At 34.7% G+C, this 72089-nt stretch overlaps 5 protein-coding genes and 1 long non-coding RNA gene across 7 annotated transcripts in view; 5 read left to right on the forward strand and 1 right to left on the reverse strand.

Moving 5' to 3' along the window:
• The window catches only part of LOC115956760, a 2697-nt gene extending 1725 nt beyond the window's left edge, over positions 1 to 972 (forward strand). Inside the window, exons 4-5 of the mRNA XM_031075058.1 lie at positions 1 to 298; positions 630 to 972. The exon at positions 1 to 298 is cut by the window's left edge and continues 426 nt beyond it. Of these exons, the coding sequence (XP_030930918.1) occupies positions 1 to 298; positions 630 to 972 (641 nt within the window). The remainder of the gene's footprint in view (positions 299 to 629) is intronic.
• Positions 973 to 1726: 754 nt separating this feature from the next.
• LOC115954627 lies at positions 1727 to 3549 on the forward strand. Its single transcript, XR_004083933.1, has 3 exons — positions 1727 to 1792; positions 2320 to 2528; positions 3370 to 3549. It is a non-coding gene; the product is annotated as an uncharacterized LOC115954627 (long non-coding RNA).
• Positions 3550 to 24470: 20921 nt separating this feature from the next.
• Positions 24471 to 25634, forward strand: LOC115958514 (vascular-related unknown protein 1-like). 2 transcript variants are annotated; one of them, XM_031076926.1, is made up of 4 exons: positions 24471 to 24957; positions 25077 to 25115; positions 25253 to 25452; positions 25487 to 25634. In XM_031076926.1, exons 1-3 carry the CDS (start codon positions 24658 to 24660, stop codon positions 25406 to 25408), a joined length of 495 nt encoding a protein of 164 aa, XP_030932786.1. In that variant the 5' UTR covers positions 24471 to 24657; the 3' UTR covers positions 25409 to 25452; positions 25487 to 25634. The 2 variants fall into 2 exon arrangements, with proteins under 2 accessions (XP_030932786.1, XP_030932787.1); XM_031076927.1 differs by having other exon boundaries at positions 25253 to 25431; positions 25466 to 25634.
• Positions 25635 to 46149: 20515 nt separating this feature from the next.
• Positions 46150 to 46704, reverse strand: LOC115956761. Its single transcript, XM_031075059.1, has one exon. The coding sequence runs from the start codon at positions 46702 to 46704 to the stop codon at positions 46150 to 46152; it is 555 nt and encodes a 184-aa protein (XP_030930919.1).
• A 2265-nt stretch (positions 46705 to 48969) lies between these two features.
• LOC115956762 lies at positions 48970 to 49719 on the forward strand. Its single transcript, XM_031075060.1, has one exon. It carries the CDS (start codon positions 48970 to 48972, stop codon positions 49717 to 49719), a length of 750 nt encoding a protein of 249 aa, XP_030930920.1.
• Positions 49720 to 51071: 1352 nt separating this feature from the next.
• Positions 51072 to 52385, forward strand: LOC115956763. The gene is made up of 2 exons (XM_031075061.1): positions 51072 to 51192; positions 51286 to 52385. Exons 1-2 carry the CDS (start codon positions 51072 to 51074, stop codon positions 52383 to 52385), a joined length of 1221 nt encoding a protein of 406 aa, XP_030930921.1.
• The last annotated feature ends 19704 nt before the right edge of the window (positions 52386 to 72089 follow it).

Below are 72089 nucleotides of genomic sequence, written 5' to 3' on the forward strand. Positions count from 1 at the left end.
ACATTGTTGTGATTTTATGCAAAATGGAAATGATATTTCCACCTTCTTTTTTCGATATAATGGTACATCTAGCTCTTCATTTACCTCGAGAGGCAGAGCTTGCAGGTCCTGTTCAATTTCGTTGGATGTATCCAATTGAAAGGTTTCTTGGTAAATTAAAGCGGTTTGTGCGAAACAGAGCACGTCCAGAAGGGTCAATTGCTGAGGGATATTTATCTATTGAATGTTTGACATTTTGCTCCATGTATCTTCGTGAGATTGAGACAGTATGGAGTTGTGAGGAGCAGAATAGCGATAGGTGCTAGGGGGAAAGGGATGTAGGCTTGTCTGTTTTTTCACAACCAGTACGTCCTTTAGGAGCAGCAAAATATGTAAAACTTGATGATACGCATCTCACACAGGCTCGATGGTATGTGCTTAGCAATTGCTCAGAAATTGATTCGTTTAAAACGTAAGTGTTTCATTGATTTTTTTTTTCAATTTACATATTACTTAGCAATAAAATGAAGTGCTTATATGTTTTTATTATGTAGTAAGTGTTATCTGAAGATCCATTGATTTTTTTTTTAAAGAAAATTTTCATGTTACTTGAACATAAAATGAAGTGTTTTTACGTATTTATAATGTAGTGAGCATTATTTGGAGATCCAGGGAGAAGGCATCATTGACATTGATCATAAGCATGAAGTTGAATTCGAAAATTGGTTTAAAGATCATATATGTGGGAGTAATGCGACAAATGTGTCAAAAGAATTATATAGTCTTGCATGCGGATCTGATGCTCTAGTTGCAGTTTACCAAGGTTGCATTGTGAATGGTGTTAGGTTCCACACAAAAGACCGTGAACATACTCGTCGTACTCAAAATAGCGGTGTCTTTGTTTCGGGTGAAGATGGTGGAACAAAAACTAACTATTATGATGAGTTGAGGAATGTTTTGGAGCTAACCTATATGGGCAATAATCGTGTATAATTATTTGAGTGTGATTGGTGGGACACTAGGGATGGAACAGGAATGCAAAGGGATGAGCATTGTACAAGTGTGAATACATCTCGTACATGATATCATTCTGACCCATTTATCCTAGCATGCCAAGCTTCACAAGTTTTTTACTTGAATGATACCAAATTGGGTAGTAGTTGGCGAGTGGTGCAACATATGACGCATAGAAACATGTATGATATTCCTATAGACACAGAGAAAGTGCATGAAGAAAATGAAGAAGATAATGGTGATGCGGTATACCAAGAAAGTAAATGCATTGGGGTTAATGCAACTGTTCAACAAGAAAATGATGAAGACTTAACTTTGTTACATAGAGATGGTGTGCCAGCAATAGATTTGGAGGACTTCATACCTATTGATGATGTATATGTGCAACTTGATGAAAGTATGTTCATCAATGATGATTTGTCTAATGAGGAATGGGATACAGATTCCAACAATGAAGAAGAAACATATAGTGATGACGATGTTTCAAGCTCAGATCAGGAAAAAGATTTATCTAGCAATGATGAATCTATTGGAGATCTTAGGGATGGAGATTAAGTTGAGTTTTGATGCAGGTTAAGTTTTGTTAAATACATAAAGCTTTCATATCTTCTCAGCTATGGTATTTTTGAAAAATAAAAATGTTAAAATTTTACTTGGATGTTAAAACTATTTTGTACACATTTTTGTCATCTACTTTAGTTCACCTTTTATTGGTTTATTCTTTTTATTTCAGGTTAAAATGTCTCATACTTTGGGCTACTGATGATGTTAAGGGGAGATACTTTTCATTGCAAAATTGGTTGTATATCTTCTTAAGGAATTTGTCATTATTTTATTATTATTAGAGAGAGTAGATTTGAATTTAAATTATGTATGTGATATAAAACTTGTGTATTGTTTTTCCTTATTAGTAGTTATTGTTTGAGTAGTTGTTATGCCTATATGAGTATTTGTGATTGAAAATTTGTGATGTGTGGAAATATGGTTTATTAAAGTCGGATTATTATGGTAGCAACCTAATTGTCCTTATCATGAGTTCATCTTTTTTGGCCCAATTTAGAACTCCTGTTTATAACATGCAAATAACACCTTGGCTTCTACATCATGACAATCCATTTGGCTAAATCTAATTCACAAATGGCCAGCGTGTGATCCTTGTAAAAGATCCAGCTGCTTGACCCACTCATACTATGAAACTTCCTGATTTATTTGCAAAATATACTACACATTTGTCTGGTATTAAAGCACATTTTTTATGTGTCATTTTACATTTTAACAAGTGCTTGCACTTTTGGAACTCATTGGTATGTTTGTTTGTTTGGATAGGAGATTGAGAATGAGAAACTTAAGTTGGAACATGTTTAGCTTTCAGAGGAGAATAGTGGGTTATGTGTGTGGAATAAAAAATTGGCTGAAGAGGCTTTTTTAAGCAAAAGAACTAGCTTCTGCTGTTGTTGTGGAGTTGAACAATTTGGCTGGTGAAGTGTTAAAGCCCTCCAATATTTCGGTTTCGGGTCTTCTAGTCTTCAAAGGCTGTGAGTAGTCTCCCTTTCTTCTCCTTTCTTTTGTGTTTACTTCTATAATTCAATGTTATTGTAAATTATTCCATATAAATCTAAAATTTTAAAGGTGTCATCAGATGCCATTTTCTTGTAAAACCATGAAGAAGCCTGGCATATTCTAGTTTATTAGGATGCTTGCCTTTTAATTCTATCTTGCTCCTAATTTTCTTACACTTACAAATTAAACATCGCATCCAAATTTCTATTTCTCATTTTTTATTTGTAAAAGTGAAAAAAATTTGCATTCATTCAAACTAATATAGGTATGCTTAAACGTTAACTAATGTTGTGATTAGGTTTCACTCAAAATATATGTGAGTTGCTTTTCATGTATTGTATTTTTCTCTTAGCATTTGAAAGTACACCTGCACTGCAAACCTGTGGTATAAAGTAAACCATGAACCTACCCCTAATCTTTCCAACAAAGAATATTCACCCCACCCTGCCTTCCCTAAATGTAGCATTTTGAATAGTAAAGTTAAAAAATTAGAACCTTCTTGAATTAATCTTTCTGGAGGGAAAAAATGAATCATTTAAAAAAAGCAAAGAAAATCTGAGTATATTTTTAGCTTTTGAGGTAAAATTTTGACCATTTATCATTTTCACTTTATTGTTAAATTCCCAAAGTGGGACTCTCAATTTGGAGAGGGAGTATAAAAATCTGCATAGACCCATTATCTCATCTTTCTAAAAATTAAAATCTTTTTAAGTTAATGCTTGAGATAGTTTTTTTGTGGAAGGGTTAGAGGTAACGCATGTGCTTAATTTTATACACCTTTTGGTTATAACTCTTTATCTTATACTTGTTTTGAAGGTTATGCTGAAAGTACCAATGGTAGTTTGTCTTGAAGGCACAAACGTGATCAGAAAAGAGCACGACTTCACTCTTTTGTTCAACTTCTAAGTCCAAGGCGTTTACCAGACACTATGTGAAAGAAACAAAGTTTTTATTTTTATTTTTTATAGAAGAAGAAACTAAACTCAAAGTTTGACACTTCAATTCTGGGGAGTGTCAAAGTTCTCATCTTTCCTGGTTGTGTTAAATTGAGGTACTTTTGATGATCTGTCTTCATTTTACCTTCTGGGTATTCCTTAATTTTTGTAAACAAGTTGTGAGTATCTTTGAAAATTAGCAGCTGTTTCATGGTTTAGTTGTGGGTCTTTGTGTCTTAGAGTTTCATGGGTTTTGAATGATTTTTGGAGTTTTTGTGTGTTTTGGGTGTAACTGATTGGTGAATTGTAAAAAGGGTCTTAATTTAATTTGAGTTATGGAGTACTTTTTAAAAGAAGACTAGTTTGGAAATACTGAGAAAATTGGATATGGAATTTTAACGATTACTTTTCTTTTCTTTTTCTTTTTTGTCTTGTTCCTTGTTGGCTCTTGTTTTGTGTTTTGTTCATTGCAACAAGTTCTAGCTTGATTGCATATCTTCATGAGAAATTCGTTATCCTTTGATTAGTATTTGAGTGAATAGATTGGAGCTTTTATTATGACTGTGATATTGAACTTGAGTATTATTTTCCCTTATTAGTAGTTATTGATTAAGCAGCTGTTATGCTTCTATGAGTATTTGTGATTGAAAATTTTTTATGTGCATAGGATTGTGCTTTGTTATTACCTAACAAGTACCATTGTAAAATTCAAAATGTAAATTTTAGAGAAAAATTAAAAAAAAAAATGTTAAATATTATTAGCGACGACAATTTCATCGCTAATATTTTATCATATCATTAGTGACGACAAACAATATCATCGCTAATATGCAATTTTTAGTGATGACATGTTTGTGGTCACATATATATCGTTATCTGTGACGACAAACAATATCATCGCTAATATGCATTTTTAGTGATGACATGTTTGTGGTCACTTATATTTTGTTACCTGTGACGACAACAAGCGTCGTCGCTAGTAATGATATATCAATGACCATAAACATGTCATCATTAATAATAATCTATTAGCGACGACAAAAAAATTTGTCACTACTAATGAGATAGTAGCGATGACATTTCGTCTTGGGGTCTCGAGTTATTTATGACGACAACTGTTACTATTAGCGACAACTGTTACGTATGATCCAATTCCCCTTCTTCTCTTTTTAGTTGTAGTTGGTATAGACTGACATAAAAAAACTAAAAAAACAAAAAATCAGCAGAAATTACTGTATTTTTAATATTCTTTGAATTCAACAGAAGCTATTGTTAATTGTGTTCTTAATTTTCTTTGAACATAGAAAACTAATCTAGCTCTGTCATGTCTTCTTGACTTTTACCAATTTTATTGAGTCAAGGTCGCGGACACTCTTGAGTAGAATAATACAACTTTATCTTCAAGATGCAAGGATAAGATAGGTATGTAAAGAGCATCATGAACCTTTACAAACAAAAGGGATAGCTCATGGTACGCAACAAATAATAAAAGAAACATATCGGGGGCACCTAATATACACTTATGTAACTATTTACCATGGCATCTAATGGACTAACTTTTCTTTATTCCGTAATGAAAGCTAGGCACGTATCTATATATGTAGTACTTGTATGTGATTCCTTTTTTCTTTTTTCTTTCTTTTTTTTTTAAATTTTTTTATTGCGTGTGCAATTCCTTTTTAGCTTGTCTTCTTTCATGTTTCTTTTGCTAAATCTTTTGTACAAAGAATGTGTAAAGTTGTGATTTCCAACTATATTGCGTTGGCTTTTATTTCATGCCAAATTTGATTGTAATTTCTTCAATCATTTTCCTTGTATGTATGTGGGTTTAATTGTAAGGGATGACTATGAGAGATTGATGAAGAATAAAGCTTCAAAAGTTGAACAAATGGATTTCGTGACTTGATCACGAGTAGCTTGTGAGAAGCAACCCGCGAAAAAGTCACATGTAGAGCACATAACTAGAAGATGAAGAGTTGTGTCAGATTATCATTTTTGCGACTGTCTCGTGAGAAGGGCCAACCCGCTAAGGACCCGTGAAAGTCTCAATTTGGCAAAAAGTTGTCTTTTGCTTTACCAAGTCATTACCCCCACTATATATACCTAATTTCCCACAAATTGTAAAAAGTGATTTTCAGAGAGAAACCCCTATAAAATACACTTGAGAGTTAGAGATTGTTATACCCACAATCATCTAGACATTTCCTTGTGATTTTCCTCAACTCCTACCTCTTAATCTCTATATCTTTGAAAGGTTGTTAGCCCAAACACTTACCACACTTATTCACAATACAAAGTGAGATTTTGGTGCTGCTGGGAAGTATTGGAAGGAGCCATTCATTGGCGGATGCAATCGGGCTGAATTACGGGATCCAGAAATCTAGAGAAGACAAGGCTCCGAGAAGTCAGTTGGTAGTAGGAGTTTAGAAGGTCTTTTGTTATTTGTGTACTTTAACTTTATTCTCTAGTGGATTGATTTCAATTTGGAGGGTCACAGAGAGGTTTTTTGCCGAGTTCTTCAGTTTTCTCTTCGATAACACGTCTCGATATTATCTTGTGTTTGCATCTCTTTTCCATTCTTTAAACTTTCATTTTATTGTTGATGATGGATGAATATGGTTCAGGGTAGTGTTATCGGTTCATTGCGCTTATTTACTCTTATTCCGCACTTAGTCTAAGTTTAAGTAAAAGCAATCCAGTTGTAATTTTTAATTGAGGGTCTGAACAAGTTATTGTGTTTTAGCATAAATCCAAGCTTTCAATTGGTATCAGAGCGGGTACACTTGTCGGATTTCAATATTCTAGTGTGATCCTAAACCTTGAGTGATATGGATAGATCACAATCCCTTAATGCACCTCCCTACTTTAATGGGAGTAACTATGTTTTTTGGAAAGTACGTATGCATGCTTTTCTTTATGCGATTGATGCGATGGTGTGGGATTCCGTCGAAAATGGTTGGGTAAGACCTACAACAGCCAAATCTGAATGGGATAAAGCTGCTATTACATTGGCAAACGCCAATGGCAAAGCAATTAATGCTATTTTTTGTGGTATTTCTACCGATGAGTTTCACAAGATTTTGCATGTGAAGACTGCCAAAGAGGCGTGGATCATTCTTGAGACAACCTACGAAGGTACCAAGAAAGTCAAGAACACTAAGCTTCAAATGCTTACTACTTGGTTCGAGGAAGTAAAGATGAGTGACGATGAGTCGTTCGATTCCTTTTATGGGAGACTCAACGAGATAGTGATTGCCAAGCTCAATCTTAGGGAGAAGATTGAAGAAGCCAAAGTGGTGAGGAAGATTTTAAGATCCTTACCCTAAAGCTTCCAGGCTAAGGTCACTGCCATAGAGGAAAACAAAGATTTGGATGAGATAAAGATTCAAGAACTCATTGGATCTCTCCAAACTTATGAGCTCGGACTGTGCTTGCTCACTCCCAGGTGGAGGAGATCGTAGCAATATAATTCTCGGAGTACCAAGGTCGAACCATAAGGAGCAGGGTAAATTTAAAGACAATATAATTAAATAAAAATTTGGGTAAAGAAGAAAAAACTTTTGCTTGGTGATTGTTAACAAGAATAATAATAAAAACTAATTTAAATCAATAATGTAAATACTAGGGTATCAGGGTGTTTCCCTATATCGATATGAAATTCTTTTTGATCTAAGAAATTATATATTTCATAATTGATTGTTCTTATACAATTAAATACTTATGATTCGGTTGAACTGAGACAATTCAAGAACACATGATAACCTAGATTAATAATGTGGTTAGAAAGTTTTCAGAAAAACCCATTCACTTAAAAATATGATTTCTATTTGAAACTATTAGAAATTCATCTAAACAATAAGAAAAACATGATTGAACTTATTGAAAGCATGGAAGAACTATTACATCAAAAAAAAATCTAATTGAACAATCAAATATGTTGTTGATAAAATTCTAGAAAGAATCTCATTGAATATTCATACCGTATAGAAGAAACATAACCCCTAGCCCTAACAAAGAGTTTAGACTGCCATTAGAGAAAGGAAAATACAAGGTTTTCTCTGCCAAAATTTGTTCTACCTTGCCTCTTTGATTTTTTTTTTTCCTTATTTGAAGCTTCCAATCATGGTAGACGATCCAAGCACTCTAGCTACACCTCCTTAGGCATTTAAGCATTGTCCTTTAGCTCCACTTTAACTCTAGTTTGGCCTCCATTCTCTCACAAATTCTTGTAAACTCATCTTTCTCACATGATTTCCTAAAAGTAGAAAATTACACACAATGAATGGCATCTTATTCAAGAAATTATGTAAAAATAAATAATAGGGACTAATGCAAATCATGGCTTAATTATACGAATTAAGCATAATAACAAGGAGATAACGCCTACATAAATATATAACAAGTATACATTTTAAGGCGTTATCAGACTGCCCTCTCACAAGTCCAACAAATCACTTGCTCTCAAAACTATAAATGAGAGAATGGGTGATTCCTCCGATGAAGATGATGTAGAGAAGGAGGTGGCGTTTCTTACAAAATACTTTCGGAAGTTTCTCAAGATGAAGAACAATGGGAAGTTGTTTGGCAAAGGAAAGTTCTCATCCTCCAAAAATGACAAGAGGGAGTTCAAGAAGAAGAATGGGAAAGACTCATCATCAATCCAAGGAATCGTGTGCTATGAATGTAATGGGCATGGACATCTCAAGAAAGAATGTCCAAACTACTTAAGAGGAAAAGGTAAAGTGTTTGCAACTACCCTTAGTGATTCAGAAAGCTCAAATTCCAATGCGGAAGGAGAATGTGATAGTAAGGGAAACTATTCAGCCTTCATGGCAATTACCATTGTTGATTTTAGAGATGAGTTGAGTGACTTGGCTGATGAGCTTGGTATACATTCCGAAGATGAAGAAGTTGATGATTTGGAAGATAAGAATGTGTACCTTAATGAAGGTGAGAAGAACCTTCAAGAAGTGTTTGATGCGTTGCTTGAAGATTGTGGCAAATATGCCAAAGTTGCAAAGAATGCTGTTAAGAAGATGAAGAAAATTGAAGAAGAGCATAAGTCCACACTTGTGCAACTCAAGGACGCAAAATGTGAAGTTGAAGAGCTAAACGAAGAGTTGCTAAATGGTTATTCTAAAGTTAAGTTCCTTGAACTTGAAATAATCCAAGCAAATGTCAAAGTGGAGCGCATTTCCACCAAGAAGCTTAACAGTGTGCTTTCTTCTCAAAAACCTTTGAATGACAAGACCAGTTTAGGCTATACCAGTGAAGGAAGCTCAAGCAGTGAACCCAAGAAGGAAGTGAGGTTTTTGTTGGCGAAAATGTAGAAAAGCCCAAAGTGGAGAATCCCAAGGTTGAGATCGCTGCTATTGTAAAGAGAACCATTGGTCCAAAACCAAAGGAAAAAGGGAAGTCATTACCCAAATGTTAGAGGTGATCTCAAGTGAAGCATTTTTGTCATGATTGTGGCGTGCAAAGGCACACAAGACCAAATTGCTTCAAGCTTCAAGCTCTTAAGAGGGCTAACTCTTTACGTGGCCAAGATAACTCAAGAAGAATGCCAAAGGGAAATCAAGCTAAAGGAGAAAATGAGGGACAACTCATTGGAGATGTTATAGAGATATTGAAGAACATTTCATCATGCATTGCTAGCTTCATCCCAAGGTTTAAGAGTTATGTCGGTTGTACCCCTCCTTCCAAGGATCTCACCCAAAACACTTGAACAGTGGGAGTGAAGAAGGGTACTCATGCATGATCACTCATTATGCCTATGCATTAATACTTCCAACGTATTAGGGTTATAGTTTCATGCATTATGACATATGCAATCTTCTTGTGTCATTGCTTCCATTTTAAGCTTGTTTCTATTATAGGTCTTTGTTTGTTTACCTTATTTTTGTTGATCTTACTTTATTGCTTTGTTTTTTAGTGTGTTGAAAATTTCAAAATCCTATAAAAAATGAAAAATCTCAAAAAGTTTGATCACTTGTGTTGTGTCTATCACATGTTAAGTTTGGCCTAGTACCTTCGTACTAATAGCATAGTGCATTTACGAGTTTAGCTTGTTATGTATGCACTTTTTTAAGTATGAGCGACATCTAGAAATCTACGTTTGATTGTTGTAAATAGATCTTTAAGCTTGTCATGAATGATTGGTCAATGGTCATGCTTGATCTTGATACATGCGTAGACTTGTGCCTATATATCTCCTCACATTTTTTTTCTTTTACAAAGAGCTCTACAAATGTCTATCTCTAAAAGGAGAAAAAGAGCTAAAAAAGTCTTGCTTCGCAAACTAGTTTGACTAGGAAAAGGTGAAGCAAATTTGTATTAAAATGTATGGTGCCAAAACCAAAGGCTTATTTATCAAAGAACTATCAAAAAGTTCATGGCATCGTTTCTCAAAAATTTGAGTTGTATTTGATCTAAAGTATGAAATATGGAAGCCAAATGAAAAGTTTACAATCAAATTGTAAACACTTTGGTGAGGGGTTCATATATGTTCATTTCTACAAGTGAGACAGGTCACTTGACTTCGTACTAGTTGTGTATGACTTGATTGAATTGATTATTGAAGTTTCATACTAGACTATGGACTAGTTCATACTTGATCCACACACACAACACACAAGTTTAATGTTCAATGAATGCCTATTTCATTTGTGTAATTGTACGTGTTCAAACCTGATATGTGTGTACTCAATTGCTTGATGATCAAATACAAGAAGATTTTTGAGTATTTTATATGTTTTTGAAATTGTTTTTGTATAGAATTTTTGTGTTAAGAGTTTTTCCAAAAAGCCCATTTTGTTTGTTGAAAAACTCTTTTCTGAGACATTTTCGTGAGTAAGCCTCGAGTAAGTTCTTACTCGTGAAAATGAGGAAGCTAATTTCCTGTTCTTCCAAAAATCTACACAAAGAGTTTTGCAACTCTCTCACGACTCTTTTGCGAGAAGTAGCTTTCCGCGAAACTTGTCATGTGCTTTAGAGGCCATTTCGCGAGTAACTTCACAAGTATATTACCCGCAAAATGAGCGGATTTTCAGTTTTTAAAAGCCAAACAATGACAGTTTTTCAAATCGTCTCTATTGCCTCCTTCGTGCCTCTCTAAACCCAAAACACATTTTCACTCAAAAACTCAACCAAATCTCAATCATTTTCATCCCTAAAACTCATCTAAGGTATGTTTTAATACTTTTTCATTCTTGAATGCTTAGATTAAGTCTTTGATTCTAGGATTTCTAGGGTTGGGTTATCTTGAAAGGTATTAGGAAAAACTTATTTTCTTGTCAAATTTTTTAATTTTCTTGATTGGGCTATGTCCCATTGTGTTTGTTTGTGTTTGTGTTGCCCCCAAGTGGCATTTTAACATGTATTTAGGCAAGATTTCCACATGTTCATACAGTATTTTACATGTTAGTGGTTTGTATGCACTCTAAGTGTTTGATAAAATGCCCAAATAGCATTTTCTCATTGTTTTGGACTTCGATGAGTACCAATTTTTGGGGATTACTATGTTTTTACATGCTTAACGTGTTTTAAACATTAGTTGTGTGTTTTGCACACTTTGCCTCATGAGTGTCTTGTCATGCATTGCTCATGCATCTCACATGCACACCATAAGCACACTTGATGCACACTTGACGCACACACTCGATCACTTGACATGTTTTGCATTTCACTCACGCTATGTAAGTCTTGTTAGACCTTTAGTACTTAAAACATGATCCTATGACTTTGTTTTATTGCTTTTATGCATTTTTAGGACTTTTTTTTTTTTTTACTAACTTGTGTCTAATTAAGTTTGTCTCCATGTTTGTGTTTGTTTTTGTTTCTTTGTGCTGGTGTTTGTTTTGCAGATGTCTCCTATTAAGAAAAAGGCCACAAAGAAGTCTTCAAAGCGTCCCCACACCTCTATAATATGATGAGAGAAAGGAGAAGCTTGAGCCCCTTGTGGAAGTTCTTGGTGGACAACTCAAGAAAAAGGCCTTGCATACCATTGAGTTCACCCCGGAAATGTGAGCTTTGGCTTACATCATGATCTTCAACCTCTATCAGGTGAAGAACTTGACAACTTTGTCAACACCAAGGACCATATTCTTATTTGATCTCTTCACTCACAAGGAGATCGACATTTGTGGTCACATTTATCACATTTTCATCAAAAGCTTCACAAAGACGAATGCAAGGCTAACTCTACCATTCCTAAGCCTTGTCATGTCTCTTATTTTAAGGGCAAGGGTGAAGATTCCAAGTGGGCTTCCAGTCATGCAAAGGGAAGACTCCATTAGTGAGCAGACCATCATCTAAAGCAAAGCTCACATCCCCAGACCAAGCGTCAGTGTTTCTCAAATTCCGAGGGATGATGCTACAGAAGAAGGAGGAAACACTAATGAGGAAATTGAGCATTTCACTTCAGTCTTGGAGGATATTGCACAAACTTCTTCCCAAGCACAAGCAAGAGCACCCGATCACCTTGATCATCTAATTGGAAGGGTTGAAGAGTTGCATATGATGCTAGCTTCACATATCAACTACTCCATGACTCAATTCACAAACCTTCAAGGCTAGATTAGTGCCCTCTCATCTCAAGTTGATGACTTGATGCATAAATCGGAGCCAAAGTCGGATTCAGAGTCCGATGCATTCTAGTACCTATGGCCATTAAGGTAAAAAAGGGGGAGTAGATCATTGCTTGAGGGGAAGTACAGCTTGAGGGAGAGTAGTAATATTAGTATAGCATTGGTTTATTTTGGTGGTTTCTAGTTTACTATATGCTTTTATAACTGCTGGATGTTTATAGTGCTTTCGTTTAAAGCTTTTATGTACTTTAATTTAAAACTTAGTTTTCTTTAGTACTATTTTGTATCTTGGTTTTTATAGCTGTGTCATGATGCTTATTGTTTTCTATTGCTTGTTGCTTTAGTTTCTTTAATGCATCATGTGTTTGTTGGACATGCAATTGATTTTAGCATTGCTTTTAATTGCATTGCGTGTCTAGATGATCATTTACTTAATAAATGTTTATTGTAGTCATTTCATAATGACTGTTTATGTTTGATCAAGTTATGCTTATTATCATATATCTCTTTTGATATCTTGATCGCATTTTACTTGTTCCTTATACGTACCTTGTGTTCTACTTGTCCTGAGCTTAATGAAGTTTTGTTATTATATGGGTTTAATTGTAAGGGATGAGTGTGAGAGATCGGTGAAGAATCAAGCTTCAAAAGTTGAACAAGTGGATTTTGCTACTAGATCACGAGTAGCTCGTGAGAAGTAACTCAAGAAAAAGTCACGTGTAGAGCACATGACTAGAAGATGAAGAGTTGTGTCAGACTGTCATTTTCGCGACTGTCTCGCGAGAAGGGCCAACCTGCGAAGGACCCACGAAAGTCTCTGTTTGGCAAAAATTTGTCTTTTGCTTTACCAAGTCTTTACCCACACTATATAATACCCTCATTACCCTCAAATTGTAAGGAGTGCTATTCAGAGAGAAAACCCTAAAAAATACACTTAAGAGTTAGAGATTGTTATACCCACAATCATCTACACATTTCCTTATGGTTTTCCTCAACTCTTACCTCTCAATCTCTAGATCTTTGAGAGGTTACTAACCCAAATACTTACCACACCCACTCAAAGTGTAAAGTGAGATTTTGGTACAGTTGGGAAGCATTGGAATGAGCCATTCATTGGTGGATGCAATTGGGCTGAATTGCGGGATTCAGAAAGTTAGAGAAGACAAGGCTCCGAGAAGTCAGTTGGTACCAGGAGCTTGGAAGGCTCAAGTACATGAGATAGACTAGGCTTAAAGGGTCTTTTGTTATTCGTGTACTCCAACTTTATTCTCTAGTGGATCAATTTTGACATGAAGAGTCGTAGAGAGGTTTTTCTCCGAGTTCTTTTGTTTCCTCTTTGATAACATGTTTCAGTGTTATTTTGTGTTTGCATCTCTCTTCCTTGCTCTTTAAGTTTTCATTTTATTGTTGATGATGGATGAATATGGCTTAGGATAGTGTTATCGGTTCATTGCGCTTATTTACTCTTGTTCCACACTTAGTCTAAGTTAGAGTAAAAGCAATTTAGCCATAATTTTTAATTAGGGGTCTGAACAAGCTCTTGTGTTTTAGCACAAATCTAAACTTTCAGAATGAAAATATATTTTTCTTCTTCCAAATTGATAGTCTCCCTCTTTCATTCAGATATTCTCTCTGTTTGTGTTAATTATATCAAAGCTTACTACCCATCTAAATAATAATAAAATCATTCTTCTTTTGAGAGTTTGTACGTAGGTGTGAATCATTTCACACTGAATTTGGGTTAGGTTCCAGCCGCCTAACCCATTATTAATAGGTAAAATACAAACACTTAAGCCTAACCCGATCTTTTTGTGAAGGGGTTGAATAATAAAATTAATAAAGCCATGATCCAATCATTTGGTATATATATAAAACTGAAAATAAGGCAATATTAAATAAAATCATGGTTCTCTCAAAAAATAATAATAATAATAATCATGGAATTCGATGTTACCTCATTGCAGGGAATAAAACTTTACTGAGATGCACGTTGGGATTAAATTTTTTATTTTTTAATAAATTTCCCTCTCTTTTCTTTTAGGAATTGTTCAAAATTGACATTAGTTTTGTTGTCTAAAGTAGGTTGGTAGTCACTGTCAAATTTGCGTAATGGAAATTTTGTTTAATTAGAATCTTTGCCTCTAACAATAGTGTGGAAATGTAACTTGCGTGATTATTTTAATAAAATTTTCAAATTATAGACTAGATTTTTTAGCCGTGGTAGCTCTAGAAATCTTTTTTAGGATGGTCATTAAGAAACTTAAATTATATAAAATTTAATAAAAAGACAATTTGAATATATCAACGTCACAAAAAAAAATGCAAATACATAAAATATTATAACTTTTTTGTACTAACAAAGAGAATAAGAAAAAAAAAAAAAAAACTAAAAAAAGATAAAGTGCAAATTGAAAATGCTGATATGAGAATAATAAAGTAACCACAACAATTTCATAACAAATCGTATGCAATAAGTTGTTAACCTGTTATTGGTAGGTAAAACATGTCAATATTGAACCTGAGTTAGAATTAGTAACAGCTTATCACATAAGATTTATTGTGAAAATATTGTGGATAAAGCATTACTCTTATATTTATTGAACTAAAATTCTTATGATTCTCAAGTAAAGGTGTTTAACATTTTTATTAGGGTGGTCAAAATAGGTTAATTTAATATATAATATATTTTTAAAAGTATATATACATTTCTTTCAAGTCATGATGGTCATAGAACATATTAGTTTAAAATAATTATTTATATAAATTTTTGTTTTCATGTATAATTTTTTTTTTTTTGACAAGTGAGGGTGGTCCTAGGACCACCCTCACATACAAGTAGAGCCGCCAATGCTTTTTAGTGTTAGTGGTTTTTTTTAGTTAGCAATGCTGGGGTTTGTATGTATTTTTTTATTATAGTATCAAATGTTGATCTGAGGGTTTTATTTTTATTTTTTTATTATTGGTGATGGGATCTAAGTTCTTTCTTGATATGGGTAAATTTAAAAATTAATGTGATTCATACTAAGTAATTTGTTACATTACTTACCAAGTGACAAATACACGTTTCAAAAAAAGAAAAAATTATATGAAAAAATACGGGTCAACCCATAAGCCAATTGACCCAATAAGTCCACATCTACACAATATCGACATACCAAAAGAAATAATAGAATTATTATTATTATTATTATTAGTCACTAATCTGTGCGATGCACGGGAAAACTATTAATAACTTCTCTAATATAAAAAAAATATAAAAAATTCAATATCATGGTATAAATTATATACCAAACCAATAAAATCTATCACTTACAAAGTAATAAAATCTATCACATACAATGAGATATCATGATAACCAAGAGCTTGAGATCATATTTAGAAAATATATAACTGATATAAGTACACTCCAATACAATTAATTACACAAATATAGTTAATTCCATACTCATTCAATCAAGTATCTTTCATAAATTACATTAATCGTTCTTGATGTCCAAGATGTATCTAAATTCTAACATTGCTAGTAAACAAAGATGCTAGACCTCAATGGGATTGAAAAGGCAACATAATGCCAATTTACATAATTTCTGAAATCATTATTTCCACTATTGAGAGAGAGAGAGAGAGAGAAAGGGGTGGTTGTTGTGTTGCATTTCTTAAGAAGAATCTACCCTGTACATTTTTTTGATATGTAATCGACAAATAACAAAATAGATATACCACATTTAGAGTATGCACATTTGGGAGATTAAAAGTAAAGTAAAATGAGAAAATGAACTCACCTAAAGTTTTTTGCTCTTCCTCTTGATGTTGACTTTTCCAACATCTTCCAAAATCATATTTATGTACTCTTCAAAGCCCTGTAAGGCAGAAAAATTAACATTTGACCAAATTTACATGTATTCACTTAAAATTGTGAAAGATGCTAAAAATTAGGTTGATATCAACCTTTTAACCAAAATTCAACATTTTAATGATTGCACATCAATTAGCAATTTTGCAATTGTTACTTGCAACATATATCTTTTTACTCAAATATGGTGCAATTTTGGCCATCAAATTTTACTCAAAAACCAAGATTAGACAACCTCCATCCTGCATTACTCTAAGAAATCTATAGAATTACCCTAAAATCAAAAAGATCATGCCACAGCCGTATGGATAGGAGGCAAAAAAAAAAAAAAAATGTACATGCTCACAAAGATTTCAAAGTAAAAAATATACCTTATGTAAACAGAACTTTTTCCACCACTTCTACACCTTCTAAAACACCAAAATAACCAAACCTCTTAAAATGAAGTCATTTAATGCAATCTTTTTTAAATTAAGTCATTAAAATAATAGCAAATAACTAACAGCAAGATCCTTTTGAAAACCAATTCTAAATAGTTCAAGGCTTCCAAAATTTGAGACTTTCAAGTTTCTTCTAGATTAGATAACTCTAAGGTGGGCTGATTATGCTCTTTTGGTAGTATTGCCTAGCAGATCTACTATTCAATCATTACAATGGTTCCAAATTAACCCTTCAATATTCTATCATCAACGTGGAATTCAGCAAGTAGCTTCAAAAAGAATTTGATTTGCAAAGTAGACCACTTACCATTATTCGGGTCTCTTTCAAAGATAGAAATCGGTCAAGAGCATTTATAAATATAATAAGTCTAGAGGATAATTCAGTAATATAACAATAGGGGAAGTGGCAGCATAAATAAAATCTAAATGCATCTTATAGGGAGTAACAATTAGCATAGCTGCTCCTTTTGGAATTTGGATCAAAAATATCTTTGCAGCTCTCCATACCATTTTAAATCACAATCATATCATTGAAAAAATTATAACACTATAAGAAGAAACTATACAATGTATAAAAAGAATTGAAATGAAATAGAGCTGATATTGTACAAAATTACAACAGAAATTGCTATGATAAGCCTAAAGACTGAGCTAACCTACATTTTTTAATAAGTAAGTTACACAAATTGAGCTAACCTACACTTTGCTCTTACAAGGAGATGATGTGTGATTTGCTAGAGCTCATTGGTGCACTGAGAACTAACATACATGCAGGTTTAGAACACAAAGAGCCTCCACAAAGCTGATCAAGCATGCTCTCCAGAATTATTCACAGGTTTGATACCCTATAAATTAAATCAAAACCAACCAACCAAAATACAGAAAACTAAATCCTATGAAATGCAAAATTAAAAATATTTTTGTTAGTGTTAATATATTTTGATGAAGATTAAGTCTTTCAAACATGGAAGACTAATAGCTTGTCTACAATTATATGGAATCCAAAATATATTTAAAACCTTATTTAGAAGCTTTGAATTAAAAAAAAAAAAAAAAAAAAAAAAAAAAAAAAAAAACACAAATTAGTAAACCAAAGTGCTAAACTAGACCCAAAAATCACAATTTCACTCCTACTAACAAATAAATAAAGAGAACAGGTTAGGGAGGAAATCCTAAATTAAATTAAAAACATCACTAACCATTCCTCAAAACGCTAAGAGACAAAGCCTAGGCAGAATTTGATCGTCTATGGTGTACCCTTGGGAAAAACAAAAAAGAACAAAGAGGAAACATATTAGCAATTGAAATCTATAATCCCAGCAAACCCTAATTAGGAACCCTAAAATCCCAAAACTAATCAAAACCCCAAATCAATCCTTCAGCCTCAAAGTCATCTTGATTTTGTCCTAATTCAAGAATGTTCAGAAACTATGGAAACAAAAGCCACAAATTAATTATAAGCAAATAGATTAGGACAACAGCAACAAAAAAAGGAAGAAGATAAAGAAGATTGAGGATTCAAGGTGATCTTACCAAGGAGTTGTTGAGAAATTGAACCAGGAGATATTGTGGCCTGGCCTGGGTGTGCAAACTGTAATGGTGAGAGTCGGTGGTGGTCAGTTCTTGAAGAGGTTTTAGGGTTTTATCGGGTTTGATTGAAAAAAAAAATCAGAGGATGCTGAAAGGGTCGAGAAGAGAGATGAGGGAGAGAAATAGAGAAAAAGAGGAATGGCATTCAAAATTGGGTTTTGGGGAAGGAGAACAAAAATTATGGATATCGGGTTTGATATTGCCATGGAAAATATAAATAGGTTTTTTTTGGCTGATTTTTTTTTTTAATAATTATGATGATTTAAAAATAATGATGACATGGACTGGGAAATAGAAATAGTTTTTTAATTTTTTTAAAAAATAATGATGACATGGAAAATTGTGGGAGTTTCAAAGATTTTGGTTTTATATATATATATATATAGATTATTATTATTTTTTGAGATCCAAGATAGAATAAGAAATAACAGAATTATAAATACCTTATTAGATTGCCAATTTGACAAAGAATTAAAACAGATTAAAAAATGATAATTTAAAAACTTATTTCATTGCCAGTAGAATAAATCTGTTTATGCTAATGACATTGCTATTGGTGAAGAAATAATGAGGAGTCCCTATATGAATTAGGAAGTAGATTTGTGATTTCTGAACATATCCTTGTTTTTTAACATTTTGATAACGAGGAAACCATATATACTAAATTGATAATCCATAGAACATCTGACCAACTGCTCTATTTGGAACCAATTCTTTTGTTAGTTGCCTTGAGAGAACAAAGGCCTCTTAATTTGATAAATGAACTACTTTAAGGAGTCCAAACCTCCAAGTTAAACTAGCTAACACTATATAACTTAGAAAATCATGACAATTCTTTATTCATTATCAACATTTGAATTTATACAAGACTGGCTTTCAATTAGATAAAAGGATAATACTAACTTCATATAATCTATCAAATAAAACTAATCATAATTCATCCTAATCTAAGCTAATTTATTTGAAACAATAAAAGATATCCCTATCATTATATATGCAATAATTTTCAAAATACATTAGACTCATCACACTTTCCCCCTCTAGAAAGCATCCTTGTCCTCAAGGGTTTTCTTCTTATTCTTCTTCTTATGCCACGAAATATTTATCATATTCTTAAATGTAGGCCTTTTACATTTGTAGATACCGTATTTTATCCGCTCTCGATTTGTGTGCCGGACCCCAAAATTCCAAAAATATTAACTTTTCTCCACGGGACCATGGAAACATCTAAATTGACATGGCACAACCCGTTCGGGCATTGGATCACTCAAAGTGCCATTTCAGGTAAAATTGACCAAAATGCCCCTAGTCAACTCTAGGTTGACCGAAAGTCAAAATTGGTCAAAACTATCACAAAACAACATTTTCCATACTTTTACATCAAACCCGAGTTGCTTGGAGGTTTTCATCAAGTTTGACCAAGTTTGACCCAAGGTTGACTCTTAAGGGCCCTAAAAACCTTAATTTTGATCCGACAATCATAACAGGTTGAAACCAACGTCATTGTAAAGATTATTGAATTCCTTTCCAACGAATATTCATAAGTCAAAATCGGAGTTAAAATGGTTGAGGTATCTTAAAAACCATCCTGGACGCGTCAGCTTGTTTATTGAGACAATAACCTTTGATCCAACCATTGGAATTTCATTTTCTTTATTTTTATGGAAACTAGACATCTAGATCTTTCCAAGGACATCAAGATTAGCTCAATCGGAGTTCGGGAAGACATACAAATATGCGATCAAATTTAGAACTGGGAAAAGTCAAAGTTGTTGATGTTACCATTAGACCCGGTGGCTAGAAGTTGAACAGTCACAAAAATTCTATAAATACCCCTAGACCCCACTTAGATTTTTTTTTTTTAATTAAAAAAAAAGAACTGATTTTGGCATTTTGGAGCATTTTTCTAGGCAGATTCTCTCTCTTTTCCTCTCTAAATTCTATTCCAAACACATTCAAAAACCTTTGATTTCTCTCTTTTCTTAACAATCAAGAGGTAGTGTTCTTGTACTCTTTTTTCCTCTCCTTGGTCTTAAGACCTTGGATTTAAGGTTTTAAGGGTGTAGATGTAGCTTTTTAGCTACTATCTACATCATTTGCTTTATCTTACTTTATAATATGCTTTATTGCTTTCCATAATATATCTCTTGCTTTATCTTGCTTCCTAGCATGTTTTAGAGGTTTCCTAGCATGTCTCCTTACTTTCTAACATGTTTTTATTACTTTGATGATGTTAGTCTAGCCTTCTTGGGCTAGGATATGCCTAAACACTATGTTTGTGCTTAGATCAATATGCCTAGGTGCTTTTTGCCATGTTTGTGGTTAGATCTACATGTTTATGTGCTTCTTTTGCTATCCTTGTGCTTAGATCTATATGCCTAGGTGCTTTTTGTCATGTTTATGCCTAGATCTACATGTTGATGTTCTCCTTGCCATGTTTATGCCTAGATTTATATGTTGATGTGCTCCTTGCCATACCTTTGTGTCTAGATCTACATGTTGGATGCTATGCCTTGTGCTTTTTATAGCCTTTTTATCTCTTGTTATGCTTTTTTCTTGTGTTTTGGCCTTTAGGTAGGGTGTAGATCTAGATCTTGTGGTCTAGGCCTACATTAAAGGATTTGGATCATTTTTCTTTATGCATGTGCTTGCTTTTATGCTTTATATCCAAGTTTGCTTGCTTAAATCTAGATTTTGCCATGCTTGGTGCCCTCCATGGGCTTGTGCTTGTTGGTCTTTGGGGCCACTTGCTTGTGTGGTAGCATCCGTCCTGCTTGTTGCTTGTTTGTGTAAGACCATTTGTGAAACACATCTCTGTGATGTTGGTTTGCTTGATACATACACTTCTCTGCTCTGTGCGATAATATGCTTGCCTTGCTTGCTTTGTGCCACCCGTTTGGCTCTCCTTGTCTCTTTGCATCTTTGCACGCTTGCCTACATGTTCATGCATGAGTCCTTGTGCTTGCTTGTGTCATCAAGCCTAATTCCTACTATCTTGTGCGGGTTCACACCTGTCTTTGATACACGAGATCTTGAGTCCCTTTTAGGAATTTTGCTTAATGGCAAAGAGGCCAGGCCTCCTTAAGTGGTTCTCTCTTTCTCTTAGCCCTTTCTCTAGAATCATGTATTAGGGTCTCTTTTCCTTGTACCTTTTATCTTTCCTGCACTTTGCTTGGGCCTTGTTCCTTGGGTATGACAATGTCTAATTTATATTTCTTGTACCTTGCTAGGCCATACCCGTGGAATGTTGACAATGTCTACTTTACTTTCCTACTCTGTGTGATAGCATTGTGCATGATGTATTTATATCTATATATGCTTGTATGTAGGTGATTGTGCACTTTGTATAATGGACTCTTGTGGCTAAGTGAGCGACCCTCTCTAGTCACAAGTGCTCTTGACCTTGTAGTGTTGGTATGCGCTCAAGACAATTACTGTAGGTACATATTCACACTATATTGTGTGCGTGATCATTGCGGTGTGATCATCTCGATCCATGTCACTTGAGTGACATTGGTTTTCCTGTGTATGCAACACGCATCAATATGCTTGATGCTTTGAGGGGCTCCGGCTTGTCCTAGCATAAGCATGTTGGCATGCACCACATACATAGGCATGAAACCCTACCGATGCGCCATAGCGCACCTGAGGTGAAGCACTACTGGATTTCTGCCATGAAAATGAGGTAAAATGCTACTGAATTTTCGTCATGGAAATTTGGCACCGATTCCAAACACACTAGGGAAGCATCAATCATGACCACACCCTTTCTGAAACCAAACCTCGAAGCCCAATTCCATTTAAGCCTTGAAAGCTAATGCCAAAAGCTCGCTTTTAATTATCAATGTCTGAAAATTAAGATTTTACCAAAACAAAGGACTGTCTACAAATATGCGTTATGAGGTGCCTAACACCTTCCCCACATGTAACTAGACTTCCAAACTCAAGAATCAAGATTTTTTTATCTATTCATATTAGTTTAGAAAAAACAACATTTTTCTTAGCTTAGGATTGGTAATAAAATCAAATTGAGTCAGGTGACCAATCACATCTTAGAAAAAACCCAATGATTGATAGCGACTTCACTTAACTTTGGTAACTCAATTAAAATTGACTCATTTTCCAATCACACCAGAGGTATACCTTTCTCCACAACACTCGAACTCCCGAGCCAGCAAAACTTTTCACGGACACACACGAGTGTCGCCGCAATGGGTGGTCGTATCGCCACTAGGCATCGATAACATTGACTAAATTGAAATTTACACCCTTGAAGTTTAGGGTAGTTTTGATTTTTTTTCCCCCTTAACTTTTAGAATTGGGATCTATACTCCTAATGTTACATATCATTTGGATTTAAGTCATTTCGTCCATGCACCATGATGAGGTGTTTGTTAAGTGACACCTGAACTCAAAACGACAAAGTTTTATGGATTTAATATTTGAAACTTTAGGGTGAAAAATCAAAATTACCAGAAACTTTAAGGTTGTAAATTGAAATTTAGTCAAAATAATATCCAACACAGCATTAATTGGGTTCATATGCAACTTAGTTTTGAAAGGAAAACCAACATCAATTTGAGCTTAGTTAACACTTAAAAGACACTTCATTATGGTACATTGATAGAATTATCAATCCAAATGATAAGTAATGTTAGGTTTATGGATACAAATTGTAATACGTTTAGGTCAAAATCAAAATTACTCCAAACTTTGAGGGCGTAAATTACAATTTAGTTGTTTAGATGTGATCTACTTTCCTCTCCCGCCTTCTTCAAGTTTTTTTTTTTTTTTATTTAAAATGGCATGTAGCTCTCCTAGGTGAACAATGTAGAGATATAAGTGTCCGAACTTCTTCTTCTTCCCTTTTTTTTTTTTTTTTTTTTTTTTTTTTTTTTTTTTTTTTTAGGTTTTTAAGTTGCACGACTCTGGAGTTTTACTACCTTTGAATGATAACACAATTCAAACTCATTAGTTCTTGGTTGGTTCGATGGTTGGACCTCTCCTTCTCACCTCGGTTGTGCGAGCTTTTTGCGTGGTCACAACTTTGGTAGCATTATGTATGATTGGGACTTTGGTTACCTGCAAGTTGATTAAGGCGGGAATTCATTGCGATGATCATTTGTTACATCTCTTTGAATATTTTTTGTCCTGAAGCCAGAATGCTAACCTTAGCTTATACCAATTTTTCTGGACCTAATACTTTTTTATTGGTTGCTTCTTGTGAATCAAGACTAGCCAGAAGTACTTCCTAATTTGATAAAATGACTACTTTGAGGGAGTACATACCTCCAAGTTAGACTAGCTAACACTTAGTAACTTAGATAATCATGACTATTCTTTATTCATTGTCAACATTTAAATTTACACAAAACTAGCTTTCAATTAGATAAAAGAATAAATACTAACTTCCTAGTATAATCTATCAATAAAACTAATCATAATTGGTCTCTATCCAAAATAATTTGTTTGAATAAGTAAAACAAATCCCTATCATTATCTATCCAATTATCTTCAAACTAAATTATACTCTAAACAATCCCATCTTACCTCCTATCATATCTTTCACTGAGATAAAATGCTGCAATTATAACTACCATAATATCAAAGAACATGAATTCCTTTATTTTGAGCACCAACCAAAGAGGATATAAATAGGCACCTGAGGTTAATTCCCAGAATCCTTAAGCTAGGTTGCTGCCTAGCATATTTAGTAGCATGTGAGGTATAAATGTTCTGTGTTGAAGAAGTTTATCAAGTCCTATTAATCGTATAAAACCCTCTATCCCACTTTTGCATTTTATTTTATATTTCACCGATTACAATTTATCACCTATTCTACTTTCTTTATAAAATAACTAAAGTTAAGGAAAAAAAAAAAAAAAAAGACACATAACGTATTACAATTAGTGGAGCATAAAATGAAACACATAAACAATTGGGTTGCTGAGATAAACACTTAAACTTACTTTGGAAATTCTGATTTGCAAATTAATTAGCCAACTTGAGGTCTTCTAATCAGGCCCTACGTGGAACTAACATTGAATCAGTACTCAGGTAAAGCCAGTAAGGGTTGCTGAGATAAGAAAAAGTTCAGGATCACAAATTTTTTTACAATTTCTTACCACAACTGTGACGTGACAGGGTGTAATTGGTAAAGAAAAAATAATAAATTCATGTGTAAGCGATGGTTAACCGCTCACAATTTACTACGTCAGACTTATGACAAAAATATTGTAGAATAATTTGTAGTCCTATAACTCCTCCCAAATTATTCAAGTCATTTATTTGTTATTCTTATTGACTCATTTATTGATATGGTTGAAAGGTAAGTCCTAACAGAGAAACAAGCTGCCAATGCTGTGTGAAAATCCCCTCCCCTCTGAACCACAAAGGTCAACCCCTCTCCTTCTATTATTTGATATATTGTTTTTCTTGCACGTTCTCTCTCTCTCTCTCTCTCTCTCTCTCTCTAGCCTTGGTATTTTGTTGCAACCGCTGATTAACTTCCTTCACTCTCTCACATGGCCCACATAAAGATTCTACAATATGGGTTACTTTTTATTTTCTCCATTCTTTAATCTTCTTCTTTTGTGTGTGTGTTATAAATCCTTCTTTCTTTACAAAAGGCTTCTTAACTCCCTGGCAAAAAAAAATCTAGTCTGTCTCTCTTTTTATTTATTTTTGTTCTTGTTAGATTGATGGAGAACTCTTATAATTCATGTATGAATAATACCAAAGCTGTGGCCTGTAAAGGAACCACAGACTGTGTCCCTGAGGAGAGTGGGTGGACTAAATACTTTGAAGATTTCTCAAATTATAGAGAACATAGTTTCTCTTCTTGTCTTGATAACTCTTCTTTGGTCTCTGATGCTGATTCTAGTGCCTTATGGAAAAAATCCCATAACAATTTAAAGCTTCCTAAGAAAACAAGGACCAAAATCATTTCTGTTGGTGACTCTTTGGAGGATACTGCTAGCTCTCCAGTTAATAGTCCCAAGGTCAGATATATATGAACCATCTTGTCAACTTTTATTTTCTTTCCTCTTATTGTGATTCTCTCTCTTCTTTTACATCTTTTTCTTTTGCTAATATTTTCCTTAACAATCTTTGTGAATAGGTTAGTGATTTGAGCCCAGTAACTATGCATCCAAGAAAGGTAGATGATCATATTATTAGTTCTCTGGTGATATTTTATTTTTTATTTTTAGATTAAAAAAAAAAAAACACTAAGGACTAAGTTTGGTTTGATGTTAGAAGCTAAATATGTATTTTGTGGTTGTGATGATTTTTTAGGGAAAGGGAGATACTTTAGAGCATTATCCAGAACTGCAGGCAAATGAAAGAAGTGAGGTAAACTATAGTGGAAAGAATATTAATGAATGTACAGATTTAAGGAACAGGGGGCTGTGCTTGGTTCCTTTGTCCAAGTTAGTGAACTATTTTGGTTAATTTCATTGTTATTAGAACATCTTTCTCTCTCTCTCTCTCTCTCTCTCTCTCTCTCTCTCTCTCTCTCTCTCTCTCTCTTCCTTGGAAAACATCTTATGAAAATGGACAAAGAAACTTCCTGCCAATATTTTATTGCTTGTATTGAGTTTTAAACTCATCTCTCATCATCTGTAAATTAAACTAAATCTTGTCCATGTATATATCTTGTGCGTTTTATGACTTTATCTATATACAAGAACAAACTGAGACAATGCATCTCAAAGCATGTGGATATCATTTTCATTAGCAACAGTACTTATTCATGAGGTTCTTTTCGAGGGTAGATATAACAAAGTATTACATAAAATAATTACAGAAGGCATAAAAAATATAAAAGATGGAGAAGTAACAGACTAGAGAATATGTTATTAGTAAGCTGAACCAGGGTCAAAATTCTCATACATGGACTATAAGAGCTTTGGTTGGACTTGGTCTTGCATATCTAGCCTATAATGGTGGAGCAAATTATATTGTATGTAAGTTTAGTTAAAAGTCATTTCAATCGAAAGATATCCCTAAGCGTCCAAAACTGTCATAGACATGGTATTAATGTTAAAGAAGGTACCAAAATGAGGTAGGAAAAGCATTATTCAGAATAGTAAGAAGAAGAAGAAGAAGAAGAAGAAGAAGAATGGGTGATGAAACCCTTTCTGTTGGCGCATTATAATGTTATGTAAATGTATAAAGCAATTATGTAAGTTCCAATGACGTGGCTCTTTTTGCTTGAGTGATGGTGGGAATATTCCAAATTTTACCATGTGTTATTAATCACTAAAAAATCTAAAAGCAATGTTAAAATTATTACAAATTTTACTACAACATGTTTACAAATCGATGTAATCCTGAATATAATCGATGGAACTCAATAACCTAATAAATGAATGTTTAAATTGTTCTAGTAGAATTAGTGATATTGGTTTATAAAACTTTTTATTTATATATATATATATATATATATATATATATATATAATTCAATAGTTACAATGGAGAAATAGAATTTGAATTCTATATATTTTCATTAACAACACTAGAAGATACAAAACTCTTGGTTATCAGTTTACAAGCTTTATTTAATCAAATTTGTAGTATATCCAACCTCTTTTGTTTCTTCCTATATAAAGTAAGAAAATCAGTACCCATAGGATGCCAGCAGCTAATCGATAACGCCGGTTTCATTTTGTTCCCTTTTATTCTTTTTACTAACTACAACTCATCTTAGCAAAATGCATTGACCCCACCACAGGAGATACACTAATTAAGTTTATTTTAAATAATATGGTAATGGATGTGTAAATTATTTAAGAGTTATACAATATTATTCAAGTGGGTATTGCGAATCAAAAACAGAATTTGAAAGCATGTAAGTTCCTTGTACCCTCAAAGCAAACGATATACAAAGTATATATAAACAGCAGTTGTAAAAAGAAAAGTAGATTGATAGGTTTAAATATTAATTCATCTCCAACATCTTGCAGGCCATTGAATTAAAAAAAAATCAGAAAGAAGACCCCTCCATGTGCACAAGCATTAAAGGCTGGTGAGCACAGAATAGGTCACAGAGTTGTTAAAGACATTCAGCTTCAATCCCACCATTAATTCCTCTGGTTGACTCTTTCCATTACGTTCTTCTAGATCCTCTGAATTCTTTCTTTCTTTCTAAGCTAATGATGATAATTTAATTGGATCAGAAAGTAAATTTATAATAAGCTAATTAAGATGGCGACGCTGTACTTAGTGCTTTTATTCTATACCTAATCAAAGGAAAATGCAAGTTTAACTTGTAACGTGTCTTAAGCAGGGTTCATTACGTGAACCAGTTGCTCAAAACACAAAATCAATGGTAGTAACTGAATGGAAGAAGCAGTGGCAGCTATCATTTTGATTTTGTGTGCTTGGTTTAATTGTCAAAATGTAGGAGGAAAATTCATGAAAAAAATTTGTATATTTCCGACTTGTTTTTTTTTTTGGAATCCGATGGAGTATTGTATGATATATATCGCAGAGAATGTCTAAAGCCAATGCTAAAAAGGCAATGTTTGCCTAAAGTGATATTCATCATTGCTCGTGGGTAACTTTGCAAACAAAAGGGTAAAACGAATAAAATCATTACATAGTAGTATTAACCAATACAACAAAACTAATGTTATCTTTCTTTCTTTTTTTTAATATTTAAATTCAACTATGTGATTAATTCAAGTCATGATAAATTTTGATAGAAGAAAGTAAGATATAATACTTAACGAACTATACTTAAATTTTACATAAATAAAAAGCTATATGTTATACATACAACAACAAATTCTTTCCCATAAAATAATTTTTTTTTTTTTTAAAATCTTAGTGGATTCTACTTTAATCATCAATCTCTCCCTAGTCTCTACTATTGCTATGTATTAATTGCAAGAAAAGGCATTGTTGATAGAATCGATATCAATATCCATGCACACGCAGTCATTATGAAATTTAACAGAAAAAAAAAAAAAAAAAAAAAAAAAAAAAAAAATTATACAATAATGTCATATTTAGTTTTTTTTTTTTTTTTATGGGTCACTTTTTTTTTTTTTTTTGAGAAAATTTTATGGGTCACTTAATAGTTAATTCTTCTAATTAAATTATGGTGTGGCTTATTATTCTATAAGAGGAATTGTACATGAATTAGTATAAAAATTTTCCTAAAAAACATAGGGCATCTTCGCAAGTCAAGCTTACTTTGAAAATTTTTAAATGACCATATTAGACTTTTTCTTAGAATCCAACTCCCTAAAAATATTTTGACCGGGCTTAATTCATGCTCTTGAAAATTCGGTATAAACACATTATCATTCATAATTGTTTGACTGAAAAGCTAAAGAATGGAATCACTCATGGACTAAGTGGGGGCCATGGCCCTCCTAAATATATATATATATATATATATATATATATATGTATATATATTTGGTTCCCAAAATTGAAAATTTCTCCACAAATTCAAAAAATTAAAATACTCATCTGGCCCATTCTTATGACCTCCCAATATTTTTTTAAAAGAAAAAAAAATCATTTACGTACGTAATAAATCTCTAAATGCTACAAATATTAAATTTTTTTATTTTTTATTTTTTTAATAAACTTGTGTGATTTTTTTTATACTCTAATTATTATGTTTGACTTATAAAAAAAATTAAGTATTTAGCACTGGGATTTCTGTTGTTGCTTTGGATCCAAATCTGAAACTTTGGGATTTATGTGCGTATTGCAAACTGACTCTACCTAAACCATTTGGGCTAAAGATCTCCTCTTATTTAAGTCATTAAATTATTTCCAAATTTTGCTAAATGTGAGACATGTGACGTTTATTTGATTTTGTGTGGTTTATATGATTTTTTAAGACCGTAGAATTTTTAAAATTTCACATGTCTCACACCTGGTTAAAATTTTGAAAGAAATTGAGGATTTAAATAGAAGAGAAACCTCTTCTAACAATTCATTTGGGTGCTGTTTTTTACTTTGCAACACATTAGAGGACTATTAGACATATTATAGAACACAATGCTAAGCAACTGAGACCGAATAGTTTTGATTGAAGTTTTGTTTGTAGACTTGGGCCTTCCTTTTTACTTAGGAACTATAATTAGTATCTTAGTTAGAAAAACATTAGACATATAATGATATAATAAATATATTCTTTATTTGATTCGTAGATGATGAAAATCAACTTCAATATTTGACTTCATCACCATGAATATTGTTGACACTAGAACTTCGCAACAAAATGAAAAATTATTTGTATATTAAAAAATAATTGATAAGAAATTCAATACAAACTCAATAATATCATATATAATTAAAAGAACATGGGTTCCATTTTACTGCTTCTTTCTTTTAGATAGGATTGAATTTAAAATCTGACATCAACTTTATGATGGTTGCTTTTTATTATTAAGTTAAGACACCACTTAGTTTTTTGTATAACTGAGATTTGAATCCAAGTCTTTTATTCGATAAGAGACATTACGAGTTAAATTAACTACAACCCACTATCTCTGTAATATGTTAATAATATATAAATGCCCCCCACCCTAAAAATAATGTATAGATGCTAGTTTGATTTTCATATATTAATATAGTTTTAAATCTTATTATATTTCATATTCTTGAATGTGAAAATTTTTTGGTTCATACTTTGGCCTTGAAGATGAAATCCTACTCCCAAGCTTGAAAATTCTATCAATGATTAATTCATATAGCTAAGCCAAGAGGCCATTATAAATATATATATATATATATATATTAGGGTAAAGTATATGAAAAACCCCATAGTTTAATATGTTGTATACATTAAAGCCTACACTTTTAAATGGGACATGTTAAACCCCAAACTTTTATAAATGTACCCAAAAAAAAAAAAACCCAAACAAATTCCCCCCCCCCTCACACCATTAGTCCTCTTAACAGTAGAATTGAAAACAAAACCCTACCCCGAGAGAGAGAGAGAGAGAGAGAGAGAGAGAGAGAGAGAGAGAGAGAGAGAGAGAGTAAATCCACCGTTTAAGAGGACTAATGGTGCAAGAGTGGGATTTAATTAGGATTGTTTTAGGTATTTTTGTAAAAGTATGGTTTGTAAAGTGCCTCATTTAAATGTATTTCAATGATATAACTATGAGTTTGTTTTGTTTTGTTTTTTTTTTCACGTGCCTTCCTCTATTTTTATTGCTATAGAGAACTTGAGAAAATTCTAAAAAGGTTTGGGAATAATGAACCCTTCTTTTTAGCACATGGCTGCGTCGTTACCATGAGTTGATATAATAAGTTAATCATCTATGAATGATATATGTATATATACAGGACCGAAATGAAATGATTTATGATTATTAATTCTCGAGAACAATTTAATTTAGGGGATAAGGTTTGTATATGAAGTTTTCAAGTCATCGTCATAAGTTATGTGATATGAAATTTGAAAATTATTGATGAACATCTTAATGTACAAACAATTTAGGATTATTGGAATAGATCAGCAAAAGTTTGTAATTGGATAAGCATTAGACTAGTGGCTTTAAATTGATTAGCGACTAAAGTTAGGTGGCCAATCACATAGTTAACAACCACTAATATGTTGATGTGATTTAAATTTATGGATTGGTAGATCAAAGGTTTTACTCAGACTCATTTTGAAACATAGGTTGTCTTTTTCTTCTAATGTTTGAAAAGACTTGTCTTTTTTTTTTTTTTTTTTTTGGTGTGTGCTGATGAAGAAAAAACTTGTCAATATGCTCTGTAATGATGAAATAGAAAGGACTGGGCATAAAATGGGTAGCCCACTTCAATGCATATGTTTGTGTGTGTGTATATATATGTATATATATATATATATATATATATGAATATGTGTGTATATACATGCAGCTTTCGATTCCTGTGCAATATATGGGTTGAGATAAAAATGAATTAATTAATTAGAGATATATAAAACAAGTTAAGGCCAAAAAACATGATGAGTTGGGTATTGCTAGACCAAATCATGAAGGAAATTATATATATATGCTGGAGTATAACTATGAGAAATATATATTGTTCAATACTACTGTAAAACATGCACCAATTGTCTATAAGTTCTAAGTATGAAGTTGGAAAGAATAGATTATTGTATCGAAATTTATAACATTTCTAATTGAATAAGGTGCTTTTGGTTTAACCCTTGTACCCTGCCTTTCCAGAAAAGATATGTTTCGAAAAAGTATTAAATAAAAACAAATGGCCAATTGGTATCATATATGTGGGAATTAAGAAAATGACTACCCTAAACAATATCTCTAAATTTCTGTTGTCACGTCATTATCTAATACAAGTGCCTCTTTAACTGTTTGATTAGATACCATTATTACTTTATCGAAAACAAAAAAAATAAAGATTAGATACCATTATTTATATCATTTTCAACACATGCCGGCCTTTATCATGCGGCTTTAGAGAGACCTTCATAGCTTGATTATTATTATTTTTTTATTTATTTTTTTTTTTTTCTGATTGCGCTTGATTATAATTTATAAGTTATACCTTAACAGGGTCATATCATACTCTCAATTTTTGTTTTATATATTTTTGTTCTCAATTTTTCTTGTTTGCTTAGAATTGAGTCTTTGAGTGTTGTGACTGATTTACCAAAAAAGGTTTGTGACGTTCCTCCCCAAAAAAAAAAAAAAATTGTGACTGTTGCACGCTGCTTAGGGAACGAGAGATTTCCAATTAATTATCTTATATTATATACTGCGAAAAATACCGTAATTAAAAGTAATTTATAACTATTTCTCAAAAGTGAGTTCCAGTTAACTCAATTGGTAAAAAATTTTATGGTTGAATAAGAGATATGGAGTTCAATCCCTACTTACACCAGAAAACCGATTGGTGTCTTGGTTTGATGATAAAAAACTATTATCAGGAGCGAACACCATAAGTTGAAACTCTCTCTCAAAAAAAAAAAAAAAAATTATTTACAAAATTGGTTATAACCTTAAGCTACAAACTTACTTAATATCTTTTTTGGAGGTGAATTTTGACAAATTCATCATTGAATTATATTTTCTTCTTATATTCTCCATGTTTGCAAAAATTCAAGAAAATTAAAGATTAATAGTTATGTCATCAATAAATTTTTAAATTGTAAGTATTTGTAATTTAAAATTATGCATAAAATATAAGTTTATAAATTATATAGTAAATAATATCTAATTGATACAAAATTTGACATATGTATTAAAAACATAAAAAAAACATGTAATTTAACAGTTAGATTTTCAAAATATGTAGTAATATTTATTTAATTGAGAAAGTTTGTAGCTAAGGTTACAATTAATTTTATAACTAAATTTTGTCATAAAAAAATAAAAAAAATAAAAAAAGAAAAAAGAAAAAAAGTGTGACTTATTACTCCGCGTATATGCATGAATGTTGAAGTATTCGGTAGAAGACGTGCCCAATGGAGCCTCCGTATATAGTTTCTAAAGTAGGACATTTTTTTTTTTTTAATTTTTGGATGCCTTGACCTTAGGTAATAAAGAGGTGGGTGGGAATAGATATGTTGTAGATTCAAATTTTGTCTTTGAATACAAAAGGCCAACCCCCCATCAAAAAAAAAGAATACAAAAGGCCAACCAACGAACCATTCGCTGCCTCCAACAGGCTGGCATGTGTTTGTGGAAAAATAATACTCGTACTATCAAATTTAAGATAATACATCATCTATATATATATATATATATATATATATAAAAGGTGAAGTTAAGAGAAACTTAAATTAAAATTTCAAATTAGAGTTCTAATTTTGCGTCATATATCCTAAATTATTTATTCTTAAAAAGTTTTATTTTTTAATTTTAAAATCAAATGTGGGATCACATGATAAATATTTATCCAAGTGAGTTATTAAGTACAAAAATCAAAGAGTCTAGAATAAATGAATCGTAAAAAAAAAAAAAACAGTTTCACATTTTTTTTTTTTAAACATGGACAATTTATATTTTATACCTAATAATATCCTTACAAAATTTTTTAAAGAGTTAACAAAATATAAAAATAACTATCAATAGTATTTAAATGATATATATAAGAATTATATTATGCATCTTGTTGTATATCTTAAGTATATCCATGCATATGCATGGGGTTACAAGCTAGTGGTATTAGTATATGATAGTAAAAATGTAAATTAGAAAGATTCTATTTTGTGACATTAGCACCTTAATTTAATGTCAAAATTGTAAAGGGTATTAGATCATTACATGTAGGTTGAAAAGAAAAATTACAACTTATCTATATTTATTGGATTAAAGTCATTCAAGAGTAAACAAATTCTAATTAAATTATGTTTAAATTTCTCTATACATTATAGGCGTAAATGCACTTTTGGTTCCTATATTTTACACTTTTTTTCTATTTTGGTCTCTACATTTTATTTTTATCAATTTTAGTTCCTAAACCAATTAACGTGTGACATTTAAGTCCTTACCGTCAGCCAACTAACGAGAAAAGCTAAGGTGGCAGACAAAACACCCTATTAGTTGACGTGGCACTGATGTGGCGATTAAAATATTATTAAAAAAATATTATTTGGCATTTTTATATGCCACATCAGCATTTAATTTTTTATAAAAAGCCGTGTCAGACAATTTAAACCAAAAAAGAAAATAAATTAAAAAACAAAACTTTTTTTTTTTTTTTTACTTTCATTATTTTTTCGTAAGAACTGAAGTTGTTCTTCATGTTCTTCCTAAATCCATGAAATAAACCAATCTCCAACAAACCTCAAATCCAAATCCAGCAACCAAATCTACTCCATCAAATCCAAGAAAATCCCAATTTCAAATCCAGACATATATTTCAAGACTTCTCAAACCCAGAAAAATTAAACTCAAATCAACCACTCCATAGATCTCAATCCCAAGACCCACGGCGAGCTGCTACCCACGAACCCAGGTCCACCCACAGCACCACAACCCCACGCTAATGTCCACCGTGACAACCCAAAATCTCAGATCGACCACTACCAAAACCCAAATCATAACCTACATGTCACGCTCCTCAAAACCCAAAACCAAATCAGTCATGCTCCTCCTCCATAAATCAAAACCCAAACCCATAGATTGGCTTCGCCGGCTACAAATCAGAGATGTTGGAGGTGGGTATGGCTTCACCGACGTGAGGGAGATTTTTGCCTTGGTGGATCGGGTACATGCAGAGCTCGAAGTGGGCGGAGGTAAAAGAAGTGAAGAAAAGGGAGAAAACTCACCGGCCTGGCATCGAAGTGTGGGGTGGAGCTGCGTCGGAGTATGGGTGGACGTTAGACTTTCGACAGAGTGTGGGGTGGAGCTGCATCTCTCTGTCGTCAATGTGTGGGGGTGGAACTGAGGTGAGCTTGAGGATGAGTTTCGGGGTGTGTGAGGAGTATGTGAGGAGTGACCAATCTACAAATCTATTGAAGGTAAAATGGAAAGGGAAATTCATTCACGGCATGGGAAGCTTATTTTACAGCGTAGGGTCGTGTTTCTGAAGAAAAATTATGGGTTTATGGGTTTGCTAGAGATTGAATTGGTTACTGGGTTTATGGGTTTATTTCTTTGATTTATTTATGGTTTGGTTTGGTTTTTTGGATTTATTTCTTATTTTTCTGGATTTGATGGAGTAGATTTGGTTGCTGAATTTGGATTTAGGGTTTGCTGGAAATTGGTTTATTTCATGGAATTAGGAAGAACACGAAGAACAACTTCAATTCTTATGAAAAAATAATGAAAGTAATAATAATAATAATAATAATAATAATAATAATAAATTTAAGTTTTTTTTTTAATTTATTTTCCTTTTTGGTTTAAATTGTCTAACATGGCTTTTTATAAAAAATTAAAATGCTAATGTGGCATATAAAAATGCCAAATAATATTTTTTTTAATAATATTTTAATCGTCACATTAACGCCACGTCAACTAATAGGGTGTTCTGTCTGCCACCTCAATTTTTTTCGTTAGTTGGTTGACAGTGAAGACTTAAATGCCACGCGTTAATTTGTTTAAAGATTAAAAGTAGTAATATATATGTATGTATGTATGTATGTATGTATGTATATTTTTTAGAGAGTTTCAACTTATGGTGTCTACTCCTGATAATAGTTTTTTATAATCGGATCAAGACACCAATCAGTTTTTTGATGTAAATAGGGACTGAACCTTAGATCTCTTATTCAACTATCAGAAACTTTACTAGTTGAGCTAACTAAAACCTACACACCAATTAATTTTAAGATTAAGCGGGTTTCAAACCTCAGATTTTTTATTCAAGCTAAGACACCAATTGATTTTAAGATTAAACGGGTTTTGAACCTTAGATCTTTTATTTGATGATAAGAGAGTTTACCAATTAAGCTTTTTTTTTTTTTTTTTTTTGAGTAAACAGTAATACTTATTAGAACACATACGAAAATAGTAATATTAGTGTTTTAAACAGAGTTTCTAATATATTACATAACCAAAGTACTGCTACAAAATGACTTAACCTTTGTAATTTACCAATTAAGTTAATTGAAACCTACAGTTTTAATATATTTTCATCACATAAATATTGAATTTAATTTTATACATTCACATTTAGTACTTATATAATTGTTTTTTTAATAGAGGTCGTTTTTTTTTGGGTATTCTCGGTTGCTCTTTTTTATTTGCTTTCCAATTTTGGACTTTGCATCACAAAATGACAACAAAGGTTTGCTTAGAAAAGAAAATGTATTAGAAAAAATGTCATTTACCATCAATTGTGTTAGGAAAAGTAACAAGGTGGGGGGTGACTCATTTGTATGGTTATTATCAAGTCAAAATTTAAACACGTAGTTGTGTTAAACCATAAAATACATATATTATTATAATCCCTAATGACAATTAAGGTCAATGTAAATTTTTTTTTTCTAATTTAATAAAAGAATCTAATGTACTAGACCCTTTTATTTTTAAGTTTGATTAGAATCGCCTACAACTACCTGAACCTTACCCCTAGGGAGGTGCCAATAGACTATCTTAGGATAGGCTAATATACTAGACTTAAACTATCTATATCTAAATTTCACCATTGTTTTTCATTACTTTTATCACATGGGTTAACTATGTAGTACAGATTTATAGGCTATTATGCATTTTGTAAAAAATTGTGCAGTTAAGGAGACATAAAAACCCTGATGACGGCTATGCGTGATTCTCGGCCATGGTCATGGCTGAGTTGGGCGGCCAGAAAAATAGATAGAATGACTTGTTCTGTTTTTTGGAATTGGGATTGGAATTGGATTTTTTCTAAATGAAGCCCCCCATGAACAGGAAAAAAAGATGATGAATAATAATAATAATCAATAATCATTGATTGATAACCATGTGCAAGCCTGTTGAACTTCGAATGTTGTCCTTTCACTTTGATTGAATTTTGTTTTGGTGATGTAATTCCTTTTGACTTTTTCAAGGAAACATCTTTTGTAATTTGTAATTGAAATGTCCCCGTGACTAGCTAGAAAATAATTGGTGGCAGTCAGTCACCCATTTTGGTCCCGTGATTAGAAAGGCATTGTTGTAGTCATTTTACGGGTAACAGTACCACCTCACCTGAGTTGCAACCTTTAGATTATTATGATTATCATTATCCCATCAATCTAATTTTCTCTTTTGCTTGCACCCATAACCCATTAATTACTTTCCATCAACAACAACCCAAAAAAAAAAAAAAAATGTACCCATTATTTTATTATTTTTTTTTTTGCCGGCTTTCAATTTCTACAGTATTAAACAAAAACATTCTACTCGAATAAGAAGAGCATAAAATCTTGAAACAAAATCTTATATATCTTTTATAAATGTGGGGGGAGAGAGAGAGAGAGAGAGCAACGAAGGAAGAACAAGATATTGGTCTGCATTCATTCATTCAAAAACGCTCAAAAATAATGCTTATATTATTAGTATAATAGTATTAGTAGGTTAATTAGAGGAATTTGGTTATCACTTTTGATTAAAAAAATATTTAAGAGGAATTTGGCCCTCTAGTTTTTCACTGCACCTTGTTCAAAGGTTTTTTGGTTTATGTGCACATTCACTCATTTGCCACCAAGTTACAACCAGCCAGTAATAAGGGTGTACATGGTTTGGTACGATGCGATTTGAGGTATTTTCATTCATTGCACAATAAGGTGCGATTTTAATAAATTTATAAAAGAGAGTGAATGAAAGCATAAGAATCTCAATCACGATGACAGTGGCTTGGTGATGGACTGACCATTGGATAGGCGGTGGGAGGCAAAAACACTGGGGTTTGATATGAGGGAAAGTGAGGATTGAGAGAATGACTCCATGAAAGAGACTTGATTGTCTTCTTTGAAATATAACCCTTTTTTGAGTGTCATCGTCTCACGTATAATATATTATTTATACATATAAAATAATACACACACCTATGAACTGGTGCAATTTAATTAGTTTAGTTAATCATTTTTGGGTGTAAACAGGGTTCGAACCTTAAATTTTATTTTATTTTTTTTATGATAAGAATACTGTAACTTTCATTAAGAAGAAGATAAATTCAAAACATCTTGAGCTAGTGCAGACTCAAGCATATTAGGATTTTTCTCTATTCAGGTTACATAAGTATCAATGCTTTTGACATATTGAGCCAAAATGTGCGCTGGTCAATTTTCTTGCCACTTCACATGACATAGTTGGACCATTCTATCTCTTATTTTACCCCAAAAGACTTTATTAGTTAATCTAATTAAAGCCCACAAGCCATGAAGACTAAAATCTCGTAATCATCTCATACTTATTTAATTATTTATCTCAGATTTATGACTTACAAAAACAAAAAAAGTGAACATACTTCATGTGTTGGGTTAAGATAACTTGATCCTTGTTAATTAATTAAATTACCCAAGTTGATTAATTAGGTCAAATTACATGCAAATCGTGGAGACACCAACAAATCACCAAATAAACTAAATGCATCGAAAATTAAATTGACATGGTGATTTGTTGACAAATGGAAAAAACCTTTCGCAAGGAAAAAATTTCACTGGGTGAATTTAAGGTCACCACTCCCAAAAATCCACTAATCAATAATCAAGCGATTACAAGTATGAGGTATCTTACCACTACCCTAACCTATCCCAAGATACCAACCTCCAGTTAAACCTTTACTTCAATACCCAATTGGACTTGTTCTTATAATAGCATTCTTTCCTTTGATGCAAAAATTTCTAATTTGTGACTAACTCATTTGCATGGATCCCAATATGTTACTAACTCCAGCAACTTGAATGATTGTTGTTGGCTACAAAGTTTTTCACTTCATTAACAATGAATATCATAAAGAACTTGGTTACAAAACCCTATGGCGTACAAACGCAGTAACTTCTCACAGAGAAAATTAAACTCTTAGACTATGTATCCATGTATGACGGCCCTTAAAATAAGCTTTATATATGTCTAAGTTTGTGAGAAAAGAAATCCCAAACAAATAATACAGCATGGGCCGAATTTTAGATCTAGAAATTCTGAAATCGTAATTTTTGATAGATCGAGCTTGTGTCGAGCTTCCCATTTAGTCTTGATAGCAACTATCTGTCAAGCTATCTGTTAACCTTTAATGAAACAACTTTTCTTCAGATGTTTCTTAGATCAATCTTCATGTCTTTAATACTAATACTTGATATGTTTGAACAACATATTTCTTGATATATTAAACCTAACATAAATTTACCCAATTACAAGTAAAGTGGGTTTTGTTAAGAGATTAGCCAATTACATAAAATATATAAATATATATATATATATATATATATATATATGATCCTAACAATATGTTTGGTTGTTTGTATCTACTCTTACTATTTTAACAAGTTTTAGTACACGAAAGAAAGTAGGTTGGCTTGGCCCCCTTTAAGAAAAATTTTTGGCTCCGCTACTAACATAATTTGTGTGAGTTTGGATACAACGTTTGCGTCCCTGCGTTTTTTAATGGGTCTCGTGCACTGTTTACGGCACCCACAATTACTTTTTTCAGCAAAAACAACTTTAAAACTAGTCCCACGGCACCATTCACACATTTAAAAATTATTTTGCTACAATATTTTTAGTTTTCAGTAATAAGCGGTATCAAAACAGACCCTTTTATAGATCATAAAAACTAAAAAGTCATATTTAAAACCCCATTGCCCTTCTTTTAAAAAATTAAAAAAAAAATTTGAGGGAAAAGACAGAATAAAAAAGATAATAACTTTAAAAAAAGAAGAAGAAGAAGGAAGCCTTTGCGAACTTTAAACCGTATTTCCTTTCACAATGGCAATATATTAAAATATATTTTAAATATATACATACTTATACATATCTATAGAATTGAATCGTGATCTCTCAATATTTATTGAAAGGAAAACGACACTCGATCGAAAATTGTTAAACACAAGAATAAGGATCTATAAGATTTATGACCTGTTTGGAATGAGGGGGAAGTTAAGGGGAGTAGAGTAGAGTTAGCTAAAAATAAACTAATTTTGTGCTAAGTCTACTCTACTCCCCCTCCCTCTCCCTAAATCCAAACAAACCATTAATCAAGGATGTTCATTTAAAATAGGGAGGATCACAAAGATTTTTAGTATCTATAAAATCATTTGACACCAGTTATAGCCAGCCATAAATCACAAAAGACTCATGTTTAAACAAAAAATTGTGCATCTAGACTCAAACACGTGAGAAAGGGAGGGAATAAGGAAGCATGCAGGTCCAAATAAAAACTCAAAACATTTTACATATGTGTGTGAGTGTGTGAGTGTGTGTGTGTGTGTGTGTGTGTGTGTGTGTGTGTGTGAGAGAGAAAGAAGCTTTTTATTTTTTGGATTTACACGTTTTACTCATGGCAGCTTTATTTTTATTTTTATTTTAAGAAGAAGTATTAGTACTTGACTAGATACGTTTGTGGAAAAAAAAAAAAACAGTTTTATTTTTTATTTTATTTTCAAAAAGAAGAAGTTGTACTAGTACTTAACAACTAACGTACTTAAGAGAGAAATGTGGAGGTGGGAGAAAAAACTTTTTTTTTTTAATTTTAATTTAGCTAAAAATTAGGAGTTTTTAAATTACTAATTTTTACATGTCTAACCTTATGATTTAAGCCTAGAAACGGGTGAATTTGAGGATATTTTAGGCATCTAAATTGAGGATCTTAAATAGGAGAAGCCTCTTAAATAGTAGTAATAAGAGGAGGAGTAGTAGTAGTGGTGTGTGTGTATATATATATATATATTCATACCTCTCTGACAATCATACACATACTCAAAGGAGAAAACAATGTTGTGACCTTACTTTGTAAAGAATACAAACCAATCTTAGGGACAATCTTCAATTCTATTTTGTGGATTTATTTCCTTGAGGGTTGGTGACAAGGGTGGAACCAGAAAATTTTGTTTAAGGGGAAGGGGGAGTAAAATTATTGTATTGATATGCAATTAAAAAATAACTCATAGTAATATATATATATATATATATATATATATATATATATGGGGCACAAGATTATTGTTAGAAATTTGTAATAAGTGTAATAAAATACTAACAAATCACCAAAGTTAATTGTAAAATACTAACAACTTCATAAATCACTTTTATTGACACATCAATTTATAAACATTTTGTTGTAAAATTTATAGTTGTTTCAATCTCCGTTTAGGAAGTGCGTTTTGTGCATTTTCTAGTAGAAGCGTTTTTTCTGTGGGTCCTGTGCACTATTCACAGGACCCACAAGTACCTTCATTTAGCAATTTTTTCTTTGAAATTAGGTCCCACGATACTATTCATACATTTAAAAATTATTTTGCTGCAGTGTTTTTAATTTTCAATTTTCAACAATAAGCGGTATTTAAACAGACTCTTAGCATTTTTCTTTAATAGGAAAAGTTGAAGGAAGCTTCTAAAGGAAGTTAATAGCAAAAGTTATGACTAAAAGTTAGTAAAGTTAGGGGTAAAAGTAAAAGTTATGGGATATAAATGACGTGTTGGGAGGGTAATGGAAAAGGATAATGAAAGGAGTTGGGATTTGGGGTGGCAAATTGTTGACATGTAGGGAGAGAGGGCCAAAGTTTGTCCTTGGGGGGCCATCTCTTTTAAAAATGACAAGGAATTGAGTTTCACCTACTCTTAGACTACTGTTATAGGGATTTTAAAAAAATTTGGGGGGCCATGGCTATACCCTACTTACAATGTAGTTCCGCCCCTAGTGGATGGTAACCCTCAAAGAGTTTTTTCACTTTAGGGTTTTCTCTTCATATTCGCATCATATGTGTTTCTTACTTTTTGCGTTTATTTATATTTACAGTAACAATTAAACATAAACATAAACATATCGTGCAAGAATAATAGGATTTTAAAAAAATTTGGGGGGCCATGGCTATCCCCTACTTACAATGTAGTTCCGCCCCTAGTGGATGGTAACCCTCAAAGAGTTTTTTCGCTTTAGGGTTTTCTCTTCGTATTCGCATCATATGTGTTTTTTACTTTTTGCATTTATTTATATTTACAGTAACAATTAAACATAAACATAAACATATCGTGCAAGAATAATAAAAGTCAATTTTACTTAATATCTGTTAGAGCACTCATAGTAAAGATGTCAAAAAATATAGCTTTTAACAACCTAAAAAGCACCACCACGCATTCTTGGTACGGTGGTCACTCTACAAGTATAAATGCTTGTAAGGTGTGAGGAGTAAGAGCCGGGGTTCAAGTCTCTAAGAGGGAGCTTCATACACATAAACACTGAGATTAGATGAGAGTAGAAATTATATCTAAAAAAAAAGACCCTAAAAAGCTACTTTTATCTATTTTTACAACTCATTTTTAAATACATCCAACATCAAAACTTCTATTTTAACATATAATACATTAAAATAATATAAACAATACAATAAAATAACATATCAACCCAATAAATAACAGTCACAACTACCACCACAACCACCAAATCCACACCCAAAATCAACCACCACCACCACCACTATAGCCACCAATCCACAATACCCACACCCAAAATCAACCACCACCACCACTACTAGAACCACCAATCTTCAAGACTCACACCTAAAATCAACCACCCCCACCACTAGACCCACCAAGCCACAAGACCCACATTCAAAATGAACCACCACCACCACAAGAACCACCAATCTACAAGACCCACACCCAAAATCAACCACCACCAAAGTTTAATCTCCAAGAGAGAAAATCAAAGGAAGACAAAGATGAGGAAGCTTTAGTTGCAAGGTGGTTTGGCCAAAGAAAAAAAGCAAAAGAATCATTAATATTTAATGTAATAAGTGGATCCCAAACGAACCCTAAATACCATTTTTATCCTTATATTAAAAATTATATAAATATTATGTAAATACTATACCATAAAATTACATATTTCGTTCATTTCCATTTACTTTTATAAACTCCCCAACACACTAGAAAAAATACATTATATTTCATCCATTCTATATTCCATTTTGTTACCTTCTTTTATGATTTACCAATTCTATTCTATAAAAACTCAAAATCATAGTGATAGAGAACAAAGCTCAAGATCTTATCATGACTTAAAAGTTCATATTTACGAGGTAAGATGTGCCCAAAAAAAGTTTCATTTGAATGATGTAAACATAAAATATTTTAACCAAACATATAATAAATATATACACACACAACACACACACACACACACACACACATGCACATGATCAAAGAAGTTGCAAAAGGAAGCCTGAGAAACAAGTCAACCTGTTAAACCAAAGTAATTAAAAAAAAAAGGATCCGAACCTAAAATTTTTTGGACCTATAGGAAAAACAAGTCAACCTGTACCCAAATTGAAATGTTTGGTTAGATCAGATCAACTCACAACCTAACCCGACCTGTTTTTAGAGAAGGGAAAATTTTTAATTAAATAAAAAAAAAAATTGTTGCTTTTTATATTATTTGAAGGTAATATGCAAATTTTGATGATTTCTCTTGGTGGAAAGAAAATTACAATTGGTTTTCTAAGCTCTCTTTAGTGGCAATCAATCTCTTAAGCATTCACATAACTGTGGTTGCTTATAAATCAACTTTTAGAACCAAAAGTAAAATTCATACACATTATCTATCTTTTCTTTTTCTTGAGAATGTGAAAATTTTGATATGAACCCGAAGTTGGTTATATGGATTTAAGGGTAGTATTTAAAACATTTATAGATTTTTCATAGTTATAAAATTTTAATTTTTGACTCATTTTTATCGTATTAAACTTTTTTATTTGTAGATGAAAATACTAACAAAATTACTCATCAACTTGAGGTTCAATTCTCAAGTATGAATATTTCCACGAATGAATCTACTACTAATATTGAATATAGAGTAGATTGAAGTGCAATTCATATAAAAGATTTACTTATTTTTCTTGATCTAAAATGTTATGTTTTATCCTTAAAACTTTATTTGTTTTGTTGTTATTTTATATGCAAGAGGTGCACCTTAAGAGATTGATTACTTGGTATGGTCCATAATATTTAGTAATGTTTTTCACTGTTTTGTTGTAATGATAAGATTTGTGAACTTTGGATTGTGTAAACTTAAGAATTTATGTATTATGTATTATTTATTTTTTGTTATTTTTTCTCTTATTTTAATTGAAATAAAGAAAAAAATTATTTTTATTTTTATTATGTGAAAAAATACGGGTCAACCTAATTGATCCAAGTCAATTTGCAACCCATTTAAGATGACTTGTTTCTAATGCAAACCTGATCAACCCGACCCATTTACCAGGTCTAAAATTTGGCTTGGATTTTTACTCTTAAAATTCTGAGAAAATCTATGGACACAACTTTTGCCTCAAGTCAATTGTAGTCGACGGTAAGTAATAGAAAAGAAGTTATGAGTCTATATGAAAGTGGTAGACAATTACTCACAATCGAGGACATTAGAGTTATGGTCGTCAAAGAACTTTGAAGTATTTAATGAACCCAAAATAAGTTAATTTAAAAATGTGACCAATCCTTTAAAAATATAAAAATAAAAAAGACCAATCAAGAGTTCTTTAAATTTATCTCTAAAAAAAGAGTGCTTTAAATTTTCTATCATTTACCTAAAAGAAAGAGTTAAATTAAGTAAAATAAATTGGGATTTAATTATCTGAATTAGTATAATATTTTTTTTTTTGGTCAAATAAGGGAATCGATGTTGAATCACTCTTAATATTAAAAGGAAATTCATTAGTATCTTGACATGTTTGTATTCTTATTTTAATCGAGATTTAAACTCTAAATCTCTTATCCGATGATAAGAGTTTTTATTAGTCGAACTAATTAGAATCCAATTAGAGTTTCGTACAAATTTAAGTGTATACTAAATTTCTATCCCCTTAAAAGGTGTTGACTAAAACGTTAGTGCAGAAGACCACTTGGAACCCTTTTTTTTTTTTTTTGGGAGAAGAAGACCACTTGGAACTTGGTGTTGAAAAAGTGTTTTCCATACCCAACGACGAAAAAAAGGTTAGCAGGCCTGTTCTAAGTAATCACCGGAGGTTGCAGGCCTGTTCTGAGTTCTGACCAATAATAGACAGTTTGCAGGCCTGAAGAGATTCTGGGATTGGCGGGGTTTCAACTCGTGGAATTCCAGCCCATCTTTTCTTATTGGGGTGGCCCATCAACATCACTTTGGCTGAGTAGTTGTTGACAAACTCTTAAAGGATCACATCAAGGAACGGAAACAGAAACACCACAAAATGGAATCATATCAAGAGATGTAATTGTCAAAGACAAATCAAGGAATAAAATTCAAAGGAGGATATACTATTACATATCTTCAATAACTTCGGCTGTCATGGAAAAATTCAACATTGCTATAAAAGGAGGATAGATTATGGGTTAAGATACATTGTATACATATTAGTCAATGTATGAAAATGTTTGTTAGGTAAAACCTATATTTTAGTAGGCAAGGTTCCAACCGATGTCCTCAACTCGATGGAATAAGATAACGAAATGGTATGATTTGATTGTTCCATTTGTCATATATGACAAGCTTAAGTGTTACTTTATTGACGTATCATCACAATATAAACATAAGGACTTTCAATCAAAACGAACCCTTAAACGTTGGGGAGTAAAATTAAAATGACCCCAAACTTTTTGGATATATTTTGCACTTTAATCTCTTTTTTTCTTTTTCTTTTTTTCTTTTTTAAATTTGATTGAACACTATACGTTTCTGTTGAAAACATCTAAGATGTCAGTTGAATTATAAGGCTCTTAATTGAAATATATTCATTTTCAAGGAAAATAAATAGGTTACAGCTTAAGGGCATCAATGGGCCTTCAAGAGTTGCGAGAGACTATTTGTTGTTACATTTCATTAATTTTGATATCAAAAGTAGGCATTTACAACAAACGTTTCATCCATAGGCGGAGGGAGTGAGAGCCATGGCACCACCTTGATTTTCCAAAAATGCCCCTCCCCTCTATTTAATGTTAAAATTTTAAAATATTGAGTAAACTTTTGGTGATGGCCCCTTTTCATTTTTATTTTTTTTTTAAGTATATATGCTCTTTAATTTATTGTTGTCTCCTTTATTTTCCTTTTAATATTGACTTTTTTTGTCATATATAAGTCATTAATTTTAGGAGCATTTACAGTATAAGTAAATTAAATATATAAATAAATCTCTTTAGTAAAAGATTTATGTTTTTTTCCAAAATAAATTGATAAGCTTTTTTTTTTGGGGGGGGGGGGGGGGGTAAAGAAGTCATACACATTTATATAGACTTAAATCTCCTAGTACAATGACATATTCGGCTTGGCCCTCTTGAGGAAATTTCCAGACTCTGCCACTAGTTTCATCTAAGCATAACTAAGAAAGCTCTTGGCCAAACCAAAGTTGTAATTTAACTAATACAAACATCTTATTGATACAATTGAAATGAAAAAACAAAAGGCATGTTGAGAATTTTGAAAGAATTTATCCCTCTACATAAATAGATTAAAAAAATGCTCATATTTCTATTATTTTAATAATTTAATAGTTATAATGGAAGAAAGAAAATTTTGAACTCTGGATGCTTTCATTAAAAACATTATAAGATATCATCTAGTTAAGCTACAAAAATCTTGACATAAAATAAGTATAAAAACAACAAGAATTAGTTATATCTTGAGTTTGGACTCACATATGGCCACACTTTTCTTAGATAATACAAAAACAGTTATATTACAACTATTATAAAGGGTAGCAGGGCGCTTGAAGATGTTCATCACAATCACTATCCCAGACATAAGGGCTGTTGAAGTCAAATTCAAGGTCCCAGCTGCAACATCAATCCAAAAATGGGGATCCTGCATTAACCTAACAGGCATAATTGCCACAGGAGATGTCATGTTACGTTTCTTGTGTGGTGGCACATATATGTCCATAATTGGAGCTTCCCCTACAACTTTCCCACGAAAAGTGACAGAAGAGGTGGTGTTTTTGTACCTGAAGACTCCATAGTTTGGGTTCTCAATTGTAATAATCGAGTCTAATGTGATATTATGTGTTGGATTCAAGAAGGATGAAACTTCAATGTTGGAGCCAGGGTAGAGGGTGATTATGGGGTCTCTAGGCTTGAAGATGGTAAAGGCTAAGGTTAAGATGACAATGACAATGATAACTATGAAAATTGATGTTACTCCACAGCATAGTTTCTTCTTGCCAACACCCATGTTCTCAGATTAACAATACACTTGAAGAGATTTTGCCCAAGAGAAATTTTAGAAGATGATGCAGAGTCCAATTAAGATGGATATGGGATATATAGTGAAGCTGATGTTAGAAAAGGCTGGTATTTAAAATAATATTAGCTGTTGAAGGAAACGGGGAAGTTATGGCAATCTTATTAAATTTAATTGATTTCCCTTCCGTCTAGTACATTGTATCTTGAATGCTAATTATGATTTATTATGACCCGAGAGAGAAACATTAATTTTAATTTACATTTTGAGGTTTTGGCTGGAATTTTTGAATGTACAAAAAAAAAGAAAATGTTAAAGATATTAGTAATTTTAGTATTAAATGTTTAGAAATTGTCATGACAATGAGTGTAATTTACGTGGCATCCATCAAGAATGTAATAAAAATAATAACTTTCTCAATCTTATAAATCAAAAGCTTCTTTTTTCTCTTTACAAATCAAGTCTTGTTCGTATAGAATCAAAATTCCTAAATAAGGCATAATAAACTTCTTCTTTTTTAAAATATAGCTTTCTTTTTTTAAAGAAAGTGACTTTTTTTTTTTTTTCTTAAAAAGAAGAAACACTGAAATTTTATTCAACACCGTTGCCTAGCCAATTTTAACTTTCTAACTAAATATATATAAATTATGTAGGGGTAAAATTTCCAAAGTCAACAATGGGTCTTGGGCCCCGCACGGAGCCCAACCACGACCCAAAGGGAAAGCTCATGGCCCAATCCTGTTGAGCCCAGTTTGTTTTAAAAGACGTCCGAGGAGGAATGTCTCCTCAGACACACAAATATAGGCCCAATGTGCGCCCCTTCCACAGTGAAGAACCATCCCAGACAAGCGTGGGTAGTAGGATGAGACTCACACAACAGGAAAGAGGAAAATGTAAGACGTCCAAGGAGAAGCCACAACTGCCGCATTAAATGCAAGGAAGTTACTTTTTCAGCCGCATTAATGTGGAGAAGACAAGCGAACAGTGTTACATTGGCCAGTGCAACTCACAGAAAGATAAGGTGGATATCTGATGGGACAGGCACTCAAGTGAAGGTCCAGATGGTTAACAAGTGTAAGGTCCTTATCAATTGAAGGAGGCTATATAAGAGAAGGAGATCCCCATGCAGAAGGGATTGGAGAATTTAGAAAAAAGAGAAAGAGAAAAGTTAAAGAATTCTGTAGTCTGTAACCAGAGCAAGAGGTGTCCTTATACGTCTCCTCGGACCGGTATCCTATGAACTTAAATGGAATATTCTCACGTTCAGACTGTTGCATGGCATACAACTAACTGACATTCACTTCGTCTAGCCTTAGTTCTGTAACCCGCTCTCTACAAATTCATTGTTTAGGGACTTTTGGGCCAGAACCACTTACTTGCTGGGCCTGGGCCCCAAAAACCGCCCCTACCATTGGCGCCGTCTGTGGGAAAAACTTGTGTCTCAACAAGTGAAACAGTAAGAAATGGAAGGATTAGGTCCGCGTCAAACCGAACGTGCAGATTCCCAACGGCAGGACAATTTTTTTGAATCTCGAACGAGAGAAGGACCAAGATAATCAACGAGAGGGCAGTGTGAACACCTCTCACACGAGTAGAAGCCGCTCAAAAGGGAAATATCATGCATCCCATAAGCAAAACAATCGAAAGGCTCTACAGCAAGAGATTGATGATTTGAAGAAGAAGTTGCGCCAAGCGCAGCGAAAACGTCCTTCACCCGACTTAGACACTAGCAGTGATGAGGATAACGAATATAGGCGAAGATCAAGAACCCCTCTGAGCGAGACTTTTTCCTATGAGGAAGAGCGACCTCGCAAACGCAGCCACAAAAGCCCATCTTACCAAGGCCTGGCCAACGATACCATGAGCAAGGCCCTGGATCGCATCTCCCAGTCGCCGTTCACGCGTAGAATAGAGAGGGCAGTGCTTCCTCGGCGGTTCCATCAACCAACGTTTGCCATATACAATGGTCGGACTGACCCAATAGAGCATGTAAGCCAATTCAATCAGAGGATGGCCGTCCACTTCAGGGATGAGGCGTTAATATGTAAGGTGTTTCTGTCCAGCTTGGGACCCATGGCGATGAGATGGTTTGATGCCCTCCAGCCGAATTCCATAGATTCCTTTAAACAGTTGACACAAGCTTTTGGTTCCCGCTTCATCACCAGCACTAGAGTCCCTCGGCCCCTCGATTCCCTCCTATCCTTGTCCATGCGGGAAGGAGAGACGCTGAAGGCCTACTCGGACAGGTACTGGGAAATGTATAATGAGATAGAAGGAAATTACGACGACGTCGCCATTAGTACATTCAAAAGGGGCTTGCCGATAGAACATGGCTTAAGAAAGTCCCTCACTGGGAAGCCAGTCACTAGCGTGCGCCAACTCATGGACAGAATTGACAAGTACAAAAGGGTCGAAGAGGACCAGCAGATGAGGAAGGGTAAAGCGAAGGTTGTCCCTCAGGAGAGGAGGGACTTCAGGTCGGACCGCTTTAATAGCAGTAACAAGCTGAGAAGAGACTATGCGGAACAGTCCGGACCTACTGGGGCTCAGGCAATCCATGCTGTGTTCCGAGAACCATTGCACAAGATCCTAGAGAAGGTAAAGTGCGAACCTTTCTTTCAGTGGCCGAACAGGATGGCAGGTGACCCCTCAAAACGTAATCAGAATCTGTATTGCGCGTACCACCAGGAGCCAGGTCACACCACCGATGATTGTAGGAATCTGAAAAACCATTTGGACCGGCTTGTCCGAGAAGGGAAGTTGAGGCATCTGTTGCACCGCCCTGAAGGATGGCAGGAACAGTCAAATATCGAAACTAGACAAGGCACATTGAGGCCGCCCATTGGCACAATAAATGTCATTCTTGCCGCACCTGGAAGGACCGGTTCCAACTCTTTTAGAGTAATGTCAGTGGGCAGGTACCCGACTGAGCCGGACAAAAGGGAATCCAAGAGAGCCAGAGTGAGTGCCACGCCCTTAATTGGGTTCTCGAAGGAGGACAAGTAAGGAACCCTTCAACCCCATGATGATGCCCTAGTCATCACGCTCAGAATTGGAGGTTACGACGTGAAAAGGGTGTTAGTTGATCAAGGCAGCGCCGTGGAGGTAATGTACCCTGATTTGTATAAGGGGTTGAACTTGAAGCCAGAAGACCTGTCGCCATACGATTCCCCTCTGGTCAGCTTTGAAGGAAAAATCGTCACCCCGAAAGGCATGATTAGGCTGCCTGTGCAAACAGACTCAAACGTGGTAGAGGTGAACTTCATTGTCGTAGATGCGTACTCCCCCTACACAGCTATCGTGGCCCGGCCGTGACTTCATGCACTAGGGGCTGTGCCATCAACCTTGCACCAAAAAGTGAAGTATCCGTCAGGAGGTCAAGTTAAAGAAATAATAGGGAACCAAGGAATGGCTAGGCAATGCATGGTGTTGGCAATCTCACGACGACCAAATAGTGAACCTTCCACTTCAGCCGAGAACGGCTTATAGCAATCAATGACCCCGGTCCCAACTGTGGGTAGTGGAGGACCAGCCATGGAGGTGAGCTGTGAGGAGCTGAAGAAAGTACTCGTCGGGTCAGACCCTGAGAGGTTTTTCAGATCGGCTCAGAATTACCACCACAGGAGAAGTTAACACTAATTGATTTTCTTCGACGGAATGCGGACGTATTCACCTGGGATCCCTATGAGGCCCCCGGGGTTGACTCAGATCTCATATGCCATCACCTTAATGTTAACCCGACTATAACGCCTAAGAAGCAACCTCCTCGGCGGCCGTCAAAAGAACATGTAGACGCTGTGAGAGAAGAGGTCTCAAAATTGAAGAAAGTTGGGGCTATCAAGGAAGTATTCTACTCCGAATGGTTAGCCAACACAGTTGTGGTAAAAAAGAAGAGCGGGAAATGGTGGGTCTGCGTAGACTTCACGGACTTAAACAAGGCCTGCCCGAAGGATCCTTTCCCAATGCCACGGATAGACCGATTGGTAGATGTGACTGTCGGACACCCCCGAATGAGTTTTTTGGACGCCTTCCAGGGCTACCATCAAATATCCTTGGCTGCCGAAGACCAAGAAAAAACTGCTTTTGTCACCCCAGTTGGAAACTATCATTATAAGGTGATGCCCTTCAGCTTGAAGAATGCCGGGTCGACCTATCAAAGGATGATGACTAGGATGTTTGAACAGCAAATGGGTAAGAGCGTTGAAGTGTATATAGATGACATGTTAGTAAAGAGCAAATTGGTGGCCAACCACATCAGAGACCTCGGCGAAGTCTTTCAAATTCTGAGAAAGTACAAACTACGATTGAACGCATCCAAATGTTCATTTGGGGTGGGATCAGGAAAATTCTTAGGCTATATGGCGACCTACAGAGGAATAGAAGTTAACCCTGACCAAATAAGAGCCATTCATAGCCTGCAGCCTCCTCGAAATCCCAAAGAGGTCCAGAAGCTTACCGGCATGATAGCTGCTTTAAACCGTTTCATCTCCTGCTCAGCGGACAGATGCAGACCTTTCTTCCTCCTATTGCACAAGTGAAAGGTCTTCGAGTGGACTGAGGAGTGTGCTTTAGCTTTCCAACAGCTCAAGGAATACCTCGACCGACCACCGATTATTTCCAGTCCCGATGCCAACGAGGTGTTGTTTGCCTACATCGCAGTAGCCTCTCATGCAGTGAGCTTAGTGCTAATCCGAGAAGACAACGGCACGCAGGGACCCGTGTATTACGTGAGCAAATCGTTGCAGGAGGCAGAGACTCGGTATCTCCCCCTCGAAAAAGCTATCTTGGCCGTCGTACAAGCCATGCGGAAGCTCCCCCACTATTTTCAGGCACATACAGTAGTTATGCTAACTCAACTTCCGTTGAAATCCGTCATCCGCAGCGCCGATTACACAGGTAGAATTGCAAAGTGGGGAATGATCCTGGGCGCCTTCGACATTAGATACATGCCTCACACCGCCATAAAAGGTCAGGTCCTCGCCGATCTAGTAGCTGAATTTACGGAGCCCACCCTAGAAGGAATGGAAGTGTCGAGATCACCAAGCGTTGGTGAGAAACTGATCAGCACAGTTTCTCAGCATGAACACAATTGGTGGAAAGCACACATCGATGGTGCAGCAAACCAAAGGGGCTCAGGGGTGGGGCTCGTTCTAGTCTCTCCCGAAGGGATAACCATAGAAAAGTCGTTGAGGCTCGGATTCTCAGCCACGAATAACGAAGCCGAGTACGAGGCACTATTGGAAGGGATGTCAATGATCCGGAAATTGGGTGGAAAATTCGTAAATATGTTCTCGGATTCGAGACTCATCGTGGGACAAGTAAATGGGGAGTTGAAGACGAAGGATGAAAGAATGCAAGATTACCTGGCCCGAGCTAAACACCTGCAGACCCATTTCTATCACTTCTGTTTAACTTACGTACCCAGGAGTGGGAACACCCATGCTGATTCTCTTGCAACGCTGGCCACCTCCTCGGCTCAGCCCCTTCCGCGGGTTATTTTAGTTGAAGATATCTGCCGCCCAACAACAGAGAAGGCCAACGAAATTCGGGTACACAACGTCGGGGCAGGACCTAGCTGGATGGACCCTCTGGTGCTATTCTTAAAGCACGACACCTTGCTAGACGATAAGGTTGAGGCCGACAAAATCAAGAGGAAAGCTTCTCGATTCTAGCTGTCCGAGGACTCCAAACTTTACCGACGCTCGTTCTCAGGGCCATACCTGCTGTGTGTGCACCCAGAGGCTACAGAACTCATCCTGGAGGAGTTACATGAAGGGATTTGTGGAAGCCATACGGGGGGTAGGTCCCTATCCTACAAGGCCATGACGCTGGGTTACTGGTGGCTGAGCATGCATAAAGAGGCTCTGGAATATGTGAAGAGGTGCGACCAGTGCCAAAGGTTCGCCCCGAACATACACCAGTCGGGCGGAGAACTTAACCCGCTGTCCAGCCCTTGGCCATTCGCACAATGGGGCCTAGACATACTAGGACCATTCCCCAAAGCGGCAGGGAACAAGAAATTTCTTCTCGTCAGCACCGATTACTTCACAAAGTGGGTCGAAGCTGAGGCGCTGGCAAACATTAGGGACGTCGATGTCAAGAAGTTTGTTTGGAAAAATATTATCACTAGGTTCGGGACCCCGCACACCTTGATCTCGGACAACAGCCTCTAGTTTGACAGCAAAACCTTCAGAAAATACTGTAATGAGCTGGGAATTATCAATCGATACTCCACATCGGCCTACCCACAGGGTAATGGACAGGCGGAAGCCATCAATAAAACCATAGTGAATGGGCTGAAAAAGAGGTTGGACGATGCGAAAGGGAGATGGGTTGAAGAGTTAGCCCACGTTTTGTGGACATACCGCACCACGCCTCGCAGGTCCACGGGAGAAACCCCCTTTTCAATGACCTACGGAGCCAAGGCTGTCATCCCATTGGAGATAAACTTCCCAACACAGAGGACTACTGCCTTCAGCCCCATTGCTAATAACAAACTTCTGGAAAAAAGCTTGGACCTCCTCGAAGAAAAAAGGGAAAGTGCAATGGTCCACCTAGCGTACTATCAGCAAAAGCTCAAACAGGGTTACAACGCCAAAGTGAAGTCAAGGCCATTGGCGCCCGGGGATCTAGTACTGAGGAAGGTCCTGGGCACCGCGAGGAACCCTGCATGGGGAAAGCTTGGACCAAACTGGGAAGGCCCATACCGTATCACTTCTGTGTCGGCATAGGAGCTTACTTTTTGGAAGATTTGGATGAACATGTAGTGCCACGCCCTTGGAATGTAAATAACCTGAAAAGGTACTGTTATTAATGAAAGACGTCATTCTTGACGTCGTATTACTGTACAACTACTTGGGCTAAGTGTTAAACAGAACCCAAGTCCTGTCTGGCACCTCGGACCACAGACTTGGGGGAAATTAACCTCGAAGCCATTTTTACTAAGTGTTAAACAGAAGCCAAGTCTTGCCTGGCTCCTCAAACCACAGACTTGGGGGAAATTAACCTCGAAGCCATTTTTACTAAGTGTTAAACAGAACCCAAGTCCTGCCTGGCTCCTCGGACCACAGACTTGGGGGAAATTAACCTCGAAGCCATTTTTACTAAGTGTTAAATAGAACCCAAGTCCTGCCTGGCTCCTCGGACCACAGACTTAGGGGAAATTAACCTCGAAGTCATTTTTACTAAGTGTTAAACAGAACCCAAGTCCTGCCTGGCTACTCAGACCACAGACTTGGGGGAAATTAACCTCGAAGCCATTTTTTCGGAGCCATTTTTACTAAGTGTTAAACAGAACCCAAGTTCTACCTGGCTCCTCAAACCACAGACTTGGGGGAAATTAACCTCGAAGTTATTTTCACTAAGTGTTAAACAGAACCCAAATCCTGCCTGGCTCCTCGGACCACAGACTTAAGGGAAATTAACCTCGAAGCTATTTTCACTAAGTGTTAAACAGAACTCAAGTCCTGCATGGCTCCTCAGACCACAAACTTGGGGGAAATTAGCCTCGCTGCCATTTTGTCTAAATTATCGACTATCATTTTTTACACATTCATTCACTCATGCTTGGTTTTCAACAGTTAATGGCAAAATAGACATCCATTCATGATGAAAACAGAAGAGAAAGTAAAACAACAAGAATAAAAGGAAACGACACCTTTCATTAAAATCCAAAAGCAATCCTTTTACAACCATTAACAGAACAAAATATAAAGGGTCTAACAAGTAAAATCCTACACTACTTTCCTAAATCTGAACCCTGAGTAGGCCCCGGTTGGTCGTCTGCTGGCTGGGGCCCCAGAACAGTCTCCTTAGCCTGTGCAACAACCTTCCTGATTGAAAGACTGTCCTCGGGCAACTTGTCCTTCACGGCCGGTTGCGCATCCTCAGCTTCAGGCATAGAGGAGTTCGAGGCTAAAGCCTTCGTTGGGAGAGGCTCTTCAGGGGCAACCACGTCAGGGATCTCACGAATGTCCTCTGGAAAAAAGATATTCACAGCTTTCCTGAGATCAGAATCCGCTGGGACTGCCGCTCGATCCAAGGCTACACCCCAAGACAGGGTGATGTATTCCCTGCATACAGCGGCCACCTCCTCAGCCAGCCTGACCTCAGTGTCCTTGACTCCGCGATCATAAGAGGTTGCTACTGCTTTCTCGGCCACCTCCCTGGCCAGACGGGCCTCCCCCTTGACCTTTGCAAGCTCGGCCTTGAGATCTGAAACCGCCTGCTTCTCTGTCACGAGATTTTCCTCGGACTGGTGGAGCTATAGGCGCAAATCCTCAGCCTGCTTAGTGGCGTTTTTAAGGCCGGCTTCCGCGCTCGCACGGCCCTTCTTTGCCTCCTTTACTTCATTGCTGAGGCTATCATTTTCCTACCTGAGGTCGCCAGCAGTCCTCTCGACAGCACAGCGGGACTGAACCTTACTGTGAAGGTCCTCACATGCCTTTTTGGCCCATTCCTCAGCAACAAAGATTTGCTGAGTGACCTGCGCCAGAAAAGTAAAGGCCTAATTAAAAGAGAATGATGAATAAATAGATACGTAACAAGAGAACGAGATAGTAGAAGTTTTCACTTACCATAGCCATGTCCCTCTTCAGCGACATGAAGAGGTCTGGTTGCCGAGTATCCCGGAGCCCCTTCATATAGCGAGGCAAAAGAAGAGGCTGCTGCAGGGCCTCAGCCAAGAATGACACCTGCCCTCGTTGGGATTCCCATAGGGTTGCATCCTAGGAAATTGGAGCACCGTCCAGTTCGAGCCGTGGCGACCATATTCGCTGTTCCCTCCTAATGGCCACCTCGTCTAGGCTATCAATGGACCTGGTCCTCTTCTCTTTGGGCTCTTTGGTCTCTTTGCTTTTCCTCTGAGGCTTGGCTTTCTCTTGGCCAACCTCACCCTCCTCCAATTCCCCCACAGACCTTGTTCGCCTCAAATTGGGCATAGGCTACAGTGCCGCATCCGATGTGGGAGGAAGAGGAGGAAGAGCCTTGGAGGTCGGCTGTTCTTTCGGGACATCCTTGGAGGACTGCCCTTTGTTCTTATTGGAAAGGAGGAGGCCCCTGAGACCAGACCTTTGTTTCAGGTCCATTCCTTCTTTTTCAACCTCTTGGCTGGTATCAACTTGTGCGATTGCTAAACCAAGATCAGGGGCTGCCGAGGCGCGGTCTAAATTTGAATCAGAGTCCGAGAGCTCTACTGGCCTGGCCGGCACCTCTCCCTCCTCGGCGAAATGGAACTGGTCTATTTGATCTTCCAAAGACGAGTGCGAGGAACTGGCTTCTTCCGCTGGGACAACTACTGCGAGAAAGGAACGCTGTGCAGGCAGCTGGACGAGAGGTAAATCTCTCGAAGCGAGAAAACCTGGTACGGAGACGTCGATTCGTGCTAATCGCGGACTACCAGCCCTGATTGCTTGATCGGCCTCCACTAGAGCACGAGTAAGGGGCTCGTAGTCCAAAATCAGAGGTGTAGCCCGCAATTGCCCGTCTGTACTCACGTAAATCTCAGACCTTAGAACGAAATTGAGTGCTTGGATGTTGACCAAACTTAGCCGAGGAGTCATATGCGCCTTGTCTGCAAAGCCCAAAGAGAGGGTTATGTTAGTTCGAGGAGGCAAACAAGCAAAGTTAAAATTGAAACGAAGAAAAAGAAAGATCAAAACTAAGATCCCTTCCAAGGGATCTAACTCTATGGTGTCCCACCTGGTTTTTCTGTCCTGACTGGGCAGTGAATACTGTCGTGCCATTGTCCGGAGACGATCAAAAGGTCGTCCTTCAAGCCTTTGTTGGACTTGGGAAGGCAAGATATCAACCTCACCTCAACGGACCTGGACTTCAAGTAATATGAGTCGCCGAGGCTGTGCAATTCATATAGATGAACCACGTCATGCCATGTAAGGCCAAGGTTCATCTGATTGTTCAAGACCTCTACGCACCCCAGAATCCGGAACATATTCGTGACGCATTGGTGAGGGGCCAACCTATGACCACGCAAATAATCCCTAGTTATCCTCCCCATAGGGATGGTCATTCCTCCTTCCACAAAGGTTATCACTGGAATGGCAACCTGCCCCGTTCTTCTCTTGATTAAGACCTCCTCCAGAGAACAATACTCTAGACCTACCTCCAGCGGAATACGGTATTTAGCCCTGAAGCCTTCCATACCGGCCGGGGAATCTACCATTTTCTCAAGCTTACCCATCCCCCTAATCCTAGGTGACGCGAAGACAATTTACTTAGGGAATAACACCGGAAAAGGCAATGGAAAAGGAATGTGCACTTATGGGTGAGGAACTTGCAGGAAATCTTCGAGGGGACGACTGCAAAGGCTTGAACACTTCGAAAGGGAAAGTACTAGAATGCTTTGAGTGCTTGAGTGCTTGTCCAAAAATGAGAAGGAAATGCCTTTGAAAATCTTATGTATCCGAGAGAAGCTGGACAGACATACTCCCGCCCAGAGAAACGGAAATGATCCCAACTGTTGATCTAGCATCCAACCGTCGGATTAAAAAGATATAAAACCGCTAAAAGTAATAATTAGCGCCTCATGGGTCATTAAACACCTCCGTCATTAATGAGGCACGTGAGAAGCATACCTCCTCACGGGTGAAGCAGGAATCCACAATAAATAATCCTATGAATGTCAAAATCCCGCCTTTCCTCCTCGAACAAGAAAGAAGGAGCCGGAATTTTGAGGGGCTATTGTAGGGGTAAAATTCCCAAAGTCAACAATGGGCCTTGGGCCCCGCACGGAGCCCAACCACGACCCAAAGGGAAAGCTCATGGCCCAATCCTATTGAGCCCAGTTTGTTTTAAAAGACGTCCGAGGAGGAATGTCTCCTCAGACACACAAATATGGGCCCAATGTGCGCCCCCTCCACAGTGAAGAACCATCCCAGACAAGCGTGGGTAGTAGGATGAGACTCACACAACAGGAAAGAGGAAAATGTAAGACGTCCAAGGAGAAGTCACAACTGCCGCATTAAATGCAAGGAAGCTACTTTTTCAGCCGCATTAATGTGGAGAAGACAAGCGAACAGTGTTACATTGGCCAGTGCAACTCACATAAAGATAAGGTGGATATCCGATGGGACAGGCACTCAAGTGAAGGTCCAGATGGTTAACAAGTGAAAGGTCCTTATCAATTGAAGGAGACTATATAAGAGAAGGAGATCCCCATGCAGAAGGGATCGGAGAATTTAGAAAAGAGAGAGAGAGAGAGGTTAAAGAATTCTGTAGTCTGTAACGAGAGCAAGAGGTGCCCTTATACGTCTCCTCGGACCGGTATCCTGTGAACTTAAATGGAATATTCTCACATTCAGACTGTTGCATGGCATACAACTAACTGACATTCACTTCGTCCAGCCCTAGTTCTGTAACCCGCTCTCTACAAATTCATTGTTTAGGGACTTTTGGGCCAGAACCACTTACTTGCTGGGCCTGGGCCCCAAAAACCGCCCCTACAAATTATATAAAGAATTTTGAACTTCGTAAGTGCACCACAAACTCTACTAAAAAACCATGATAAGTTGGTAACTTTTAGGATAAATTATGCTTTACTACTCTAGACCGTACTTCACATTGCACTTTGCACTATAAACTTTTCGAATACATGTTTTGCATATTAAACTATGAGAATTTATATTTTACCACCCTAAACTACACTCCTGATTACACTTTGCACCATAAACTTTGAATTTTTGTCCAAGTTAATAGCAAACTTAACATCGAGGTGCAAAGTGTAACAAGGATTATAGTTTGGGGTTAAAAACGTGCATTCAAAAAGTTTGGAGTGCAAATGTAATATAGAGATAGTTTAGGTAGCAAAGCATAATTTCTTCTAACTTTTAAGAGAAATTGTGGTAGGTTATATATGTGTGTGTATATATATATATATATATATATATATATATACTTTTGGCCTTTGAAGCTTGGGAGTTTTGTTTTTTGACCCTTTACATCTCAAAATTTTCATTTTAGCTCTTCATGTTTTATTTAGTTTTCTATTTGGCCCCTACATTTCAAAATTTGAATAAAGCATGAAGAGGCAAAAAGAGAAAATAAAAAAATAAAAAATAAAAACACTAAAGCAAATATGAAGGGCCAAAATGAAAGCATTTATTTTCAAGAACAAAGTTCTTGTGAGGTGGGGGGGAGGGGGTAAGGTTAGGAGTTCAAGTCTCCAAGAAAGAGCTTCACACACATATACAATTAGATTAGATTAGAGTGGAACTTCTATCTTGTATAAAAAATATATATATTATTATGTAAAATGAATTTTTACGGTTAATTTTCTAAAATTAATATTAGAAATAACTAATTGTAATATGACATTTTTACTCAAATTTAGTTGCTTTAACAATTATTGAAACAAAATGGTGAAAATACAATTTTGGTCCCTACATTTTGGGCTAATTCACGTTTTGGTCCCTCCTTTTCTGAAGAGCCTATGTTGGTCCCTAAAAATAAAAAATATTTACTGTTTTAGTCTCTACCATCATCTCAGTAACGAAAATTATCTATATGGCAAACAGAGTGCATTACTGCATATTAGATGCTGACATGGCTAATAAAATAATAATATTAATAAATTTTATTTGTTATTTTTTAAATGCCTTGTTAGCATTTTCTATTTTTTGAAGTTGCCATGTCAATATTTAAATTGAAAAAAAAAAAAAAAAAAACACAAACACAAACACAAACACAAATGCAAAAATTAAAATATTTATTTTCTTACATTTTCTTAGCAACCAAACATGCAAAAACACAAACACATACAAAATCTCATATCAAAACCATTTGTTTCTTACTATTTCTTCTCCAAATTCAACCCATTTTCACTTCCTCTCTACCTCACCTTTTTCTATTTCTCTCTTCTTCACCTAATCCCTTGCCTTCTCCCTACCCCTTTCTTCTTCACCTTTGCCAACTGTCGTTAGCCAATGCCGCCACCCTACACGGTGGCTCTCAAACCCACCACCATTCTAAGCAAACAAAGATAGCTTGTAAAGTTATGATTTATAACTATGTTTTATGTTGACTTTAATTCCGTGTCAAATTTAATTGTAATTTTGTTTAATCATTTTCCTGTATTTTTGTGAGATTTAATGTAAGGGTTGTGTGTGAGAGTTTGATGAAGAATTTGTGAAGATGAGGATTTTGCGACTAGCTCGCGACTACTAACCCGCGAAACACGCCACGTGAGAAGCACATGCTGGAATTTGAAGAGTTTTTGACAGATTAGATTTTGCAAGTCATTCACGACTCATGCTAAGTCATGAGTGACCCATGAAACTCTCTGTCTGATTATTTTGGAGTGTGTCATTTCTCATTCCTTTACCAACACTATATAAACCCACATTACCCATGAAATGTAAGAAAAACAAGGAGTATTCATAAGAAACTTTTGAGAGAGAAAACCTTAGCCAAACACTTGAGAGTTAGAGATTGTTTACCCACAATTCTCTATATCATTTCTTTATAGTTTCCATTTACTCCTAGCTCTCCATCTACACATTCTTGAGAGGTTTTTAGCTCAAACACTTACCTCACACATTCTAAGTATTGAGAGAAGTTTTGGTGCCTACGGGAAGCATTGGAAGAAGCCATTGAGTGGTGGATGCAATCGGGTGGAATTGTGAGATCCGGATAACTAGTAAAGACAAGACTCCAAGAAGTCCGTTGGTAGTAGGAGTTTAGAAGGCTCAAGTATATTAATTAGATTAGGCTTGGAGGGTCTTTTTGGTATTCATGTACTCCAAGTTATTCACTAGTAGTTTGGGCTTGGAGGGCCATGGAGAGGTTTTTCGCCGAGTACTTTAGTTCCCTCTTCGATAACACATCTCGGTGTTATCTTGCGTTTGAATCTCTCTTTCCTACTCTTTAAGTTTTACATTTATCACTTGTTGTACTTGCTTATGGCTTATAGTAGAGTTCCAATTTGTTGCACTTCATTTACTCTTGTTTCACACTTAGATAAGTTAGAGTAAAAGCAATTAAGCCATAATTTAAAATTTGGGGTCTAAACAAGCATTAGTGTTTTCACACTAATTGTGCTTTCACAGCTCAACATAGTGAGCCAACCTAATGGCTTCTAGCTTGTGAAAGAATAGGTCAAAGAGAGAGAAGATGAGGTAGGTGTGTGCCATATGAGTGATATTTGGGTCTTCTTCACCTTCCCTTGCCTCTACCCTCTCTTCTCTTAACCTAAACCTCTCTCTCTCTCTCTCTCTCTCTCTCTGCCATATGCATGAAGTGGAGCTTCCTCTCTCTTCTCCCATAGAGTTCAATTTTGATTTAAGGTGAGAGGATCAACTGGCCATCGAGTTTTGAACTAGTTGCAGAGAATTTTTTCAGATCTAGAACTAAGATTTGTAAAGGTTGATTTGGTTTTTTTTTTTTTTTTTTTTTTTTTTTTTTTTTTTTTTTTTTTTCTAATTTCATTTTTTTGGGTTGTTGTTCATCATGTTGTGAAAGGAAAAAAATGATGTTGAAAATCTATTGGGTTTGTTTTTGTTGCTGGCTCTTCATTATGTTCATGTGCTAAGTTTGATTTTTTTTAGTTCATCCATATGTATAAAATTTTCTTGATTCTATAGGTTTTAGATTTGCCAGAGAAAAGTTTTGTGTGTTTTTTTTTTTGTTTGAATGACTTTATGGGTTTTAGATTTTCATTGCCCAATAATTCAAAGAAATTTTCTGAATTATGCAGGGTTGGATTGAATGATTTTGTGCACTTTCTAGGTTTGCAAGTGTAGGTTTTCTAGGTTTTTTGGGTCTAATGATCTGTGTTAGGTTTGAATTTTTCCTAGTTGATTATTTGTTGGTAATCAAGTTGTTTATTGTGTTAAAATTTGCTGAGGTTGATCACAAGTGGTTAGGTATGTCTTGATTTGGTTTTGTATGTTCTTTTGCATGTTTGGTTGTTAAGAACATGCAAGAAAAGAAAAGCCAAACACGTTCTTTGGCAAAGAACATGAACCCAAAGCATGAATATTCTTCCAAAAAAAGTTAATTTAATTAGATTGATTTTTTTTTTTTTGTTTTGTTTAAATTGTCTAATGTGGCCTCTTTTTTTTTTTTTTTTGAAAATGCTGACATGGTGTTTAAAAAATGCTGAATAAAATTTATTATTATTATTTTATAAGCCATGTCAGCATCCAATATGCTAACAGTGTACTTCGTCTGCCACATAAATAATTTATGTTATTGAGACGATGGTAGAGATCAAAATAGTAATGATTTTTGGTTTCCTAGGATCAACATAGGCGCTTCAAAAAAGTAGGGACCAAAATTGTTTTTTTTTTTTTGCCAAACAAAATCAAATAAAAAGCAAAAGCAAATTTAAAATCAAATTATTGTGCCTAGAAAATAGGCTCGTATTCTTATAGTTTATATATATATATATATATATATTTTTTTTTTTCTTTTTCTTTTTATTAACATGTAATATAATTAAAACTAATTCCCAAAATATTATAACACATAATGAAAATTATACATTTTCTATAAAGATAATTTCTTACAAGTATTTTAAAATAAACATATAATATATTCATGCTTTGTGCGAAACATCAACTAGTTTTTTTTCTTTTTTTTGCTAGAACAAAACATCAACTTGTTATCTGATCAAATCACAAGACTATTAATTAATTCATGTTATTAAAAGCACACTTGTTTACTTATTTAAGTCGACACATTGTGAATTAAAGGAAATTCTATCTTCTAAAGTGTTAAATAGCCAATCGGCCTATACTTTAGAAAAAAAAAAAAAAAAAACACCATTTTGCCCATGATTTAAAAAACTGAACTAGATTAGTCAGTTGAACTATGTTAACAAGGAACTGGCAATTGGTTTGTTTGTCAAAAAAAAAAAAAAAAAAAAAAAAAAAAAAAAAAACAAAAACAAAAACAAAAACAAATTTATGTTATAAGCCATTCAACCATGGTTGGATCAACCGGTCAAAAAAATTAGTCATGGATTCAAATGGTTTCGACAACATTGTTTAGCTTAAGATCTGATCAAATATGAACAATGCGAAGCCGCCAAGCCCATTTGAGGCCAAATTTCCCCTTTTAGCTTCTCATTACTCAAATTAGTGACAGCTGCTGCCTTTATGTGGCTGAGATCCCTCACAGCCCAAGCACAACCACGCAATTATCATGAGCATGACCATTGAGCTAATAGCCCATTGTGCGGGCCTCCCGCCAGGGCCCGCTACGCCAAAAGTGAGAGAAATCCCATCCTTCTCTTTCCTTCAAGGTTTGCTTAGTTTTTCATACTTTTTTATGTTTCTAGAGATTATAATTCAAATAGTATGTCCACATGTTTAGAATTAGGGTTTCTCTTAATTATAAATATGTTTCCATGCTTTTGATTTATAATACTAAAATCACATGTTCTTTTGCATCCTTGATTGAGAATTATTTTGTTGATTAAGGTCTGTTTCATAGATCCAATTTGCTAAAAAGATTTGAGAACTTCCTTTTGATCTAAAATTCTCAAACTTGTTTTAAGAATGATATATGTTTTAAAATCAAATCTTCTTTTCTAAATTGGATCTCTTTGCAAAATCTCAAGATCCTTTTCAAATTAAAGATTGTTTTCAAAACCAATTTGGATCTATGAATTAATCTTACTCTCAAATTTAATTCTAGGTCTAAGAATGTAATAAGAGCATCAGCATCAACTATGCTAAACAAATGCTATTTCCACAAACCAAAAAGTTACTCTATTTATTTTAACACATTATTTTACAATTTTTCATTCATTAGATGTTCTGTTTTAATATCACAACACATTAAACTACTATAAATAACACTTCTATAGAATTAAAAATAAATAAAAAATTATAAAGCCAACACCACTGTACACAAGCACGATCCTCTGCCACCACCCACATGTACAACCCACAACCACCACCACCCACAGGTACAACCCGCCACCAACCACCAGCATTACAAACCCTCCACCACCCAATACTACTTTAATAAAAAAATAAAAAAAATAAAAAATAAAACCCAAAATCAACACAAAACTCCAAAAATAAAAATAAAAATTGAAGAGCTGAATAAAAAATCAACCAACCAAAATCAGCCCAAAATCACCAAAACAAACACCAACCCACTGGAAAACTAAAAACCCACAAAACCCAGCAAACCACAACCCACCAAATGACCCACAAAACCCATCGCCACCACCAATAAAGCTAATATATACAGCCTAGCAACCAGAAACCAACGCCAACCCACCTATCACCACCACCAAAGAGAAATGAAAACAGAGAGAATCCATGAGAACAGAGTCACCATCGTGATGAGTGGCTTTAGGCGAAGCAGAAACCGTGGTGAGATTGACGCTTGGCGAGACAACTATGGGCGAAGATAGGCAGCTTATGAGAGAGAGAGAGAGAGAGAAAGAGGCAAACAAAGAGACAGATTTGTGAGAGGAGTGAGAAAAAGTAGAAAAAAATTATTATTTTTGTTTTAGCATTTGTGTCCATACCGTTCCAAATTTGGAACAGTATTGTTTCCTCATGCCAAATTTTTTAGCATTTAAAACATTTGATGTGAGAGGTTTTTTGGTGTTTGGTGTGCCAAATGCCAAATATTTGGTATTTGACACACCTAATGCTAGTGCTCTAACATGTTCACATGTTCTAGATTAGGGTTTATCACACATCACACACATATTCACCATGTCTTTCAATTTCAATTATTCGCATGCCTAGGATAAGATTTCATCATGCTTATCAATGTTTGTTTCACTCTTCAATCACTTGTTCTTGGATGCTATAATTGTTTGAATGATGTGATATGGTTATTGGCCACCAAAGTCTAGAAAAGTGGTTTCACTAGGAAGGTTGGGTGCCTAACACCTTCACAATCTTGTAACCTAGCCTTTGAACTTAGATTAGGGTTAGTAGATTAGGCTTATCCTTGTAATCTTCTCTTTTAGATTGTAAGTAGGAATCAAAGCGATGTACTTTTGTTTTAGATTGCATCAAGGACCAAAACCATGTAATTTTCTAGTTATTATCAAAAAGATGTGTCCTTTTCAATTCATCAATACAACGATGTACTTTTCAATTTGGTTTTCTTATTTTTCCAATTAAATAAGTGGCAACTCCATTATAAAACTCTTGACCTAGGGAGGAGAATAACACTAATAAGATCCCCTCCATTGTCTTTTGAGAGGTTATAACATGACTCCACCTCATTCGTGTAAGACATGACCAAAACCTACAATTTTTAGGTTTAGGCCTGGGGCACAGTCTCATACATTTCTAAGCCAAAACAAGGGTGTGTTTGCATAATGCCACAAGCACAAATAAGGTATAAACCCCAAGGTAATGGTCCACAAGATGAACATGAACCCCACTATTTGTTCCATCCAACAACGAAACTAAAACTTTTCCCTTAAACAAAATAAGGCTACAAGAAAGTGGTTAGCCAACATAGTAATGGTTAGGATGCCTAATAACAAGTGGAGAATGTGCATGGACTTCACTAATCTAAACAAAGCTTGCCCCAAAGATAGCTATCATCGTCAATGCAACAATTAGATTATTGACTTTATAGTAGGACAAAAGTTACTAAGCTTTATGGACACATTTTTAAAATTCAAACATATCTTAATGGACAAGGTAGACCAAGAGGAGAGTTGTTTGTCACTTACCATGGCCTTTATTACTACTGGATGATTCCCCTTGACCTGAAGAATAGAAGGGTCATCTACCAAAGGTTGGTGCACAAGATGTTCAAAGATCAAATAGGAAACAACATAGAAGTTTATGTGGACGACATGCTAGTGAAAAGTACAATAAAAAGGTCAAACACTTGAACGACTTAACAAGTTCATTTCTTGGGCTACTAAAAATTGTCTTCCCTTTTTCAAGGTGTTGAAGAAAGCGATGAGTAAATTCCAAAAAGTGTTTAAGAACTTGAAGGTTTACTTGAGAAAGCTCCCACTGGTCAACTCTTCCAAAGCTGAAGAGGATATCTACATCTACTTGGTGGTGTCCCTAAATTTCATAAGCCCGACCCTCATTAAGGAAGATGAAGGAATACAAAGTCCACTTTACTACTCGAGTCGTTTCTGACGGGTAAAAGAAGATAGATACTCTAGCATGGAAAAGCTAGTCTTTGCCCTTGTCACAATGGCACAAAAGCTTAGGCCATACTTTTGAGCCTACACATTTGTAGTGGGGATGAGTCAACCACTAAAGAATGCCATAAACAAGCCTGATTCCATTGGAGAGCTAGCTTAGTGGGCTATCGAGCTAAATGAGCTTAGCATAAAGTATTACCCCTAGGATTGCAATTAAGGCATAACCCCTTAACTGATTTCATCGTAGAATTCATTACCACAAAGGACAATCCAAGTTTAACAGAACAAGAGGCACCTAGATGGAAACTTAGAACAAATGGCTTATCCACAAAAAATGTCATGTTATACATTTTGAACAAATGGCTTACTTCCTCTGAAGAGGTCATCTTGAATACATGATGTGACTTGAATTTTCAGACACTAATAATGAGGTAGAGCATGAAGTGCTCAATACTTTTAAATTGGCAAAGACACTGAGAGCAGTATCTTTAGTCAACCATAATGATTCACATTTGATCACTTGACAGGTTAAAGAAGAATATGAATCCAAGATGACAGGTCAAAGAAGAATATGAATCCAAGAAATAGTGGATGAAGAACTACTAGGGCATAGTACACCTAGGTAGGCCTTTGATAAACTCAAGCTCAACTAGTGTTTAAAATAAAATTAAATGAACAAATTTGAATTTTTACAATTCGGCTCAGTTTGTTTACAGCCCTACAAAAATGTGTATTACTTACATATATTGTTTTAGTAAGAATTTGTAAATAACACTCTTACAAAATTTTCTATCAAGTGGTGAACCGTATATTAACAATGTAACGTTCTAACAAAATTTTCTATCAAATAGTAAACCGTATATTAACAATGTAACTTGTTTCTCAAAATATATATATGCAAGTACAGATGGATGTCCATAATAGTAAAGTTCATTTTGTTGATGATAAAACAACAAAATTTAGGAGAATCAGAAGGAGTACCAACACTATCACCGGCCGAACAGCTTGCGTAATCAGTGCCCATAATAGTCATTTTATCCATTGAATGGATGTCCTCTTTGCCAAAGAGTTGACTAGTATTGGGTTCATAGGGTTCATCTGTGATATTTGGGTGGGCAACAAGATGGCTTTCAAAAGCCTCATTTTTTTAAAACAAGGTTATTTTTGAAATAAGGTAATTTGCTGAAACAAGGTTAACATGGTGGCTCATATAAGCCTCATTTTGAGCAATAAGGTTAACAAGGTGGATTTCAAGGTCTCTGAGGGTTTTTTGGAAAAGATTATGGTGGTTTCTAGTAAAAGCAAATTGAAGGCTATCAAGGATGAATTTAATAGAATTTGGTAATTCTGAACAGGTTCCATTGTGGAATTGTAAATTTCTTGACAAAACTTCTTGTAAAGCAATTAACATATCACCATTGGAATATGTCACCGTTGCCAGGACATCTCCTTGAAGGGATGTTGATCCATTGGGTTTTACCCCAGAAGATGCGCCTTCATGCATTTCAAAAGGTTGTCCCGCTAGGAGCCTTTTGTTTCGAGAATAGTCCTGTACAGGAGCTTTTCCCTTGTTTTTCCTCTCAGTTGAGGGAGCCATAATAATCCATTTAGTAGTGGTATAAATATAAATATTATTATTATTCCACTTATTAGTGGTATTTATCCACGCATTATTGTCCGATTCTTACAAAGAATCATTGATAATGTTAGGATAATTGACAGTATTTTTCATTTTGGTACTATGAATATTACCTCTAAAATCATATGTGAAATAATGGCAAGAACCTATCATTAGGTCTTGAATAGGCACATTAATAGGTAAGTTGTCACCATAAGACAAATCATCAATGTGTATTTTCTCATGCCAAAAAGCATTAAGAGCGTCAGAGCAAACATCATCAATAATTATGGATTGCAACAATTCATCAGAAATTTGTTCAGCAATTTTCTTGTATCTAACTTCTTGCTGAAGGAAGTTGAGATTTTTAATTTTAGCTGAATCATGTTTGAAGCAACATTAGTGTCAATTTCAAATTTTGAAGCAAATTTGAACTTTACTTTCTGTCCTTTATTAACATCTTGATTTATACTATTATTAAACATTTTGTTGGTACTCCATCTGATGTTTCATCTCGAATTTATGATTTGCTAAATAATTTGAGATGTCCCACTATGTCTGATTACAGATGGTACCAAGATATTTTCCTTTCTAGAGTAATGCATTGGAAAGACTGTTTCAAGCCTTATTGGAAAGAAAATTTTATTGACGGTCTGCCTCCTATTTTTGTTCATAAGGTAAAACAAGAGTTAATTGGTAAAAATGATTCTATTGATTATGATAATTTGACTTATGGTGATATTTTAAGCACTATTAAAAAACTTGGCATTAATATGTGCAATGATGAAAAACTATTAAAACACCAATTAAAAAATAAAAGAAAAGCTAAATATGAAATGGGTAATTTCTGTGAATAATATGGTTTGCCCCCTGTTGCCCCTTCCAGGCAAAAAGGGAAAAAACATGATAAAAGTTACAAAAATTACAGTTATAAAAAACATAAAAGATACAGAACCAACTTTGTTAAACCTGATGATTTTTATGCTAAAAAGAAACATGTTAAACAAAGATCAGGTAAAGGTAAATGTTTTAACTGTGGAAAACCTGGACATTTTAGTAAAGATTGCAAACAAAAACCTGGTAAGTTAAAAAATAAATTTAACATGTTAAACATTGATGATAAAGAGCAAGAAGAATTATTAAGAATCCTTGAATCAAACAATTTGTCTGATTCCTTGGAAGATTATTTTTTTTCTTCTTCTGATTCTTGCTATCAATCTGCTACTGATTCTTCTGATTCTCCTAATATTAAAATTGGTTGCTGAGATTCTTGTTGCAATGTTATTAAATTTGTTAAAACCCTCACTAAAAGTGAAGAGAATGAAAAATTAATAATTCAACTGATAAATATATATATATATATATATATATATATATATATATAACTTAGTAGTCTACAAAACAATGCAATTTGTTCCTTCAAGCAAAAAAATAAAAATAAAAAATGTAACTTGTATCCATATGGTATAATGGAGAATTAGGTCTGTTTGGTAATGTTAATCTAATAATATTATTTATATTTTTTGAAAATGTGTTTAGATGAAAAAGTATATGAAAATACATATAATGTTATTTAAACAAAAAAAAAAAAAAAAAAACTGTTGTTTAAATACCCCTACCAAACACCCTCTTTTATCACAATTATCAAAATGGCTTCCTCAAGTCTATTTTATTTTCTATTTTATATGTTAGTGAAGAGAATGTTTTTGAGGGTAAAGAAATAAATTTAGTTTGTGACAACATTTGGGTTTTTGTACTCGTCACGCGTGGCGTGAGTGAGTTGTCCGTCTGTCTGTCGTTTTAGTCATCTTTGGATCGCCGGCCAACCAACATAACATAATAAAATTGTATCGATATTATTATTTACTAGTCGCTAACCCGTGCGATGCACGGGAAAGCACAAAGAATATCTACAAAATCTATATAACATTATAGTCATATTTGTTAGGTTCAAACACCCTCTTCTTAAATTATCAAATTATTAAAAAAATTAACCCTCTTCTTCACTTTTTACTCAAAACTTGTTTTCATAGCTCATATTTAAACAATCACAACAAAAATTTTCTATTAATAATAAAATTTGTGTATACACAAATTACAGTTTCAAGTGAAGTGTACATACCCATACTCTATACCCCTAAGGAAGGAAACATCACAAACCCTTTACAAATGTAAGTTAGATTTAAAACAAATTACATATATTCCAAGTGTGATAAGCCAATTCAACGGTAAAAAAATGTTCTTTATAAAATTAGATAGCAACATATTTTACAAAAGGGGGCAATTTTTTGTGACTCTATCTTGCTGCTCATATTCTACAGTATACAACAAAGTGATTTATTTATCTAGGTACAATGGACAATAACATTGGCTATTTTTAAGCACAATTAAATACAAACAAATGAGATAGAAAAGAAAAAAAAGTAACAAAACAAATACAAAAAGTACCACTGTTCCAGCCCTCCATAACTCCATAAACAGAACCCTTTCTTAGCCCAAAAATACAAAAAGTTCCCTTCTTTCCCACAAACTTGAGAGGGCCGAGACCACCAACAACTCTCCACAGCAATCAGAACAACCTCTCAAAGAAACTCAAAGAAAGCACGACCAAAAACATATAAAGCTTCCTCATTTTCTTATTGAACCAAAAAACCCAGCAAAGGCAACTCCTTTCCCCATTCACCTTGCACAACCAGCAGCAAGAACATATACAACAAAGCAAGCAGCAAGGCATGAGAGCAAAAAACAGAAAATAACTCTATCTCTACCTTCAACAAAATCACCAAGCAAGTCCAATTGCTTCCACTAACAATACTGAATAGAGCCTATAAAACTGTACAGAAACACATAAAAGAACTTAATAGAATTTGTAAGCCAAAAAAAAAAAACAAAAAAACAAAAAAACAAAAAATAACTCTATCTCTACTTTTCAATAGCAACCATAATAAAAGGATTGAAGAAAAAAAAAAAAAAAGAGAGTAAACTACAATAGTAGGTAGTCAGTTGAATGAATTAAACCTTTAAAAAAGGTGTGTACGCAACATGTATTCCTCCTCCTCATTCATAAATGGATTTCTTTTATGTCCACGACACATCCAATTAATTACACGACCCAACCAGCAGCAAGAATTATTTCTAATAGTACTGAATAGACAATCACTTTTAAGTGAATGCATTAACACCACTCACAATTTCCCCATTCACCTTATACAACAAAGCAAGCAGCAAGGCACGAGAGCAAAAAACAGAAAATAACTCTATCTCTACCTTCAACAAAATCACCAAGCAAGTCCAATTGCTTCCACTAACAATACTGAATAGAGCCTATAAAACTGTACAGAAACACATAAAAGAACTTAATAGAATTTGTAAGCCAAAAAAAAAAAAATAACAAAAAATAACTCTATCTCTACTTTTCAATAGCAACCATAATAAAAGGATTGAAGAAAAAAAAAAAAAGTAAACTACAATAGTAGGTAGTCAGTTGAATGAATTAAACCTTTAAAAAAGGTGTGTACGCAACATGTATTCCTCCTCCTCCTCATTCATAAATGGATTTCTTTTATGTCCACGACGCATCCAATTAATTACACGACCCACGACCCAACCAGCAGCAAGAATTATTTCTAATAGTACTGAATAGACAATCACTTTTAAGTGAATGCATTAACACCACTCACAATTTTACATGAAATTTATATCAATACCTGTAAGCTCCTTCAGCAAAACTTGACATTTATCAAAATTCATCACCTACCACTATAAATTGATGCAAGAAGGTCACTCCTAAAAATAAATGATTTCTAAACATCATAACATAATGAAAATGATAAATGTAAGAGTCTATAGAATAACACATAGGAATGTAATAAAAACAATAGTGTGAACCGTGAATCAAATTTTAAAGTAAATTTACATATGGTTTATCATATTTGTGGTTTTCTTACTAAGTCTTAGTGATACCCATTGAGAAGCTTCAAACAGGGCAAAAAAAATTAAAAATTAAAAAAAAAAAAATCCTTTTAAAAACCTTTTCTTTTAAAGATATATAGATAATAGGTCATATAGTATCAATTAATTTGTGGTAAATTATGATGAAATAAGCTTCAAGGCCCCAATATTTATAGTATTCCACATAGGAGATATAGCATATGCAGATGGATACATTGTAGATTGGGATTAATTCCTGCAAAAGGTGGAGCCCATTACTTCTACTGTTCCATATATGCCTTACTTGATAAAACTGGTTAATGAATCTTTCAATTGATCATCTTGCAGTGGTAATCATGAACGTGATTGGCCGGATTCAGGTTCCTTCTATACTGGTACAGATTCAGGTGGGGAATGTGGTGTGATTGCTGAGACCTTATACTATGTTCCTGCTGAGAACAGAGCTAAGTTTTGGTAAATTTAATTTATATGTTCTTTACATTTTCACACCCTTGTTATTGTTTGAATATAGAGTCCTACAAAAATTGAAAGTGTTTTTATTTTTAGATGAAAGTAAAATTAGAGGAGTTGCCAAACCTTTCCAACAATCAGTTTGGTCCATTTCTCTTACATTGATTTGTTTGTTGTGGAGTATATCCTTCATTCTAAGTTTAGTGACCATAATTGTCATTTACATATAGGTATTCAACAAATTATGGCATG

The sequence above is a fragment of the Quercus lobata genome, chromosome 8 (genome assembly GCF_001633185.2).
Source record: "Quercus lobata isolate SW786 chromosome 8, ValleyOak3.0 Primary Assembly, whole genome shotgun sequence".
NCBI classification, from domain to species: Eukaryota; Viridiplantae; Streptophyta; class Magnoliopsida; order Fagales; family Fagaceae; genus Quercus; species Quercus lobata.

Excerpts from the sequence above, each read along its gene's own strand:
- LOC115958514 (XM_031076926.1), top strand. The coding sequence starts at position 24,658 with ATGGAGAACTCTTATAATTCATGTATGAATAATACCAAAGCTGTGGCC. Across the intron at positions 24,958-25,076 it reads CTCCAGTTAATAGTCCCAAG|GTTAGTGATTTGAGCCCAGT; the intron begins GTCAGATATATA and ends CTTTGTGAATAG. Across the intron at positions 25,116-25,252 it reads TAACTATGCATCCAAGAAAG|GGAAAGGGAGATACTTTAGA; the intron begins GTAGATGATCAT and ends ATGATTTTTTAG.
- LOC115956761 (XM_031075059.1), bottom strand. The coding sequence starts at position 46,704 with ATGGGTGTTGGCAAGAAGAAACTATGCTGTGGAGTAACATCAATTTTC.
- LOC115956763 (XM_031075061.1), top strand. The coding sequence starts at position 51,072 with ATGGCGACCTACAGAGGAATAGAAGTTAACCCTGACCAAATAAGAGCC. Across the intron at positions 51,193-51,285 it reads CATGATAGCTGCTTTAAACC|CTTTCCAACAGCTCAAGGAA; the intron begins GTTTCATCTCCT and ends AGTGTGCTTTAG.
- LOC115956762 (XM_031075060.1), top strand. The coding sequence starts at position 48,970 with ATGTATAATGAGATAGAAGGAAATTACGACGACGTCGCCATTAGTACA.